The sequence below is a fragment of the Callorhinus ursinus genome, unplaced genomic scaffold (genome assembly GCF_003265705.2).
Source record: "Callorhinus ursinus isolate GAN/ISIS: 27379988/994484 unplaced genomic scaffold, GSC_fseal_2.0 scaffold3, whole genome shotgun sequence".
Lineage (NCBI taxonomy): Eukaryota > Metazoa > Chordata > Mammalia > Carnivora > Otariidae > Callorhinus > Callorhinus ursinus.
Genome location: NW_027397065.1, coordinates 56938271 through 57010359, shown reverse-complemented (window position 1 = coordinate 57010359; position 72089 = coordinate 56938271). Strand labels below are relative to the sequence as shown.

The window sequence follows — 72089 nt, the reverse complement described above, 5'->3', positions numbered from 1 at the left end:
GTGACTCTACAGGTAATACAATGGTACTAAATTCATATCTATCAATAATTACTCTGAATGTAAATGGACTAAATGCTCCAAGCAAAAGACACAGGATATCAGAATAGGTAAAAAAAAAAAAAGACCTATTGATATGCTGCTTGCAAGAGACTCATTTTAGACCCAAAGACACCTCCAGATTGAATGTGAGGGGATAGAGAACCAACTATCATGCTAATAAACATCAAAAGAAAGCTTGACTGGCCATACTTACATCAGACAAACTAGATTTTAAACCAAAGACTGTATTAAGAGATGAAGAAGGGCAGTATATCATTAGGGGTCTATCCAACAAGAAGATCTAACAATTATAAATATTTATGCCCCCAACTTGGGAGCACCCAAATATATAAATCAACTAATAACAAACTTAAAGAAACTTATTGATAATAATACAGTAGTAGGGGACTTTAACACCTCACTTACAACAAAGGACAGATGATCTAAGCAGAAGATCAACAAGGAAACAACGGCTTTGTATGACACACTGGACCAGAGGGACTTCACAGATATATTCAGAACATTTCATCTAAAGCAGCAGAATACACATTCTTTTGCACAAGGAACATTCTCCAGAATAGACCACATACTGGGTCACAAATCAGGCCTCAACAAATACAAAAAGACTGAGATCATACCATGCATATTTTCAGACCACAACAGTATGAAACTTGAAGTCAACCACAAGAAAAAATTTGGAAAGACCACAAATACGTGGAGGTTAAAGAACATCCTGCTAATGAATGAATGGACTAACCAGAAAATTAGAGAAGAAATTAAAAAATACATGGAAAAAAGTGAAAATGAAAACACAACATCAAAACCTTTAGGATGCAGCAGAGATGGTCATAAGAGGGCAGTATATAGCAATACAGCCCTCCTCAAGAAGCAAAGTCTCAAATAAGCAGTCTAAGCTTACACCTAAAGCAATTATAATATAATCTGTAAATAGAAATGTTTTTATTTCTTCCTTTCTATCTGTAAGCATTTATATTATTTTTCTTACCTTTTGCACTGGCTGTAATGTTTTTTACCATTATTTTTATTTTTTTTAAGTTTTCTATTTCCCTTTTTACCATATATAAAGCATGTTCTTTTTATTCTATATTTTTGACGCTTTCACATTTTGGGGTCCTGTTGACTCTGAAGAGATTGCCCCTCCCAAGTCTAGCTAATTCCTAGAGATAGCAAACAACTCACTGAAACTATGTCTTTTGTATGCAAACCAACAAATCCAGAGCCTATGCTCCCAACTACCTCCTTTATCAGGCTCTCACACTCTTGGCCACTATTTGCCTCGTATGCTTCCTTCCACACAGGGAAGCACCAGTATTTTTTTTTTCATGGAGTAGTTTATATTCTTCAGAAGTCAGAGTATATGATATTTGCATTTGTTTTTGTTTTTGCTTTTTAATCTAAATCATGTGACTAAAGTGTCTTCACTGGATTCTTCTTGTATAAGTAGATAGCTTCCATCATTCCAGCTAATGCACTTGACAACACAATCTGATTGCTGGAATTAGTAATAGAATAGCAGATAGCACAAAGTGAAGCCTGTTTATCAACCAAACGTGACTGAAAAAATAACTGTACAAGTAGAAACTGCAATGACTCCACCAGGTATTTCTAAGAAAGCAGTGTAAGCCAACCAGTGTGCTTCCCTCTGTGGTCCCCATTGTAGGGCATGGCCCTTCTCGGGATCTGTGAGCATAACAGATTATCTTTTCAATGGCAGTTGTCTTCTGATCTGTAAGCCTTACCATACCTAAATAATAATAAAACCTGTATTTTGAATAAAGAGGTATTTAACAGAAAGTTTTTATTCCTGGTAAAAAAGACCCTATGGTTTATATCTGATAACTATTTTCTAGTTTTATTGCATTGTTATAAAAAGTTATCAGTGTCTTCTCTTTTATCAGAGTGTTAAAGATCAATATCTAACTGTAAGGTCTTCCTAGTTGATTTTGTTATTCAGATTTTCTATATACTCACTTATTTGTCCTTTTAATCTTAAAGAAGTGTATAAAAGTCTCTTATTTTTAAAAGTTTTTTTCTCAGTGTCTTCTTTCATTACCTGTGGTGTCTGCTACATAAAGTTAGTTATTTGGTGCATAGATATTCATAAGTATTATATTTTCTTTTTGAATTGTGGCTTTGAGATAAAAATGTGCCCTTTTTTGTCATGTTTAATGTATGTGACTTAAACTCCACTTGTCTGATATCACACTTGCAACCTATGCTTTCTTATTGTATCCCTTCCCTTTCTTATTGTTTTCCCTTTTCCCTTTGTCTATCTCTTTGTTTTTAACCTTTCTGGATCCATTTGTTTGCACGTGCTCTTATATACATCATACAGCTCAGTTTTGCTTTGTGAATTAAACTGAGGATCTTAAGCCCACGCACATTTATTAAACTGAGGATCTTAAGCCCATGCACATTTATTAAACTGAGGATCTTAAGCCCATGCACATTTATTGAAAAGACTGATAATGTTTAGTCTCCACTCTGTCCAAGCACTTACGTTACAGTTACTACGTCTGTTGTATTTGCTTTCTCTATGTAATGTGCTTTCTTTGTTTATTTTAAAAAACAAGTAATTTTCTATTTTTTTGTCCTAATGGTTATCTTAATACGTTTCAAGTGCCCCTTTGTTCTGGTTTTCTTGTTTGATCTTTTACCATCTAGTTAGTCAATTTGTAGTAGAATCCTTTGACTATACCTATTGTTTACACAACAACGAATGAGGTCATTCTCCTTTTCTCTCTCCCACTCCCTTCTTCCATTTGTAAGTATATCATTTCTACCATTAAAAGATATATTTGCATGCTTTTCTGTAACCCTCCTCCCCGTTTATTTTAGTCTTAGATCATCAATTAAACATATAAAGTGGTCACCATCAGTTCTTTTGCCAAACTTTCCTTAGTTACTTGGTTGAACAAAGTTTGTCCTCTCGTAGATTGCTCAAAAAGTGATCCCTAACATTGTGTTTTCAAACTTTCATCTACAGCCTTAATACTTGAAGGACAGTGTGCCTAGGTAAAAATGCCTTTCTTCATCTATTCCTTCCTTGAATAGCCTGAAAAGTTTGATCCTCGTTTTCTTGCTTTATAATTGCCTTTGAGAAGGCTGACGACAGTCTAATTTTCATGAAACTTGTTTATTTGTTTAGGCCTAGAGGTCCTGATAAATTTTTTCTTTATATTTAAAGTTGAATAGTTTTGCTAAAATTTGTCTATGTCTTGATTATTCTGGATCATTTTTCAAAGATAACTAGAAAGCCCTATAAACCTATATTTTATTTCTGGAAAGTGTTCTGTCTAATAAATAAATAAATATAATAAATAAAATAATATAAATATTCCAGTGTTGTTTCTTCTTCAGTAACTTTAATTATATTTATGTGAATTTTCTTTGCTTGACTTTTTCAGCTGGTGCCTCTCTGACCAATTTTACTCCGTTATCCTAATTTTCATTCTCTTTGATGTTTTCCTACTTTTGTTTATCAGGCATCTTGTAATTTCATCTTCACTTATATGATTTTCTCTTTTTTCTTCTATTTCTTTCCTAAGATACATCCACTACCATTTTATTTTTTTATGATTTTGGTAGTTTTTTTCATCTTTTAAATTCCTAATTTAAGGTTACTGGGATGTTTTTATATCACCAAATGTTTGAGAATTTAATTTATTTCAGAATATTAGATTTCTTCTGCTGTGTGCATGTGTGTGTGTGCATGCATGAGTGTGTGTGTGTGTGTGTGTGTGTGTGTGTGTGTGTGTGTGTTGGGAGCTTGCATTAGCTAAAATAGTTTTATTCTCATTTATGGTTTTCTTCTTAAAATGGCTTTCTTAAAATGGCTTTCTGGAGATCAAAACATCTTTTGCCTTGCGTTTCATGAACAAGGCTACTGGTGTACGATGGTTTAGAATATTCTTAATTGAAAAGTGACTCCTTTCCCCTTTGTCAGTATATGAAAATGCAGTTTTTATATTGGGGGCACTTGGAGGATAGTTTTTGTGTTTTCAGTTCTAGAATATTTTTTTCTTTTTTTATTTCAAAATTTCTCCCTGCTGGCTCCTTGTTCTCATCACTGCACAATTTCTAGAGAACACTTCTCTCTTCCTTATTACCCTACTCTCTCCAGAAGTAATAACTTTCTAAACTGCATACTTTTAAGTCCTTTACCTATAGCCAATCCTCTGATATATAAGGTCTCTTTCTCAGTGTTTTAGCACTTAGAATGACTTTCTTCTTTCTGATAGTGATTTAGCGCTCTTAGGCCCTCCGTTTCCTCCTCCTATCTTCCAGTTTTTCAAGATGTCTACCCTCTACTTTCTGCAAAGGTTTGGTTCGAATTCAAGAAATAGCTCCACAAAAACATGATGTTTGTCTATTTAACAAATAATTTGAAGTTGTAGTGTTCTCTGTTTTTTACTTATAATGAAGACTTGAGGTCTGTGTGGTTTTCTTTGTTGTTCTTGTTGATTGTAGTTTTGAGGGACATGTTGGGAGATTTAAATTTAGGTGGCCACCATTACTTTGGCTATCCAGAATCAATGAATGTATGTCATGTAGAGAACGATTGTTGTGTTTCATCTAGAAACCCTTAATTATGTATAGAAGAAAACATAAACTTTTCAAGATTTAATTCAAAATTTTTAACAATATAGGTCCAATTTACTTTTGCAGATTCATCAACCCACTTAACTCCTAGCTTCCCACATCTATCCTCCATTTTAATAATTGGTGACACAATTTTTAGAATTTAGCAAATTCATTGATTTTGCCTTGTTAGTCCCCATCTTTATGCCTTTGCATGTGCTCTCCTTAACCTGAAAAATTCTTTCCATTAATTATTCTCTAGTTGAAAATATTATTTGTCCATTGGGTTTCTACCTTTCTCTTTAGCTGTAATTAAATACTTACTTTATGATTATAAGGAAAGAAATCAAATCAGGAGTCCTTTTCCACTTTTGAGACTGGAGCCACTTAGTGGGATGACTAGAAGCAAACATAGAAGCCAGAGAATATTTTTCTTTTTCAAAAGATAATTTTTATGGAAGGAATAAATTCAACTAAGTCAATCATCTATGATTCATTAAAACTGAACTCCCACTTAGTGTTTTAATAACATATGGTGAACTTTTCCTTGATAAACATTATGATTATCAAGTTTCAGTTTCTGCAATATTTCGTATTCCTCCAAAGAGACATTTTAAAGATATAAGAAGTTTTAAACTAGTAAAGGCCTGATTTTCTTTTTTTCACAGCTTGAATATTTTCTATTCTTGATTAACTATTACATGAGACATGAATCAGGACTTTGGATGCCCATTTTGAATTTTTTTTAAAAAGCCAAGCATTTTAAAAAGAAGATACTCTGATATTTTCCAACTCACAACTGTAGAGATTGACCTCCACCTTCATGTGGATTCATGAACTAAGGTGATCTCTGAGTTATATCCAAATATTTACAGCAGAATAAGAAGTCAATAAAATTCTGGGGAAATCTAATTCATTAACAATCTATGATGACGCTCTCAAGAACTTCTGAAACAACTACTGCATTTTAGTTCATAACCATTCTTAGATTGTGGGGATTGTTCTAGTCCAGTTAAACTAAATTTACGTGGCCCTTATAAATCCAACTTGATAGTGTAAGTTTGTTGCTGCTTTGGCACATATGTTTATTGAGGAACTTCTTAAAATAATTCTATTAAACTTCAAAGCATACTAAAATGAAGCATAAAAATATTGAAACGATATTCTCCCTATTTCTGTATATTAGCAGACACTGCACTGTCCACCATACTGCCCCTTAGAAAATTGACTTTTGGTGTCCCCCTGCTTTTCGAGGCAGTGCTTTCCCAAATGAATGATTTCACTGAAAGAGTGGAGGAAATATTTGTGGGATTTTCCTGCTACTACTCAGATCAGACCACAGCACAGGGAGCTGGCCTTGACAGCAAGATACCAAACACATCAAGTCATTTAGGAAAGCAAATTCAATGCTCTTTAACTGATGAAAAAATAATGACTTGTTTCCTGGCTTCTTTTCCTTTGTATATTTTTCTCTCTCTACCTTGCTCTCAAGCATACACAACACAAACTGCATTTCCATAGCCAAGTTGGAAGATATGTTTGTTCAGAAACAAAGCATGATTTTTCTCTCCTTGGTGGAAATAATCATACATTATTAAAAATATTTGGTAGGAATGGTTAATATGAAAAATTACAGGAAAACAGTAAACGGTGTAAGTAAGTTCACCAGATTATCTTTCTTGCTGTCTTTCAGGCAGGACCCTCCGTAAGGATGGCTGCTACTTTTCTTTCTTTTTCTCCTCGTTCTTTCACTCTTTTGATTACAGTTTGGCTTCTCATTGAAAGGAGATTTATACCAAGTAGAAATTATATTTCAAAATCTGGTCCATCTGGACTGTCAAGAAAATGATGACAAAATGCTTTGTTCTGAGATTATGCTCTGCAGTGAGTAACATTGATTTCAATTATTTCTCTAGACATAGGTTTCACCAAACATACATTAATTTGTTTTGTCATAACTTTTGCACAAGTTTGTATATTTCATATAAAGATAGCATTTCCTGTCAGTGAGATTTGATGGGCACCTCATTGTAATAGGGTTACAGAAAAAGGTATTGTCAAGTGACTTTTATATTTTTTAGGGGCAAATATTAAGTGAATAATCAAGGAAATATAAACTTAGGGAAGTAACACCAACAACTGGTACTTGGCTTGTTCCAAAGTAAACCCTACCACTACAAATCTAATAAGCCATTACTAAGGTGACCTTAATAAAGTTCAGATTACTATTGTAGACTTTTAGCTGGTCTCCTTGTTTCAATTCTTACATCCTCCATTCTCCACACAGCAAAGTAATTTTTTAATAATGTAAATCAGATTGTCATGCTTCCGCTCAACACCATCGAATAGCTTCTTATGTCAGAACCAACTCATTTTCCACCAATATCTATTTACCATTCTTCTTTGAGAATTTAACCCCCAATATATTTACAAATGTCTAGCATGAAAACTACATTTTCTACTTTCTTGCAGAGTGAGGCATGGCCATAAGATACACTTTCCAGGATATAACCTTATAATAAATAGAAGCATTTGCTTCGCTCCTATGTACTTTCTGGTGATTGAAATGTAGAACTGATGGCTGGAACTCATTCAGCCATCTCAGTCCTTGAGGCTAAAGCCACATTCTGAGAATGACTGAACAGTAAGGATGGAAGGAGCTATGTCCCTGACAATTTTTTGAAGCTGAATAGGATGCCTATATCTTAATGTCTTCATGTGAAAGAGAAGTATTCATCTATCTTTCTTAAGCTATTCTAAATATAAATTTTTCATCACTTGCAGCTGTACCTAATTCTAACTTTTCACATGACTGAGAATAAAATTAAAATCCTTTCCATTGCCTACGTGTTCCTTGGCTAATTTTATCCCTCATTTCCTTCCCTTCATCCTTACTCAGCTATACTGGACTTCTTGCTGCTCCTTTGACACATCAAGCACATTATTATCTCATGGTCTGTGTACTTTCTGTCTCTCAGCCTGTCATGCTTTCCCCAGATATATATGTAACTTTAGTCTGGTCTCTGCTTGGACCTCCTCCAGAAAAGCCTTTTAACTACTGTACTTAAAGAAAAGCATTTTCTTTTTTGTCAATTTTCCCTTTACACCCCACAGAATGTGGTGGAGTTTACTAAGTTTTACCTGGCAAAACTGTTGTTAACCAGTATCTAGTGAGGGACAAAATTGGGTATCAGCCAGCATTTTCCTCTTTAGCCTCAGAAATCCAAGAAGTTACATTTGGGGACATGTAGATGTATAATCAATTATTCATCCTGGCTGATACCCAGTTTTGTCCCTCACTAGATACTGGTTAACAACAGTTTTGCCAGATAAAACTTAGTAAACTCCACCACGTTCTGTGTGGTGTAAAGGGAAAATTGACAAAAATGAACATGTAAGTTCTCAGTTTTGATCTCAATGGTTCGAAGCTCATGAAAGTAAAACATTTTGCCACAGTTCCCAGGATTTTGCAAAAAATCAACTGTCCTAGTTCATTCCTTTGGCAACATTCTTTCTCAAGTCAGCCCAATGCAAGGCCTGAATTTCAGCTCTTGTCTTTTAATAGCTCTCTTTTGGGCCGAGAACTTCCAGTCTAAGCTCAATCCTATGGTAACTGATTGCTTTTCTGAAACATATTATTACAGTAATTGGAGTCCATTTAGTCTATGTGCACAATGGTAGGGGCAAAGATACAAAGGAATTAGTACTTTGGCAAATTCCTCTGATTAGAACAGAAAAGTAAGAATGACACATACATTCCACATGGTTTAAAGTCAGACCAAGAGCCCAAAATGAGATGATGTCAATCGCCATTTCATAAGGGAACATCATCATTTCTCTCTACAAGTGACTTTATTGGACAAGTTTTGGATCATTAACTCAAAGTGTACTTTCACCATGAATTGTTAAGCTCTAAATAATACCATAGAAAATAGCAAGACACTACTTAATAGGGACGCCTGGGTGGCTCAGTCAGTTAAGTGTCTGCTTTCGGCTCAGGTCATGATCCCAGGGTCCTGGGATCGAGTCCCACATCAGGCTCCTTGCTCGGCAGGGAGCCTGATTCTCCCTCTGCCACTCCCCCTGCTTGTACTGTCACTCTCTCTCTCTCTCTCTCTCTCTCTAGCAAATAAACAAAATCTAAAAAAAAAAAAAAGACACTGTTAATAGGTGTGAGATGAGACTAATTTTCATGGCCAAAGATTCATTTTTTTAAATTTTATTTTATTATGTTAATCACCATACATTACATTATTAGTTTTTGATGTAGTGTTCCATGATTCATTGTTTGCATATAACACCCAGTGCTCCATTTAATACGTGCCCTCTTTAATACCCATCACCAGGCTAACCCATCCTCCCACCCCCCTCCCCTCTAGAACCTTCAGTTTGTTTCTCAGAGTCCATAGTCTCTCATGGTTCGTCTCTTAATTGTGTTTTCCCCCATAGAAATAGATTTGTATCATTTCTATCATCTCTTCATGTACTTTCATAATGTTTAAAAAATGCAAAACTTTGGTTTCTGTTTAGATGAAATGTACTTGTTACAATGCTTTACACTAATTTATTTTGTATTTACCTAAAGGTTTTGTTTGCTCCAACTCAGGAAACTTCAGGGCTTCACTAGGAGCAAAATTAAAATGTAATTTGATTATGAGTTTCAGGATTTCAGGAGAAGTTTTGAAAACATAGAATGTTTCTGAAAGCATAGAATTTTAATGCCTCCTGAGCTACTTAACATAGAAGAGCAAACAGGCTGGCTCCTGGTGTGGTGAGATGCAGATGTCTGCCTCACTAATAAACATGTGCTGCCAAATGTTATCTCTAGACACAACTGTCTCCTGCCACTACAAATCACTGTGACCCCTGAATGATCACCCTCATCTCCTGCTCCACATGGTAGCAACAATAATGGTGGCTCCACAACCCTATGTGAAGAAACAAATATGAGTAAATAGAGTTATGATAGGGAGATGACATGAAAATGAATATTTACTCTGGCTTTTGTTGTGTGCAGAAATATTTTATAAATGTGAAAGGTTTTGATTCAACCTTGATTATGGATTTATTTCCAAAATAAAGAAACCTTTTTGTTGTTGTTGTTAGCATAAAACTAAGTTGCTCATATAGCTATGGTTAGGTACAATGAGAGATTTAATGTAATTTCCATCTCTTACATAGATACAGTAGTTTGGAATAAAGATCCTTATGCTCAGATGATCTTTCCCCAGTTTGTACATAAATGTTGCCAAACAGTCAATGATGGGAAGAAACTTATAAACATGTATTGTCATTTAAATAAGAATAAGAAACAGATTTCTTTTTTCCCGGCTAGGACTATCTGATAAGACATTATAATCTGAGTTCATAGGCTTATTGTAACCATTCAAATTCTTTACTTTTTCACTGGTTTTTAGCTGATCTTTTAGGTTGATTTTCTAATGTAATTATAGGTTAACCTATAGTTAAAAAGTAAAAACTTCTACCATATTCCTTTCTGATTCTAATCATTTAATGCCTAGACTACTCAGTCAATTCAAACATCTTCCAACATTTTGAAAAAATTATGGATTCATAGGAAATTGTGAAGATGGTACAGAGAACTCCCATTTACCCTTAATCCTTTTTCCCCCAATGATTACATCTTAACTAATTGTAGTACACTACCAAAAAAAAGAAAATTGGCATTGGCATGATGTGTATGTATAGTTCAGTGTCTTTTTCACATATGTAGATTCATGGAACCACCAAGATTATAAAATTAATCCATAAAACTAATGTATCATCTGCCCCACTTCATGGAGGGGGAGACAACCATGAGAGACGATGGACTCTGAAAAACAAACTGAGGGTTCTAGAGGGGAGGGGGGTGGGGGGATGGGTTAGCCTGGTGATGGGTATTAAGGAGGGCACGTTCTGCGTGGAGCACTGGGTGTTATGCACAAAGAATCATGGAACACTACATCAAAAACTAATGATGTAATGTATGGTGTTAACATAACAATAAGAAATTAAGGGGCACCTGGGTGGCTCAGATGGTTAAGTGTCTGCCTTCGGCTCAGGTCATGATCCCAGGGTCCTGGGATCGAGCCCCACATCCGGCTCCCTGCTCCGCGGGAAGCCCGCTTCTCCCTCTCCCACTCCCCCTGCTTGTGTTCCCTCTCTCGCTGTGTCTCTTTCAAATAAATAAATAAAATCTTTAAAAATAAATAAACAAAAAATTAAAAACAGAAAAAAAACTAATGTATCATCACAAAGATCTCCTGAATGCTCTTTTAATCGCATTCACACCCTCTTCCAGCATTGCTAACCCTTAAGAAACACTAATATGTTCTCTATCTCTATAATCTTGTTATTTTAAGAATGTCATATAAATGGAATCATACCTTTTGAGATGGGCTTTTTTCACTTAGCATAATATCCTTGCAATTTGTCCTAAGTGGTTGCATGTATCAAGAGTTTGCTCCTTTTTATTGCTAAGTAATATTCCATGGTTTGAATGTAGTATAATTTAAATAGTCACCTATTGTAAGATATTTTGGTTGCTTGCTGTTTGAGGCTATTATGATTAAAACTGCTATGTACAGTCATGTACAGTTTTTTGTGTAGACCCAAGTTTTCATTTCTCAAAGATAAATGGAATGTGATTGCTGGGTCAGATGGGAAGTATGTATTATTTTAAGAAACTGCTACACTACTTTTCAGAACATCTGTATGTCTCCACAAGCAATGTATGTGAGATCTCATTTCTGTGCATCCTTGCTAGCATTTGGTATTGTCAATATTCTTTATTTTAGCTATTCTTATATATGTGTAGTAATAGCTCATTGGGATCTTAATTTGCATTTCCTTAATGACTAGTGATGTTGAACATCTCTGTATGTGCATATTTGCCCTTTAAGTATCCTCTCTGCTGAAATATCTGTGTCTTTTGCTTATTCTCTAATTGGATTATTTTTGTCTCTACTATTGAATTTTGAGAGTTCTTCATATATTCTAAATATGAAACCTTTGTCAGATTTGTGGGGTGTGCAAATATTTTCTCCCAGTGTGTAGCTTGTCTTTTTATCCTCTTAAGAGGGTCTTTTGCAGAGTAAAACTTAAATTTTGATGAAGTATAAATTCTTCTTTTATGGATTTTTTTTGATGTCATGACTATGCATTCTTTTACCAAGCCTTAGGTCCCAAAGATTTTATTTTACTTTTCTGCTAAAGGATTTATAGGTTGTTTTTTTATCCTATCACTTTTTTAAAAAAAAAATTGTAATAAAAATTACCATAAATAAGTAAAGAATATTTACCATCTTAATCATTTTTAAGTGTACAGTTCAGTAGCATTAAGTATATTCACATTGATGTAAAACAGATCTCCAACTTTTCATCTTGCAGGATTGAAACTCTATACCCACTAAAGACCTCCCCTCCACCCCTCCACTCCCACCCCTCACCTCCAGCCAGAGATAACTCCAGGCACACATTTTTATTGCGCTCTCTTGAGAAGGATGAATTGTTTTACAAAACTTGAATTTTTCTGTGAATATAATCCAAGGAAAACATCATTTTTTCTGTTATCTAGTGCCTTTAAATTTACTTTAAACCATTATTAAAAGTTTAAAATTCAAAATGTATTTTCTAATACTCACTTAAATCTTTAATTTGAGGACATTTTATTGAATTTAACTGCATGTTAGATACAGTCTTTGAGTTATAGGCAAAAAAAAAAGTTTTTTGGAAACATTCCAATACAGGTATTTTCTGTGCTATTTACATAATACAGAAAGGCATTAAGGAGAATTTAGACATATATGATAAAAAAAGAAAATACTAAAATTATTAGGAAATATGTCATAATAAATCTATGGTCCTTGATTTTTTTTTTAAAGTAAAATTTATGGTCAAGTTTTTATCTTAAGACATACAAAAGCAGTTAATATAATCATATTTTGTGATTTTCTATAGTATTAAATGACACATATATGTGATAAGTCTAATATTTTCATTTATCAAATAAAAGGAATAAGAATTTGTGCTATTCTTGAAGTAAATTACAAATTAAATAGCAAAATCAATTTTATGAACAAAAGTTCTTCAACAAATAGATAACACACCAAAATAATACATAGATTTTAACCAATACCCTAAACAAGTTGCCCTAGCATTTTCTCATTTGGAAAGTGAGAGAGTAAGAAATATAGATGTTACAAGTTAATCATGTGACCATAAGTAATCTTGACAATGTTATTCATGAGTGATCCTCACTGATTTTATAAGTAAATTTTATTGTAAAAGCATAATCAGGCATTCCTGATTCATTGAGAATCACATGGGTATTACTATGACACATTAATCATGAAGATAAAGCAAATCCAAAGAATCGTCCAGTTCATTTCACAGGTTATCAAAAACACGACTTTCTTTTCCAACTTCTCTTATGACTGTGATTCATACTTTTGAATGATAATAAATTTTAATCATTTTACTTTTGGAAAGTAATAAATCTCTCAGCTTACTAAATTGTCTCATTCTAGACATTTCTCTATAGTGAGACTCACTGGGCATTTTCTAAAGATAGTTCTTTCCCTGACAGTGAATTTCTGTTTATCAGTCGAACTTGCTACAGATGTTACTGCTGTACCTAGGCTAGAACAACCACAGAGTACTTAGCTCCTCCCTGCAGACTTAAAATGTGACCATTAGGTCCGTTTTCTGTCTGTTGTCCTGGTGAAATGATACATAGCACCTCCTTTTGTTCTCAGTGTTTGGATGATAAAGTCAATAGTCACACTAGCTATTGAGAAGTAAAATGGTGGCATGGGTGGGTGTGGAGGGAACCAAAAGAAAGACTTTCCAAATGAACAAAAGTATCATGCTTGCCCAGCACCGCCGCAGGTACACAAATATGCCAGAGTACAGGTCGTACAAACCTTAAGGATAAGATTATGGATCTTATTTAACTGACCATCTAAAAGAGTAAAAATTTTTTAAAAAGATGCTTGATATAGATAATAGCCTCATTTTCTAAGATGCAGGTAAGTAGAGGCTAAAGCTGTTCAACATGGTTGTTAAACCTAGACTCCTGAGAAGGACTCTTTGGATTTCAATCCCAGTTCCAAATACTTCCATCTCCCTAAGCTTTGGTTTTCTCTTCTCTAATACAGCAGATGATAATAGTTCCTGTAGCATAAGATGTGGGGATTCAGTGAGGTAACACATGTCAAAGCATTTAGTACAGTGCCTGTCACATGCTAAGCACTTAACTAAAGTCAGTTATTATTATTTAATAATATTATACATTCTCAGTGAAGAACTCAATTTGGCATGTAACTGACCTTCTAGATTCAGTGCAAATACATCCCTAAATATCACAGAATTGAACATAGCAAGTTCCAGTTTTTTCTCTAGATAGGATATATTCACAGTTAATTAATGAGAATCAAAGTAGGTATCATGTAAATAATGTATAATTTAAAATTCCAAAATAATTGAGTCATTCATCTATTTTTCATTCATCCAATAAATATTAATTCAGAGCATGCTATAAGTAGGTCACTGTGCCTTTTAATTAATACTGGAACACATACTTGAACTTACTCCCTCCAGAAGATGAACGATGGTAATAGGGAGTAAGTCCCTAATTCATTGCAAAGCCTTTTTCAATGAGAAAAATTCATTTTCTATAAGGTAGTATAGTAGCTATTCAGTAAACCATTTTGTATAAATCTATTTAAATGCCTCACAGATGAAGACCTAGGGAATAAGTGAGCAGAATGGACATTTTTTTTTTGATGAATTTGATTAAAGACAAACTTTCAGTAATCAAAACTAAACAATGAAACCTTTCTTTAAAAAATTTTGTTTCTTTTAAGATAAAGTTTTGAATTGGATTCTGAGATGCTCTAAGGTACTGTAAGGTACTGCCACAGGGAAGAGGGATGAGAAATTAGTGGAGGGAGCACAAATATTAATGCGCTCTATAGTACCATGCAAAGGGCTACAGTTGCTAAATATCTTTATATTTAAAGTCAATACCTTATCTTATTAAAATAAAGGATAAAAATGAGGTTAACATCTGAACTATCCATGAAAAATAGAGAATAGGAATTTAAATAAGTTGAAAGGGGCATACCCCGCATAACGGTTTAGGAATCAGAATTCTATTTGCTCATTAGATATTAACACATTATTAAAATCTGATGGGATGTTTTATCCTATTACTATGTAGTTTTCAAAGTAACAGAAGCAAACATTGACTCATAAAACTTTGTTTATCTGTTAAAATATTGTATTTTAATTCTTTTAAAATTTTTTTAAAGATTTATTATTTGAGAGTGAGAGGGAGAGAGCCAGCACAGGGCAGGAGGGGCACAGGGAGAGGGGACAAAGAGAGTCCCAAGCGGACTCCACACTGAGAGCAGGGCCCAAGGCAGGGCTTGGTCTCACGACTGTGAGATCATGACCTGAGTCAAAACCAACAGTTGGTTGCTCAACCGACTGAGCCACTCAGGCACCCCTGTATTTTAATTCTGATGTCACAATTTAGATTGTTCTAAAAATAACTACAAATTAATGAAATTTGATTTTTACTTATATCTATTCAACACGCATTTTATGACATCTCTAGTGTATCCTCTTTGTGGTAAGTACACGACACAGGAAGGAGACAAATGTATGTTTATAATACAGGGTAATAAACACAAAGGAATGTGGAGTTATTTGAGCAAATAACATGGTATACACTCCCACTGAGTATGAAAGATCCACCAGGAAATAACATCAGATTAAAGTTTTGAACGCTAAACTCAAGTGAGTCAATGGAAGGAGCACAGGGGGATAGCATTCTGCACCAAATCTCTTTATGTCAAGACTAAGTCGACACGGAAGAGAGATTAGCCATTTGGAAAACTGCAGTATTAAGAAATGGCAAAGGTAAGCCTGCAGAAGTTTGGCATGAAAGCTTCCATATTAAGTTAATATAGCAAGATTTGTATTTAAAAAGACGACTCGGGCAGCTATACAAAAAATGGATTAATAGGAAGATGAGATGGAGGCAGGAAAATCAAGACTGTTGCTGTTGCCGTTGTGAGAATGGGGTGGGGAAGGCAATGGGCGGATTAATGAGCAGTGAGAAGGTCAAAGAAACAAAGATTCCTAACTAACGAGTCTTAGTGAATAGAGGAGAAGAAAGTATCACAATGAGTTCTGGGTTTTGACCCAAGTAACCAGACGCTGAGGAAAAAGAGAAAGATACCATGGGAGAAGATTTACATTAAAGCATAAACTGAATATGAAAGTATCTGAGAATTTTAAAACATCATTAAATCTCCTTATTCTGCAAAGCCCTGTTAGCTGGAAAGATTAATAGAATTTCCCAGGGTGTCTAATATATAAACGTGGAGCAGTTTTCCTACTTCAGCTTTTCTGCTTACTTAGTATTTTCAGCCCATTTACAATTGGTTATGATGAGTTAGTCCATTTATCTTCCACATGAGGTTAGTTAATGGAAGCACTCCATTTTTAATCTAAGAGTCTGAAGTAATTTTCCAGAAGTTCCTCCAGAGAGAATCTAAAAAGTCAAAACTCAATTTTAATTTTCTGAGTACTTTTTCTGCTTAAGGTTACTGAAATGAATTGCCTTTGCTAGGAAAAACAGCAAGCATTGACATTTAAAAATTCAGTTTACTATACAAATATTTCAGATTATTTTACCATGGGGCAGCAATTTCTCCTGCTTGAAAAATATCTAGCCTAAATAGTGTGGCAAAATGGACAGATACATACTGCATATGAACTACAAATTGTTTTTGGTTTTAAATATACCCAATCATAAATATACCACTTTGAACTGGACTTAGTCAAATAACAGGTTTGACTAATTTTTCACTGAATTCAAATTGTTTATATTAATGAAGTAAACCGATTGGTTGTCTGCCACCATATAGATAACCATCCAAGAGAATGTTATCAAATAATGAATTAAACCAAAACGATGCATGGCTTATGGCTCTGAGACTAAGAATAAAATGAAATCTGCCATTACTTAAGGGATATACTCTGGTTCAATAAAATGTGCAGGTATAGTGAACACACTTTACACAAAATAATGCTGCAACGAAAAAATGGGCAGCTTCCAAGTCACCACTTAAGTGTATTATTCCAATTAGTAATATTTTAACATTAGTTAAGATGCCATATAAATTATAATTTTCACTACCACAGTTTTATCATTTTCTCAGCCAGTACATAATGTACATTTCTATAAGGTATTTTCTCCCCAAGTCATTGAACTCCTCTTCTCCGAATATTAATCTTCTAGTCACCAAAAATTGTGGGTTCCTTGCCACCATCCCAAACTTCCCCTTTGACTTCTGATTTTTCTGACCTCTGCTAGATGGGACCCAGCAGCACTAAGGACACCTAGCAGGCTTCACATCATTGTCTTCAACCCAATCTAGTACACTGTAGTATGATTTTATAGTCCACTCAAAGCCACTGACAATGTTTCATGTCTATTCATATTTCATTTGGTTTGGTTACAGTGATTTTATAAAATATTTCAGTTATATATGCAATAGAAACTAAGCTAATTTTGAAGAAAAGTCTAAGGCATTTGCAACAGCATAGAAGAAGCCCTTTAGTACTTCTGGATTGATTTCAAACAACGGAATCATGACTATAAAGCACTAATAATGCATTTTTAGATATTTAGCCATCCATGGGTATCAAGACACCAGGTATCAAGTCAAAGATCCCAAGAAACCATGAACCACAGAAGCATCCCTGTAGCAGGGCTATATTATGACTATATGGACTTGTACCCAGGGCATCAACACTTTTTTGGGATTAAAAAATCCCAAACCCACAGCTTATAAAAAATTCTCTATATAAAGACTAAAAGTCACTTTCGCCTGGTGTGTATAAGCTATGGAAATGAGTAGAACAAAGGTTGGGAAACATGTTTTTGTGGTGATGGGAGATTTGGGGCAAGAATATGGTTATATTTCCTTGCCTTAAACCAGTATTTGTGGAGGAAAAGTATGTTTTTCTTGTGGAGATTATAAATCATTAGCAAAGGCAGAAAGTATTCATTTCCTAGGGAAGATGTTTTTATCCAATATGACATTACATGAAAATTATTACAAATATTTCTAAATATAGTAAGCATGACTGGAAAAAAAAACTTTTTAAGGCAAATGGCAAAAGTTTTCTCTTTAATGAATTCTTTGGTTATAAACAGGTTTTGAATGACATTAGTTCTGTGTAGTATTAACTGGTTTTGCTGGTATCTCTTCTGTGCATCCCTTGATGACCAAGATGAAATTAATTATCCTGGGTGATAGCTCATAGAACATATTTAATATAATTTACCTTGCTTTAATGTAAAATAATTACAGAAGGGAAATGTATCTTTAGATCTGATATAGTGTATATTATTATAAAGCTACTGCTGAGGATATTGCATAAACTTTTCATCCTTTTAAAAATAAAAACTGAGATATTCTTAACAGGAAACAAACAAAGCTGAAGTACAAACTGTACATCTTCCCATGACTCTTGACATGATGTTTCGCATTCACTGGCTCACAGATTCCTGAGTTAAATAAAGCATAATGAAACATAATTAGTATGTCCTGATTATTCTATAACTTATAATCACTTTAGCAAAGCAGAAAGTGCTAGAAAGGAGTGATCCAAACCACTGCCAAAACTAACAGTATCTATTTTCTAAATACTCAGGGAAAAAATGTTGATCAACTATGAAAATTTTGATTCTAATCAGTAAAGAAAATAAGCTACTATGTATTTGTTCATAATGCCAAATATATGAGTATAGGAGAATAAAAAAAGGAGAATCCAGAAAACCTAAGAGAGGAAAAAAAAACAAGACTACATGAAAAGTAGTAAAAGGAACTAGCCCATGATGACAAATATATATACATATTTTATATATATATATGTATATATATATATGTAGGGCAAAGGATTTATTTTTAGATTGGTTGCTACATGTTCTCTGATAGAAAAAAGATGTCATTTATTTTTATATAACTATACATTTTCTCCTATAATATTCTAAACAACTATATTCAAACACATAGTGAATGATAAGGTCTCCTATGAAACTAAAAAGTGTAGCCGGAATAATAGTCTATGTACAGTGAATTTTACCTTTCATTTGGAATATCATTTAGAAGTAACTTACACTTTTTCTGTGCCTGGGGGCATTATTTTCTACGCCGTTGCTATCATCTGATTTCCTGTCCAGAAAACAAAAAGAAAATCACTAGATATTTACATTGCATTAAATCAAGTCAGTACATCATCTATATAGTGGCCATCAGGTTAAAATGTAAAAGGTCAACAGAGACGATTCATTTTTCCTAAAAATGTTTTACTCATAATGCTGATTTTGTTTTTCTACCGTTGCTTAGAGAACCGTGGCCACAGATGACAGTGACCAGTCCTGTTTATTTTATGCAGAGGGAGAACTGCTTCTCCCCCAGCACGAGTGAGGACCTGGGTATATGGCCATAACTTGTAAGCAGTCTTGAGGCCCTGCAAGATAACAGCCAATCAGAAGGTCAGCCAACATGTGAGATACAGGTGCTATAATTCAACATATTTATCACAATGAATTAGAGGCTAAACATGGTTGTCTACCCAATGTGCATCAGGGCAAGGTGACAAATGTGGCCTTCAGATTCTTTTTTTTTTTTTAACATTGGTTTTATTTTATTTATTTATTTTTAAAGATTTTATTTATTTGACAGAGAGAGATAGTGAGAGCAGGAACACAAGCAGGGGGAGTGGGAGAGGGAGAAGCAGGCTTCCCGCGGAGCGGGGAGCCCCACGCGGGACTCGATCCCAGGACCCTGGGATCATGACCTGAGCTGAAGGCAGAAGCTTAATGACTGAGCCACCCAGGCACCCTGGCCTTCAGATTCTTAAGACAAGAATGACCAAACTAGGTAACAAGAGTGCATAATGAATACCCTTCTAGTGTTACAGGCAGGCCTGAGCTCATTAAGCTATCACCACCAGATAATAAATTCAACCACGTAATCCAAATTTGGGGGAGGGGCTGTCAGGCGAGATTATATGGGTTAAGTATATGAGTGGATCAGATAAATGAATGAGCTCCTCATTGAAATATTTGAAGTGACTAGCTTGTTTTGATGTTACACATTTAGTACGGTTTTAAGATTTATTTTCATCAAGGAACTCTATGGACTCTTCCTGGCATCTAAACATATAAGCATTATATATAAATATGTATATATGTGTGTGTGTATATATAGAGAGAAAGTTTTCTTGACAGAATATATATATATGTGTGTGTATATATATATTCTGTCAAGTAAAGTTTATCTCCTAACTAAAAATTCTAGATTCCCATGTTGGGCATAGGGATTACTTAAAAAAAAAAGTGCATTGCTAACTAAAAATTCTAAAAGAACATTGGTAAAAGGTGGCTGCAAATGAGTTCAAGTGCCCTTGATACTTGTATTAAATCTAAAGATATTGAAATAAGAAATAAACTAAAAAAATAAACACTGCCAGAGCTCTCTGTGGAACAGTACAGGGTAGAGAATATTATGTACACTATCCCAATTACCAATAAAAGAAAGTAAATCATTTATACTATAGATTTGAATCAGTTTGACGTTACTCCTAAGATATTCTAGAAAAAAGTATTTTAAAAAGATTTTAAAATTAGGGTAAGCTACATAAATGAAAATTAAGAATTGGTAAGTCTACTCCATACCGTCCTGGTACCACCCCTTCAGCGAGTGTCTTAAATGAACCAGAATCCACTGAGACAGGAGCAGCCCCCAAATGTGACTGCAAGGGAGTGAATGACCAGAAACACTGGGGAAGCTGAGCTGGGACAACAGCATTTGGGCAAGGCTGTAACTGTTTTGAATATCTGAATGACCGTCTTGTTTTCTGTATGACCCCAAGTATAAGAATGGGACACAGTACCTGGGAACCAGAAAGATAGAACATTCAATGCACTCTAAACAAGAGTTCCAAGTTCACCAGAAAGAGGTGCAGTTTCCTTCCAACTATAAGAGTTGATGCCAAGTTGGTGCCAACAACACTGTTTTGTTTTGTTTTTCCTATCTGAGGTTATGGAACTCCTGATATGATTATTTCGTGCCCTTACTTTAGAAGCTCATATCATGTTGATTTACCTGCCCTTTGTGTACTGAGTAAAAATAACTATTTGAATAATGTCTACAAATATCTAAATGACAGCTCTCCCACTCTTTAACCATGGCTAGAGACCTCACCTCCGAACTTGTGCTGGCCAATGAAGATAAACCTCAGGTGCCATTCTGTGTGGTTATATGTGCTCAGGCCTTCCATTTCCAACATTTCTTTCAGCTGCTTTAATCTCATCTCGTTTTCCCGGTCCAGCCCTTGGCTGTGTTACTCAGACTTTAATCCCAGTCTCAGGCACCTCCATCATTGGACTCCATGCTCAGTCCTCTGGCTGAGAGGAACTAGTCACTCCTGTCTTGACCAAACTAAATTATATCCCTGATACTTTTCTTCTCAGCCCTCCTCATGCTCCACTCTGAACAAAGGGGCTGTAAGAGAACCTGGGGCACAATATGTATTCTTTCAAAAACAGTGACTAATAAAACTCTAGCCCAGTGATTTTCCATATAAGAGAGACTTAGAATCAGTGATAGACAGGGCACCTGGGTGGCTCAGTTGGTTAAGCAACTGCCTTCGGCTCAGGTCATGATCCTGGAGTCCCGGGATCGAGTCCCACATCGGGCCCCCTGCTTAGCAGGGAGTCTGCTCCTCCCTCTGACCTTCCCCCCTCTTGTGCTCTCTCTCTTTCATTCTCTCACAAATAAATAAATAAAATCTTAAAAAAAAAAAAGAATCAGTGATAGACATTTTAAAGAAATACAGATGCCCAGGCACTACTCCCAGAGGTTCTGATCCAGGAGATCCAGTAAAGTCTGAGCAACTATATTTTTAAGGAACATCCTAAGTGACCAAAAATATAGCCAGGGTTAAGAAATTCTGGCTTACACAAATAATAACTTCCTCATAGTTATTGAACACCCCTGTGCATCAAAGCCTATGCTAAGCATTTTTACATACAGAGTATCATTTAATCCAAAAGCCTTATAAGGCAAATACTATAATTAAAGCCATTTTGTTGAGGACAGAATTGAAGCACAGAGAGGTAAAAAGTCAATGGTAGAGGGGGGATACTAATGTAGGCAGGCAAACTCCACATGCCTCTCCAATCAACATGGATGTGTACAGAAAATAACACACATATAATATACTCTTGTGTTTTTGTCCAAACAGCAAACTTTTTTTTTATTTAAATTCAATTAACCAACATATAGTACATCATTAGTTTCAGATGTAGACTTCAGTAACTCATCAGTTGCATATAACACCAAGTACTCATCACATCACATGTCCTCCTTAATGCCCATCACCCAGTTACCCCATCCCTCCACCCACCTCCCCTCCAGCAACCCTCAGTTTGTTTCCTATAGTTAAGAGTCTCTCATGGTTTGTCTCCCTCTGATTTCTTCCGATTCAGTTTTCCCTCCCTTCCCCTATGATCCTCTGCACTATTCCTTATATTCCACATGAGTGAAGCCATATGATAATTGTCTTTCTCTGATTGACTTATTTCACTCAGCATAATATCCTCCAGTTCCATCCACGGCGATGTAAATGGTAAGATGTTATCCTTTCTGGTGGCTGAGTAATATTCCATTGAATATATATATATATATACCACATCTTCTTTATCCATTCCTCTGTCAATGGACATCTGGGCTCTTTCCATAGTTTGGCTATTGTGGACATTGCTGCTATAAACACTGGGGTGCAGGTGCCCCTTCGGATCACTACCTCTGTGTCTTTGGGGTAAATACCTACTCTAACTGCAAAATTTTATTCAATTTCATATTTATCTCTATTTTACTCAAGTGAAAATTAATCTGTAATACTTACAACTGCTCAACTTGTTCAAATTCTTTCCCATCATCTGTATAACAAAAGAGGAATTTATTAAGATTGGTTTATCATTCTTATGGAGCATGTATGTTGAATTCAACTTTCCCCATGTTAAGAATGCATTCTGTGGTTTTCCCTCTTTGGAACGAGAGAGAGACATACGACATGAAACACCTGCACCTCCATCACGTTCTCCTCTTTCCCTGCTCTCCAGACCTTACCTGCAATTTTCATCAAGCATAGTCTAGTGCCTGGGATTTTCAAAATCAGACTGACTGATCTGTAATTCTTTAAATTACTAAAAATTTAGTACAAAATCAGAAAAGAATACAGAATGTAAGATAAATTTTTGGGGGGGACCATGGGTTTCTCAACCTGCAATCTATCAAGCACATGCCACAAAAATGGAGAACTGACCAATGTCTCTTTTATGAGAACTCCAGAATGTCTGATAAAATATTTTTTAAGTGAGTTATCTAAGTGAAAGACTGTTTGTCTTTGAGCTCTTTTATGTTAAGCTATCACAGAATCTTCTATTATTCTAGTACCAAAGCACATATCACCTATTTGGTGTTGAGGTACCAGTAACACCAAAGCAAAAGGAGAAAAAGTGTATTTTCATACTAAAATTTTTTAGGAAGTTGAAACAGAAAGACCAACAATAAAAGCTCACATCACTGTCACCATTAATGTTAAATAAACACCCCTCCAAATAACAAAAGTTAGATATTTCCCCAAAACTCTAAAGCCATTATAATGTATTAAGTCATAACATAAGAACATTATCTAAAAAAAGAAACCTTACCTGTGTGCATCTTTTTCTTTTGGGTGTACATTTCACAAAACAGAATAATAGCCACTAAAATAATAACTTCAACAGCTATTCCAAGAAATGGTTTGAGGGGCACCAAATAACTCAGCACAACAAGTTCAACACGTTCTTGGCTCTCGCCTAATTGGAACACTGCATGGCACCAGTACGATCCCTTATCATCTTCTGAAAGTTGCGTTATCTTGAGCCTTGTTTCATTAGCGTTTGTTCCATTGATCGCATACTTATCATTCACGTGAACATCAACAGGAACCTAATATAAGGAGACATCAAAACCCATTCCTATTGCATAAAAGACACATGTCCTAAATGACTGAGTTTTGAGCAAAAGCTATAAGGCATATTAAAATTTTTTTTTAAGGCATATTAAAATTTATGAGAAGTTTACATAACAGAGTCCGAGAGCTTCATCTCCCAATGGTAGCAAAGGGAAGGGATATTTTAAGTGCTAAACACTCCGTGTTTGAAACTATAGTGTAGGTCATCATGGGTAAATATTAGAATTAAAGATACAGAAAAATTCCAGCCATCTGGGTTTCTCGATCTAATCCCCAACTAGCTGTTCAAAGTACTTCCTCCTTCACAAGAGCAGGCACACATCAAATCAACTCATGAATTAATGAAGCTATTAGATGTGATCATTCCTACAAAGGAAGATCACTGGCTCCTGACACTGGGAGTTCCTGAGACTGGAAATGAGGATGAAATCTCCAGGCCTTTGAAGCTGATGTAGCGGGAATGGTAGAAATCCCGTGAGCCCGGTATATGTGGTTGTCTGCACACCGGTCTTCGCATATCTGAATTTCTTTCTTTCTCAGCAAGCTGGCTTCTGAGAGTCCCTGGATTTCCCCAGCCTCTCAAGAGCCATACTAAGCTATTTTGGAGCTGATTTATTTAATCCGTTTAAATTAAAACTTATTCTCAGGCCATCTGATGCCTTCACTATGCTATCACTCAACTGCACTGCTCAATAAATGCTAATCTGCATGCAAATATTCTTGGAGGTTATCTGATCAAGAACTGTGAGTTTATTATTTGTTCCCCCTCACCCCCATTAAAGCGACCTGGCTCCCTGTGCATAGCACTGCCTGTGATGCTCGTTCAAATGTACCCTCTCTAACTTGGAGCTGATACATGTAAGCAATGCATGTTTAATGGGCACCCCAGGTGATGCGGAGGCAAGTGGTCGGTCTACATTTTGAAAAAACACTTGACTTAAAGTTGTGACCTGTACCCACTTCCCTCACATCCTAATATGACCCGTGCGTAGGGTCAAATTGAGAGAAAATTACTACAGCAAATGGAGAGAAGCACAGACTATATTCTAAGAGTTTAATGCAATTAGATTTCGGTTATTTTTTGCCCAGTATCACATATAAACAAATAAATTAGGCTATGTATGTCAAGTACTACAACAGATATTTATCTTTATAAATTTACATACATTTTTTTAATATTTACCTACTCAAAATGATTGCCTTTCCTAATCATCAATAAGAAAAGCAGCAGAAATAGTAATGATTTAAGTCTACCCCTAAGTGATTTGGAGCTTTCTTTAAAAAGTCAAACCAATGTTATCACAGAATCAGTCACTCTCCCTTTTAAGTCCTTTCCTCTGGTTCCCTTCAACAGTCTATGGCAGTATCAGTTTTGTCTAAAAAGGAACCTAGTATTTCATTGTAAGATCTACACTGTCCCATACTGTCCATCCCTTCTAGAATTATAGCTTGCCTTTGCAGGACTTTAATTTCAATGCTCATTAATACCAGAGCAATAGACAGGTGTCCCCTGAAGGACAATGTCCTAAATTTCCCTGCTATTAGAGGTTATTTGGGAGGAAGAGAGTGAGAAATGATTTTCTGAATATTCATGTTTTTCTTATTATCAGCTCTTTGAATAGCCATTAATTCTTTAATAGGAATGTAAAGTATTTGGCTTCTCTTTGGATTCTGGAAGGCCAAAAGAGGCCAGTGACACTGAAAGAACCCAAGACCCAACTTTAAGTTACCAAATTTTCATTCTTTTCTCAAATGGCACCACTGTATTGCATTCTTTCACAAATGTTTCCAGAGACTGAAGCTGGAAAAGAAAACTACCTTTTTTTTCTAGATACTTTCATGGAATGATAAGAAAAAAGAATCTTTTTGTTAGGGTTATTTCTAAACTCATCAACTAAAAATGAATGACAACTTCCTTTCAAAAAATTTAAATAAGTTGCTAAATCTAAAAAACAAAGTAGCAGTTAAAACAATAAGAGTCTCTTCAGATGTACAATGCAATATGCTAAAAACATGAAATGACAACTCCACGGTTCTTTCTTTATGAAGACACATTAAATAATAAGATAACAGAAGTACAAATAATCCTAGGAATTCTGAGTCTGTTAATATTATTATTTATGAAATAAAAGTTTTCATTTTGTTTTCTTCGAATCACAGAAATAGGATCTTACCTGTATACTCCCGTTACTGCTGTACCAGGTCCAATTTAAAGGAGAACAGTGTTGACATTTACATATCAAGACAGTTGAATCCCCCACATAAGTGATCAATGGTTTGTGTTTTCCTTGAACTTCAGGGACTAAGAAAAATTTAGAGAAATATATGTTACTGAGGGAATTTGAATAGGGAAATGTATGCAAGTTGAAGACAAATTCTGCTTTCATTTTCTCATCAGTATGATTTTCTTTACATAATTTTAGTTTCATATAACATGAAACCATTTTTTTAATTGGAGTATAGTTGATACATGGTATTATATTAGTTTCAGGTGTACAACATAGTGATCAGACAAATCTACATGTTATGCTATGCTCACCACATGTGTGGCTACCATCTATCACCAAGAAACACTATTATAATAGCACAGACTATATTCCCCATGTTGTACCTTTCATTCCCTGGACTTATCCACTCCATAACTGGAATCCTATACCTCCCACTCCCCTTTACCCATTTTGTCATTTCCCCCACCACACCACACCCCTCTGGCAACTACCAGTTTGTTGTCTTTATGACTCTTTTCCTTTTTTTTTTTTTTAAGATTTTTTATTTATTTATTTAATTGACAGAGAGAGGGAGAGACAGTGAGAGAGGGAACACAAGCAGGGGGAGTGGGAGAGGGAGAAGCAGGCTCCCCGCCGAGCAGGGAGCCCGATGCGGGGCTCGATCCCAGGACCCTGGGATCACGACCGGAGCAGAAGGCAGTCGCTTAACCAACTGAGCCACCCAGGCGCCCCTTTATGACTCTTTTTCTGCTGTTTTTGTTTATTTGTTTTGGATGATAAATTTCCTAAGAAAGTTTGAGGCAGGTGCCATTAGTAACAGAATAAAAATGACCACTGAATTTAGAAAAATTAAGTTTTAAGGATATGAGTAACTTGATAAAGAAAATTAAAACATAAAAACATAAGCAAAGCAATAAAAAGACAGCCAATAGCTCCACGGTGGAATCAGTTTCTTTTCATTGACCTCAAAGGATATATTATTGAATGTGCACTTAGACTGGAAGTGTAGACTGACCAACAAAGGTTACTTTTACTTTTTTTCTTTTACTCATTTTAGCAGATTTTTGGTTTTATGTTTTGTTTTTCCTTTATTTGGCAACAGAGAGAAAGCATAAAATTATATCTAAATTTTTAATGCTATATTGACAAATTTTATAAATATTGCTTCATATTCACTTGTTACCCTACTTTTATATTTTGTTTTGGGGAGGGCCATGGTAGAAATAGAAAGATCAGTTTTAAGTACTAAAGTTAGCTTTCTAGATTAAATACATTCTCTAAGTGCTCTTGGCTTTGTACTACCCAAAGATAATTGGGCATTTGTTGGATGAATGATAAAGATGAGGAAGGGAGAAGTAATTGGTAATGACTAGAAAAGAAATTCTGACTGGTATAACTACCAAAGAAGTGGTAAAAATAGGGTTGGAGAATAGGATTTCTTTATGGGTTCTGTCCTCAGATGATTAAGATTACAATGATGGGTGTGGGAATTCTTCTTTTTTTCCTTATTGTTTAAAATATGCCTAAAGAGGGGCCTTAGTCTGTTAAGTGTCTGCCTTCAGGTCAGGTCATGATCCCAGGGTCCTGGGATCGAGCCCCACAGCTCCCTGCTCAGCGGGGAACCTGCTTCTCCCTCTCCCTCTGCCCCTCCTCACCCCCCACTTGTGCACATGCTCGCTCTCTCTCTAATAAATAAATAGAATATTTTAAAAATAAATAAATAAGGTGTGCCTAAATACAATTGCACATATCACCCTCTCCTTCATCAAGGCTGCTGACCAGCTGAGTGTTGAATGAAGCAGTGCTAATAAGAGATGCAAGTAAGTGGAAGGTATGTCACCCATGATAGCATAAATGCTTCAAGTAATTCATATGAAAGAAAATAGAGCAATCTATAAATCAGTTGTCTCACACTTTTCATAACTAAGGAAACATGTTTTGATGAAACTGAATGGTCTACAATTTTACATTAACCACAGCTGTGAACTGCCTATCAGAATTTGTACTCACCCACTAATACTTTACGAAAACCTAGTCAGGTACCACTAGGGCACTCCTGAGAGAGGAGACAGGGAGTATGAGTGATTACCTGGATTTAAGACATCCCAGCCAGAAGATATTCTGAGCCCTCCTTTTGACTGAGGCCACTAGTGTCCCAAACTCCCAATCGGGTCACCATCAGGATGAGGGATATTTAGTTAATATGTGGTTAATATGTGTCCATTCCAAAGGTCAGGTCTTTTAAGTGTTTGAAGGAAGTCAGCACAAAGTGACAATGATGTGACAAAGAATTGGTTTGGGTCCAGGAAATACATACACTCAAATTACAGTTTCAGTGTTACTAACATTGAGTACTTCGGTAGGTCATAACCCATCCTACTGTGTTGCTGTAAAGGATTAAGTATGAGATCATACTAAATAAAGTGTTGGGTGCAAAGTAAACACCACAAAATTTTGATTATGTACTGGTATCGCTTTTCTTAACTGACCTCCCTCACAATTTGTAATGCCCATGGCCTTATTACATAGTGGTCATGAGTCAGCTTACTAGGATAGATCATCATCATGTGCAAGAATGATTTCCAGGTCAGCCAGTCATGTGGAAGAGAGGAGAAATAAGACTTAGAATAAAAAAAGAGAACTGGAAATTCATCTGAATACATCTCAGAACTGTAGGAACACGTAAAAACATAGGAAAGGCTCCAAACTGAATGCCTTATAGACTACCCAGCCCAGGTGAGAAAGGAGATTAAAAGAGTGAAATGATGAAAAACTCAAGGGTATGAAGCGCAGGAGACAAGGCCCAAAAGAATGAAGAAACAGGAGCTTTGAGATCCTTTAATAACATCTATTTTAATCAACTTAGTGAGGCTGTAAAACAAATTCTGCTTGAAACACGCATTCAAGTACTTGGCGAAAGCAGTTGAATAAGATTTTTGTGTAAGGATTACAATTTCAGGATAAATTAAAACAATTTAAATCAGGGCACCTCAATCCTGCTCCTTACCATAACAAGAAATTAAATTAGTTAAAAGTTAAAAAGAAACTCTTGTTTCCAGACCTATGTAGTATACAGAGCAGAAAAAACACATGGAATAATAACTTTACATATTACATAGAATCTAAGAATAAAAAGAAAAGGGCCCGTTCACCACATACTGGTTTTAACAAGAAAAAGCAGAATAAAGCAACTGGTACTTTGACATAACTTGTGAGAGAAATTTTTAAATAAGGGAATAATTGCTATCCACATGCATTTTTTCAATAAAAGTAAAGATTGTGTCTCTCATGTAAGTTCATGTAAGTGTTCTCCCTATTAAGTCAAACTACTTTTGTTTTGTTCAGTTTCCTCAGTCTGTGGCTACCTCACTCTGGGCTCATCTGGGGACCCAGACAGCAGTCTGCTGCAGGAAAATAACCAATAGAGGAAAATTGAAAGCAACGCTAGGAGCCAAGAGAATAGGCTGACCAACTGTCCTGATATTAACATAACTATATTTTAAGTTCTTGAGAAACAAGACAATAAATTTCAGCATCAAAATGTTACAGGCCTAAATTACGCTGAACCACAGAATATTTCATTCTGTTTTTTTTTTTTTAAGATTTTGTTTTTCATTATTTATTTGACAGAGAGAGAGAGAGCTCAAGCAGGGGGAGCGGCAGGCAGGGGGAGAAGCAGGCTCCCCACTGAGCAGGGAGCCCAATGCGGGGCTCGATCCCAGGAACCTAGATCATGACCTGAGCCGAAGGCAGCCGCGTAACCAACTGAGGCTCCCAGTAACCACCCCCCCATTCTGGTTTTTTTTTTCTCACGGTAGATCCAGTTTCCTCACTAGACACTGGAGGTGGTGTCAATAAAAGGCTGAGCAGTGGCCTATGGACTGAAGTCCCCAGTGACCTCACTAGAAATTCCCTCCTCTCATTCAGCCCTCCAGTTTTCCAGTCCTAGAAAGGAGGATTATCATGGATTAGTCATGGTCCAGGGCACTGATTGGGCCCTGTTTTCTAGGGATAGAAATCTAGAGGTATAAATAACTCAGCCTCATGCTCAGCATATTTTTCCTGGCTGAGGAGGGTGTTATCCTCCTGCCCAGAGGAGTAAAGACCTAACTGACCTTGGGCTGTGAAGGAATATAAGGCTCTGCTTTGGCTTAAGGTTAGTACGACCTCATTGAGGAAAAAGAAGCCTTCCATGTGGCAAAGCCTTCCAAGAACTTCAGCAAGGTTTGTGGCCAAGGCTGGCCAATAACAAAATGTTACTTTGCCTTAGTGTCCCTTTTTTGGTGTGTATTTCCTTACTTGAGATTTTGCTAGGAAAAAGCATGACTGGACCAAGTGAAAAGGAAGTTATCTGAGGGCCTCCTGACAAAACACGATCAATCTCTCAGTTCAAGACCACGACCTAGTCATACTTCATTCCAATATGCCGAACACCTGGTGTGGCTTTATTATTAAATGAAGTATGAGAACACAGAAGCTCCTGGAAAGGTCAACCCTACTTTAGGGTAGGCCTCAACTAAAGACCTGCAGATAAGCACAGATTCAAGCTTGGCTAAAATAAGGATTCTTTTCTGAAGCCACAAAGTTCCTTCCAAACCTCAGATAAGCAAAACCACACTTCTCAAACTCCATGTGAAAAGGTGGACATTAACCACTGCTCTGCTACATTTTATATGGCTGATAACAGCAGTGTGGATCTAAATTACAAAAGGCACCATGGTCAGGAAACACCAGTTTGTTAGAACTTCTCCAGAGGTCCCAGTTGGTTCTGGGCTGCTACTTATGTTTGGAAATATTTATGCAAAGAAGCACAGCGATACGGTGTTCTAATATGTTCTGTTGACCTTTTGAAACTTTGGATAAGGCAGGACTGGTGAGAGTCTTGGATTGGAAGAATCCAAGTTTGAAGATGCTGAAATTGCTGATTCAAACTAGTGTCTAAGAAGATGGGGCCCAGGATCTACCTGGTGACAGTCAAAGCCCTATGGAGTTGTAAAGTTAGAGATCTATATCGTGAACTAGGAAGAAAATCAGCCTGGGTCATTTTCGGCCCAAGGACATTTAGGTATTACCAAATTAGGGAAAAGATTCTTCCACATAGTCAAAGACAGCTAACTAGACTTCAGCACTGGGGTTTGAAGCTGAAGTTCCAACTGATTCTTCCATAGTACTATTCCATATTTTGACTCCCTGGATACTTACTAGTGAAGACAGATGGCTAGGCCAAGGGAGGCTTCACAGCACTTGGCACCATCAAAATCTCACCAAGAATTCTCAGAAGTTCTTTGTGCCATTACTTACCCTTCACCAACTAAATTTCTGCATCTTTTCTATTAAGAAATTTTAATTTTTTCTTTTTTTTAAGATTTTATTTATTCAGGGCGCCTGGGTGGCTCAGTTGGTTAAGCGACTGCCTTCGGCTCAGGTCATGATCCTGGAGTCCCGGGATCGAGTCCCACATCGGGCTCCCTGCTCAGCAGGGAGTCTGCTTCTCCCTCTGACCTTTCCCCCCTCTCATGAACTCTCTCTCTCATTCTTTCTCTCAAATAAGTAAATAAAAATCTTTAAAAAAAAATAAAAGATTTTATTTATTCATCTGACACAGAGAGAGAGAGCACAGGTAGGGGGAGTGCGAGAGGGAGAAGCAGGCTCCCCGCTGAGCAGCGTGCCAGATGCGGAATTTGATCCCAGGATCTGGGATCATGACCTGAGCTGAAGGCAGACGCTTAACCGACTGAGCCACCCAGGTGCCCCTCTAACGAGAGATTTTAACACTGATGAATATTATAGAAGTTTTCAGCAACTACATCAGAATAGTTGGCCTGCTACTGAGAAACACAGTAGCCCACCTCTCATCTTTCTTGAATGAAAAGTAATCACGACATGTTAGCACTTGCAAGCTTCCAGTGTGACTTTTGCTCTCTCTCCTGTACCAGCATCAACAGCCAAACACAAAGTGAGCAGGTTTTTTGGCATTGTACTAATCAGTGATTTGAGGCCCTTTTGTAATCTTGTAGTAATAAATCAACCAGCTCCCATAAAGGCAGAAGCAGGGGCTTTGCTGATGAATTGTTCTAAGGACTCAGGCTCATGCACTAGTTGACTCATTTGGTCAATGACAGAATGGGGTTTTTTTGGCTGAATTTAAAATAGAGGATAAAAAAGGCTTTTCAACCACACTCAACTGTAGGATTGCTAAGTAAAAATAAGCCTTCTTCTTAGGAAAACCCATAAGCAAGTCATGTGGAGACATAATATAATAGGATATTTATAAAAATAGATGCCATCCTATAAGCCTTACAGATCTAATTAAATAATAACTATAAAAGAATTGTTCTGCAGATGCCTTTAAATTGTAATCAAATGAAATTATTTCTCCAAGCAATATTCAATTTAGATGAGTTACAGGAAAATATTATTTTACCAAAGATCTGGAAAGGGCCAACTTATTAATTTTATAAATATCTTCGAGACAGTATATACTTAAAAGTTATATTACTGTTAAGTGGGCATTAAAAACTAATAAACTGAACTAAACTACTTTAAGAAAACTACAAAAAGAAAAACAGTAAATATTCAGTGGCTCTTTGCATTTCTCAAGCATTTGATTTCAAACCTAAGCCTTGTGTTGGTGCTCCTGACACCAGCCAGATGATTCAGCCTGGTCATCTCAAAATAGATATGGAATCAAGAGGCTTTCTCCAAGACCACGTGGCATTAAATGTATTGGTATATTGAAAAATAAAATGCTTCTGTTAATCTTTCACATTAGAGGCAGGACAGATCATTGCCAAATAATAATTTAAGTAATTTATTATAAGACAGCTAATAGGAAAAAGCATAATATAGTCAATATTTAAAGTTTGAACAGGGGTAACTAGTACATATTTCTAGAAAACAGTCCTAGCTAGATGGGGAAAAAAGCAATTTTTATTTTTTTTAACTCTTTTTTTTTTTAAGATTTTATTTATTTATTCATGACAGACAGAGAGAGAGAAGCAGAGGGAGAAGCAGGCTCCCTGCTGAGCAGGGAGCCCGATGCAGGACTCGATCCCAGGACCCCGGGACCATGACCTGAGCCGAAGGCAGACGCTTAACCATCTGAGCCACCCAGGCGCCCGAAAAAAGCAATTTTTAAAACTGAATCTCCTGGAATCACTTTAAGCCTCAAGATCTGATGAGTATTCCCTCAAAATCTATAGGCCTTCTTTACATATTTAAAGGAAATTCAATAAAATGTTTACTAGAGGACTGTGTGTGTGTGTGTGCATGTGTTTAATATCCTCTTAGCTCATTAGGAAGGAAAGAAAGAAGGGAGGAGGAAGATGGGGAAGGAGGGAAGGAAGGGAATAAGGGAAGGAAATGCACGGCGCATCTATCCTGCACTAAATTAAATTAAGCAAACAGAGGAAAGGAGGTTAAGAGAGAATGTACATGATCAACATAATCAAAGGATGGGAATAGTTTCTGCCTTTGCAGACACCAAATTGCATAAACACAAGGGTTTATTATATTTACCAAGTGAGAACATTTACAAAACCACATGAAGGAAATGAGTCTGTGAGAACAGGGGGAATACAGGGAGGGGTGGAGGGACAGAGGAGCGAACCACCTTAAATCATGATAATGTTGGAGAGGCCATTCTGCTATTGATGGGGCCTTGGAGACAGCATCCGTATTTTGTCAGGGCAGCTAGCCAGACCTCACAATTTTCAGGAAAAGTGGAGAACAATTTCTCATGTACCTTGGGAAATTAATGTGAGGCAAAACCCAGAACAGTTAATATGGCAACAGACCACATTTCCCAGATACCAGCATGGACACTGTGGTTCCCTAATCTATCACAGAATAGGGGTTTTTCATGAAGATAAGTGTCCAGCTCAGTGACTAGTCTCTCTTATGAGATTGAGACCTTTATAGTTTTGCTTTAATGATAGTTAAGAGTAAAATATTCTGATCTTACTTCTTCTTGTTCCACAGGGAAGAGCTATGGATTTTATTCTGGGGTTTTTCCTTATTTGAGGAGACCAAAAACTGGCAACCCTTTGTGCATCTCCATATTATTTTTAAATTTTATGGATCCCTAAACCCCCCAAGTCCCAGACCCACTGGTACAGAACACCGAAGCATATTCTCACAGATGCCTAAAGGGACAATATATAGAAGCTCTGAGTTTAGTGGGCTAAACAAATGAATAAGCAAATAAATTCAAGAGACTGTTACAAATAACCTGGCAGCCCCATCTTTCACACTAAAATCTCAATTTAAGCTAGGGGAGGGACAGGAGTGGGAATGGGTTGGGAAATGCAGTGCTACCACTGGGAAGACTGGGAAGTTCCATTTTTAAGGTCACCACTTTAAGATTCAGTGGAAAAGTATATGATTTTCTTTCAGCTCATTACGTTTAGTATTGTAATGGTAATTCAAAAATTGGGGGATTCAGAATCCTAAAAATATAATGCTGAAGTTATTACTCTATAAATTATTAGCACTAACCTCTGAAATTAAATGTGCCCCTTTGTTCCTTTTCCTCTTCAAGGAAACAAGAATAGCTTCCCATTTGTTTGCCATTAATGATGGTAAACCTAAAGAGAATTTATTAATATGGGCTTAGTTCTCAAAACACTTCTTGATAAAAATGAAAAAGACTTAGCATTTAATCAAAATTCTAAAATAGAAACAATTCTGTAAATATGCAAATTAGAATATTAGCATAACCTTCAAAAGACAGCAAAGGAAAGAATGCCCAGTCATCAAAAATGTTTAAAAGTTGATGAATTTCATCGAGCCATGCAGGTTAAAATTTTATGTACTCACATGTACTGGGTATACAGGATGTTTCCTGTGACATTGATGCAATAATTCTCAAGTTGTTCATCACCTTTTTTCCAAGTCACATTTACTGAATTCACATCCCCAGATGTTGTGAATTGGCATGTGAGTTTTATTTTAGAAGGTTGTTCTAAAGTGATATTTTTTTCCGCTGGCACACTGGAATGTTCTATTAGCCACAAAAGAAAAGACAAAACAAAAAAGATGTTGTAAAAGTTACATTTAGGGGAGATCCAATATGTAGAAAGCAGGTTTAAGTCATCAATAATAATGCTCTATCAACAATTTCTTAATGTAACATTCCTTTGAAGGATTACTCCTCTGTCAACATAGATTTGGTTCCCTTTATTATTCTCTTTCACAGTTACAGCGGAAGAAAGTGTTTGTTACATTACCAGAATAGCAAAAGCCTAAGGCTATAATCTTAATCTCCTTAAAATTTCCAGCTGACAAGGATATAGGGGAAAGAGCACTGTATAAAGGGGGGCCCTATGCTTTGACTGTACAGAAACACTCCCACGTAAAAGCAAACAAAACCAAAGGGAGAGAATGGAGTAACTGCTTTGATTCCTTTAAGGAATCATATCATTCATCGTTATTACAAGAACGTTTAGTGTAGAATGTGGGTTTGTGTGATATACTAATTCTGTCATTCCTAGTCTTCTTAGTCCTTAAAAACTTGTAGGGATTGGACAAAGATATAGATGAATGGCAGAATTCAAACACTCATCCTGTACTTCTGACTTCTCATCGAATTTGAAATTCTGGTACAAAACCATGAGGTGATATATCTCTATAGATATCTATATCCCACTTATGGCAGATACATTAGAGCCAACTTTTTTTTTTTTTGAGCAGTAGTAATTAAAGGAAAAAAACCAAACAGGTACACTGCTCTTCCTATACTAAATGTGCAATTGGTAACCAGATAATAGAGGAGGAAAACTTTCTTTTTATACAGTTCCAGCCAATAAGTGAAGAAACTCTAGAAATCTGACACAATGAGCTATAACTCCTGGTGAATCGTGGATCTCGGCATTCTGCATCATCTGCTGCAACCCTCTCAGACACGGAACTGTGTGTCTCCTAAGGAGGGACACCCCACGACCTAGGCAGTCGTTTTGTCCCCCTCCAAAAAAAGAAAAAAAGTAAAGGGGGAGGGGGTACTGAAACTAAGTCTCTAGATCCAACTACCAGTTTACAGGAAATACAGAGGATGGAAAAACTTGTTAAATAGCACCCCGTGAAAGTGATCGACAGAATCTAGGGTGTGAGAAAACTCAACAAGATGAACGATCTGATGTTTTCAACAGGTAAATTAGAAAAAGGAAAGAAATAAACCTAAAAATGAAAAGATACTTTAGAAATACACCTTTAAAAAAAACAAAGCAAAACTAAACTATATTTAGGGATGTACACCTGTGTGACAGAACAATTTTAAAAAGCAAAGACGTGACCCCCTAAAAACCAGAACAGTGGTGGTTACTCTTAAAGGAAATAAAAAGGGTTGTGTTTGGGAGAGGGCAATGCATTATATAAACACATCTCTCAATCTCCTGCTCAATAGCGTGGCATCAGTAAAAGCAGAATGCAGAGCCAAAATGTAGAAAGAAAAAAAAAAAACAGAACCTAAATAGCATAACATCACTTTTAATTACATTTAAAACTTTATAAAAATGCTTCCTTAAGCAATGACCAGGTACAAAATTTGCAGACAGTGAAGTACAGCTAGTGTGAAGTGCTTTGTGAGCACATGCCCAGAATAACTACTTGCATAATTACAGAAGTGCTGAGTTGAATTTTATGCACAAAAAGAAAGGCAAAACAAAACAAAACAAAACAAAACCCTAGGTATAGACATTTTAACAAGATTCAATTATACAGAGAAAAAACTGAAGTGGTCAAACTGAAGGAATTTGCATATTTTCGTGCATTTGCTGAGCATCTACTGCATACCAGAAATTACATTAGGTACTAGTAACAGGAGAAAATGTTTTAAGATATATCATATTTGGTCCTAAGCTTCTGTTTTCTGTAAATTTTCCTCCTTCAGCTTTAGCTCTGGGGTACCCTGAAAACCTAGGTCTGTCTTTCTGTCAAGGAAATTTACTTCCTTAGTCAATTTCATAAAGGAGTTCTCCATACAGTCTCTGTATTCACCCCAATACAGCATATTCTGTTATCTTACCATATTACAGAAAGTGCTTTATCATAGGTTAAAAACGTCCTTAACTGTCTAACCTAACTACCTCTTTTCCTTCCTTGTGGGAGACAGACCGTCTACCAAAGTCTGTAGACTTTGGTAATGTAACAAACACTTTCTTCCACTGTGACTATGAAAGAGAATAATAAAGGGAACCAAATCTATGTTGACAGAGGAATAATTCTTCCAAGGAATGTTACATTAAAAAATTGTTGATAGAGCATTATTATTGATGACTTAAACCTGCTTTCTATATATTGGATCGCCCCTAAATGTGAAAATTCTTTCACATCTTGCAAAACTCTGCTCAGTTGTTGCTTCAGGGACAAAGCCTTTGCAGATTTCTTGAGTTGTTTCCCCAGGTCTGAGCTGAGTGTCACTCATTACTGCTGGCCTCTGCCCAGCCCAGGTTTATACTGGCAAAGCCACCTTGCTCAGAATTGAGGAGATCCAGGCCTTGCTATAGGCCATGGAGTTGCCAGAGGTTCTGAGCACCCAGAGAAAGCTATTGTGACCCTTGCATTATTTCTTGGGCACCCTGTGGGGGTTGAATACAGACCATCTTTCTTGCTGGAGGGCTGGCAAGAAGACAAAACAGCATTATCACTCCTTGCAGGAGGCATTACAGAGGTATTTACATTCCAGAAGGGGACTCCAGGGCACCACACTCTTTTCAGTGATGCGGCTCACTGGAGCCTCCTAAAATATCGGGAAGTTAAAATATGAACAATCACCTCCATGTCATAAGGGAACAGCCCCGTGTCTGGTTCCTTGCCTGAGGTGACTCACAGGGCAACACCATGTATCTTTATGTTGGACACCTCAGTTTCCTCATTTGTAAAATGGCACAAGACATATTTCATGAGACTACAGAAAGGATTAAATGAGCTATCATAAGGAAAATTTTAGTGATCTATTAACTGCTGAATAAGTTCCCACTTAACTTCCTCTCAATATTGATCTCACTGGAGAATATAACAAAAGCTATCAGGTATTGCCTGAAGTTCCGTATTGCTCATATCATTTAATCTTTACAGCAATTCTGTAAGTACCATTTTTATCATTCCTACTTCATAGAGGAGGAGGCTGAGGCAAAGGAAGGCTCACTATCTTTCCCTAGATCATATACCATGATAATGACAGATATGAGTACAAATTTGGGTGTGGCTGAGTCCAGATTCTCATAATCAACTGTGTGTACCAACTTCCAAAGATATGACATTCTCATGACAATGAAATTAACTTCCTTATCACTTTCAAACAAGTGAACTGAGGTTTTATTTTTTTTTAAGATTTTATTTATTTATTTGAGAGACAGCGTGCGAGCACGTGCACAAGCAGGGAGAGAGGCAGAGAGAGAGGGACAAGCCGACTCTGGGCTGAGCATGGACCTGATGTGGGGCTTGATCTCATGACCCTGAGATCATGACCTGAGCCGAAATCAAGAGTTGGATGCCTAACCGACTGAGCCACCCAGGCGCCCCTAAACTGAGATTTTAAATGAAAGAAAATATTAAGAGAAGATGAAACAAATTTGTAATGCAGCAATACAGCAATGTGATGGTAGACAAATGGTATGACCAACATATTTTAAACATTCACACTTTGAACTAAATGAGTCTATCAAAACTGTACTGTAGCCTCTCTCTAAATCAGGCCAGGTTCCAAGCTCTAATTGTTACCTCCCTGTTTCTTGTAATACTTCGCAGATGCTTCTGCAGCTTGCTTTCCTAACAGAAAATCAAAAATATGTTAAAAGTTTTACCTCTAACTTTAAAATATTTTAAATTAGCCAACAAACTAATATGTCCATTGAACTCAATGGACAATGTTTCAACCTCCCCAAAACCATAACTGCAATGCGTTTCTGCTATTTAGAGTACTGCAAAAACATCCATATCTACATTTCTAAGACTATACCTATTTACTCAGTTTCTGAACTATATTTTTAATTTTTTTTAAGATTTTATTTATTTATTTGACAGAGAGACAGCAAGAGAGGGAACACAAGCAGGGGGAGTGGGAGAGGAAGAAGCAGGCCTCCCGTGGAGCAGGGAGCCCAATGACCTGAGCCAAAGGCTGACGCTTAACCATCTGAGCCACCCAGGCACCCCTGAACTATATTTTTAAAAGACTGTTCTTAAAGTCATATAGTAATTTACACCTGTCTCTTATTTTCATAATTAAAATTATTAAAAGTATATGGACATTTAAGCAATTTGAAATCTTTAAAGAAATGGTAACAGTTAGACCTTAATGGGCCCATTTAGGAAACATATCACTTGAAATAAAAGTCTATTTTGTTTTTTGTTATAAAAAAGAAAAATGTGGAAAAAGCAAAGTAAAATTTCTTGCATAGGACAGTGTTTCCAAACATGCTTTAAAAGCAGAAACTTTTATTTATAAGAGTTAAATGTACCACAACATAAAAAACTGGCAAAATGTACCACAACATAAAAAACTGGCAAAATGGGACAATTCTGGCTGATGCAGAGATAGGAAATATGGAGCTTTCCTTTATTTTACCATAGAAGTCAGTGAGGTCCCATGTTACATCCTAAAATACAGATGGAACACCTAGAATCCTTATAGAAATAATTCAGGTGGCCACTCTAACATGAAACCAACACCCCTATATAAAAGTGAAACATTCAATCCTATTTTTAACGTGTTGCTCCATTTATATGATGCTCCTTACCATATGGAGTTTAACTAAGTTTATAAAATAACTCCTCTGAATAAGAATAAAACACATATATCTTAAACTTCATATTCAAAATTTGTACAATAAGAAAAGAAAATTGTTCCTTGATTCTTACAATTTTCACCTCCTCCCAAATTAAGTTTCATTCATGGTCTTTTATTTCACTGAATCTACCAAGTTATTTACATGCCATCTGATCAGCACAAAACTGATGTGATAGAATCTAAAATACCTGTGGTTCCTGAATTCCATAGCTTAGAATAGAAAATCACCAATGTGCACAGGAAACCCAAAGGTTGTAAGCCTAACTAACCTGAGTATAAAAGAGTGTATGGGTCTGTATGTATATGTGTGTCTATATACATAATACACACATATACACACACAATCTCAAAGTCCTCCCTTGGGAATCCCTCAAGACCTAGGAACTATGTGGCTGGCGTTATATAAGAATAGCTTATTCTCAAACTTTTGGGAATTTTATTCAGGCAGTATCAAAAGGAAGGGAAATATTAGAAAATGTGGATGGCTTCTACACAAATGAAGCTGGATTTACCAAACATAATTCAAAGCTTCAGCAATATTATGGAAAATGTTCTTACATTAGCCAAAAAAAGATGCTGGCTGAATTTCATTAAACAAAGTTCCTGCTGGTCACAATTTTCCTCCATTTCCATTAGTACCAGGTATAATGGTTATTTCCCTACTTTCTAAACTGATTTAAAATTATTTCAAAGAAAAATTTAAAAGGGACATGGTTCCATTTGAATTTTAGAAAGGCACATTTCTTCTTGTTTTGAATAATGTGGTACTTAATTTGAGGGTATAGCATTGAGTAATAATCCACCAATTAAATACATTTTTCTACAACATAAAGGACAATATTGCAACAACTTTTCATATCAGTTAGAGAGAAAATACAACTAATAGTTAAACTGTTTTAGCAATCAAATAGGTTACTATCATTTCCAAATAATTAACACAAAACTAATCCAACACTCTGGTAGTGGACTATTATATTTTTGGATAACCAGAATCTGAAAACCCTTCCCCTCTGTTTAAGTTTTAATGAGAAGCAAAGCCCCCTCAGTCACTATGTAAGCCAAAAATATTCCTTCTAATTCTCTGAGGCTAAGGGCAATGACATTTGACTAATCATATCCTCCCACCTAGGACTTTAAAGTTAGAGGGAATGACTTAAGGACCTAGGCAAAATTGAGAAATTAATCACAACAGCAATGGCAAATGTCTAGCAATGATAAGGTATCATTTCTTCATTTACCCATTCATTCAACACTTATTTACTGAACACCGGCTACATGCCTTTCACTTATCTATCCATTCACAATTATACTAAAAATCTACTACGTGCCTTTACCCTGAGCATTGATATCAAGAGCACAGTACTAGCAACAATATCTTTTATTATTATGTTATGTTAATCACCATACATTACATCATTAGTTTTTGATGTAGTGTTCCATGATTCATTGTTTGCGTTTAACACCCAGTGCTCCATGCAGAACATTCCCTCCTTAATACCCATCACCAGGCTAACCAATCCCCCCACCCCCCTCCCCTCTAGAACCCTCAGTTTGTTCTTAACCAGACTGTGTCAAAGTTTCTTGCTGTCTTTCCTCCTTAGGTCTTTGGCATATTCTAGAATTTGGTTTCCATCCTAATCATAAAACTAGGGAAATAGAAAACACAGGGGAAAAACTTCTTGACATTGGTCTGGGCATTGATTGCATGGATATGAGCCCCAAAGCATAGACAACAAAAGCAAAAATAAACATGTAGAATTAATCAAACTAAAAAGTTTCTGCATAATAAACAACACAGTAAAGAGGCAACTTACAGAATGGAAGAAAATATTTGCCAACCATAATCTGATAAGGGGCTAATATCCCCAATATATAAGTAACACAACCAACTCAAAAGCAAGAAAACAAATAACTCAATTTAAAAATGGGCAAAGGACCTGAATAAACATTTCTTTAAAGAAGAGATACAAATGATCAACAGCTACATGAGAAAAGAGAGCTCTTTTTTTTTAAAGATTTTATTTATTTATTTGACAGAGAGACACAGCGAGAGAGGGAACACAAGCAGTGGGAGTGGGAGAGGGAGAAGCAGGCCTCCCACCAAGCAGGGAGCCCGATGCGGGGCTCGACCCCAGGACCTGGAATCATGACCTGAGCCAAAGGCAGATGCTCAACGACTGAGCCACCCAGGCGCCCCGAAAAGAGAGCTCTTATACACTGCTGGTGGGACTGTAAAGTGGTACAGCTATTATGGAAAACAGTATGGGGCTTCCACAAAAAACAAAAATAGAAATGCCATACGATCCAGCAATCCCATTTCTGGGTATATATCTAAGGGAAATGAAATCAGGATCCCAAAGAGATATTTGCACTGCCATGAACACTGCAGCATTGTTTATGAGAGCCAAGATGTGGAAACAACCCCAGTGCCCACAGAAAGAAGGATGGGTAAGGAAGATGGACTATTACTCAGGTATGAGAAAGAAGGAAACTCTGCCTTTTACAATAACGTGGACGAACCTGGAGGACATCATGCTAAGTGAAATAAGCCAGACAGGGAAAGGCAAATACTGCATTTTTTCACTTATATGTGGAATCTAAAAAAGTAAAGAAAAAAGATGAACTTATTGAAACAGAGGGTAAAAGGATGGTTACCAGGGACTGAGGGACTGGAGGAAATGGGGAGATTCTGGTCAAAAAGTACAAAGTTGCAATTATGTAGGATAAGACTAGAGAGCTAATGTATAGGCATGAAGACACTACTTAATAATACTGTATTGAACACTGGAAATATGCTTAGATAGTAGATTTCAGGTAAACTAATCATACCAAAAAAAGTTTGTGAGATGATATGTTAATTAGTTGATGGTAGCAACATTTCACCATATATATATATCAAACCATCATGCTGTACACCTTAAGTACATATAATTTTTAAATACTTTTCATTTATTTATTTATTTATTTATTTTTAAAGATTTTATTTATTTATTTGACAGAGAGAGCACAAGCAGGGAGAGCAGGAGAGGGAGAAGCAGGCTCCCCACTGGAGAACCCAATGTGGGACTCAATCCCATGACCCTGGGATCATGACCCGAGCCGAAGGCAGAAGCTTAACCGACTGAGCCACCCAAGTGCTCTAAATACTTTTTAAAAAGGAAAAAAAAATTAATGTAATAGGAATCCTAACTCAAATGAGATCTAAATTATAGGTGATAATGCAATATCATAAAATCATTAAGTCTCCTACAAATTATTCTACAAATTTAGTAAAAAATCAGTCAAAATCCAAGAAGTATTTGTTGTGGAACTTGATTCCAAAAAAAATCTACATGAAAGAGTGAAAATGTAGGACATTGGAAAACCTGTTAAAATAAAAAACAAAGATATAAAGATGTATCATAATATTTCAAAAATAATATTAATGTGTTAATGATGCTACAAAATACCAAGAAATTAGGTAGAATTTTCTGGATTGCAAGTTGGAAATTATTAGCGGTCAGGAAGTCAAGTTAATAGTTATCACCAAATTTGTTTTTTTAAAGGATTGAAAAAGAAGAAACTACCAGTGTAACACACCTGTGAGGCGTGGGTGTTGCTTAACGAACATTTGTTTATTGTGCGTATGTGTTTCCCCATGTGTGTGCATGGGTGGTAAATCAGGTTACAAGGTAAATTTCTTATTTTGCCCAACTCTATAGAATGTTTGAAAAACACTGAAACAATAAAGGAACAGAATAGCACATAGGAATTTGGAATATGATTAGGGTGATATTTCAAAACTGTAGGAAAAAGGAGAACTATTCAGTAGAGGGTGTTGAGACCTTGGCTCTCTATATAAAAATAATTTAATAAAGTTAGTGACCTTTCACACACAGTACATAAAACTGCATTTCAAAAGGATTAAAAACTGAAGGGTAAAAAACTATGAAAATACTTCTGTAAAAATGATAGGAGAAAACAAAACAATGAAACTTCTTCACAATAAAAAACACAATGTAAATGTTTAAAGACAACTAGGAGACAATATTTACAATTTCAATAGAAAGTATAAATTAGTATTTAAAATGTATAGCTGTCTCACATCAGTTTAAAAGTATATAAACACAACAGGAAAATGGATATGGGATATTAACAGACACAGACACAGACACACACACACACACACACACACATATATAAGTATGTCCAATTCCAAAACACAAATTAAAACAACAGTGATACAGCTTTTAGCACTCATGCTGGCAAAGATGAAAGAGTTTAATAATATCAGGTGGTGCTGGTCAGGAACTAAGGAGGATGACAGTCAAATATGAGGGTGAGGGAAAAGGCAAACTGTTACTTTGGAGGGCAATTTGCAAGTATGTATTAAAATTAAAAGGCAGGCGCCTGGGTGGCTCAGTGGTTGGGCATCTGCCTTCTGCTCAGGTCATGGTCCTAGGGTCCTGGAATCGAGCCCCACATTGGGCTCCCTGCTCTGCAGGAGGCTTGCTTCTTCCTCTCCCACTCCCCCCGCTTGTGTTCCCTCTCTTGCTGTGTCTCTCTCTGTCAAATAAATAAATAAAATCTTTTAAAAAATAAAATAAATAAAATGCACATAACTTCTAATTCAGCAATTCAACCCTGTGGCATTTATCTCCTAAAGGAACACACACAGTCATTCCCAGAGAGAGATACGTAGAAAGAAGTGTTCATTATTGAAGGTTTACAACAGAAAAAAATTTAAACAAACTAGGGTCCATTTAGAGGAAAATGTCTAAGAAAACTGGTATGTTTAACTGTGCACACAAGTAAAAGAAATAAGGTATGTCCATGTAATATGGCTAGATCTCAAGAATTAACACTGATTGACAATAAAAAATATTCAAAACAATACATATGGGTTTAAACCACTAATATTAAAGAATACAAAACAATGTTACATAGTACTGTATGAACAGAGGTTACCCCTGGAAAGAGTTCAGCTGAGACAGAAGTAGGGAGTGATCAAAAGGGTTTTGACTTCCTCAGACAAATTGAGTTTTTATCCCCAGAAATTCTGTTTGGCTATTTTTCAAGCATGTTTTATCTTTTTTTTTTTTTTTTGATAGCATAATATTCTTTTCTCTTTTAGTATTTCTTTTATAACTCCACCTACTATTTCTGTAATCTGAAGTTCTGGACAATCCAATCCTACCGTTCCTTAGTTAACTCTCAGTCTTGGGGTCTACATCATTGTATTTTATATTTGGGAGCCAGTCCTCAGTCCAGATTCCATAGCCAGAGCAGGCAATGTGTCCTTCCATAAATGTTTTTCATTCATTCACTTTCCTGCAGAACCAGGGTCATGTTTGTGTTCTTTCTCAGCTCGCAGGCTCCTGTATAATGCAGGTACCGTAAATTTGCAATCTAAATGTCATTGAGGGCAGGCCTTTGACTTCGAGTACTCAGGGGAGTCTTTGCATTCGATTCAGAACAAGGCTAAAACCAGGAAGCCAACTGCTCATGGCCTTGTGTTGATCTACTGCTGTTGCCCATCCCTCCCCTCCTCCCAGGTAGAGCCTTTTTCACAGTCTTTATATAGCCTTCTGTGGGTTTTCAGTTTCAGTTTTCTGGAAAGATCAGCTTTCTGGGAATTTTGAGTTCCTGTTCCCCTCCTCATCTAGATTCAAGGCCTTGTTCTTAGATCTGTGGCTCTTTGAACTCAAATGCCCTGTCGACAAACACAAGGAACACTAACATGACTTCAATTTGTATAGGCGTGATGCCTGGTCACCCAGTCTTGGTCAGCAGAAATTGTCTTTATTTTTTGTATTTAGCTAAATATTTAAAAGAATGTTTGCAATATTTTAAATTTTCTAGGTTTTCAGATTCTCTAACTTACTATATATTACTACAAATAAAATGTTTCAATATTTTTAAAGATCAACTCACTTTTACTTATAAATTAAAAATGCTAAATACATATCAAAGAAACAAAAATAGTATTTCTCTGTATGTGCCTTATAGAAGATGAAGATTTTGACTTAATTCTTAAAGATTGGGAAGATTTTGAACATAAGCAGCAGACAAGGGAAGGAATGGGATTATAACCGATCTGGTTCCCTATCCCACATCCCACTTACGCTAGGAGGTCCCATGACCTGTTACTTAGCACCATCATCTAACTTTTTGGTGAGATTCAATGTTAACAACCCCCTTTTTTTTTTTTTTTGAGAGAGAGAGAGAGTGTGCACGCATGAACAGGAGAGCAGAGGGAGAGGGAAAGAGACAATCTTAAGCAGGCTCCATTCCCAGCACAGAGCTTGACGCGGAGCTTGATCTCACAGGGACAACATAGAAATATATGCAATTCAAGTAAACAATAATACGACAACATGAAAACATTCCATTCATAAAGGAGGTTAAAAATCCTAGTGACAGCAATAAGAAGAAAGCCTATGGTTCCTAGTAAGCATAAATATATCTTCAGATTTAACTTCTGTATTTCAGAAAGACAGTTCCTAAGACCAAACTTTTTGATGGGAAGGCAACCAGAACAACCTACATGGAAATGCAAACCATGTTGACCACAGCTTGGAAATCCAGTCTTTCAAAAGGAATGTCAAATCTTTTCTTTTGTAAAATAAAAACAACCCAGACTTATCTAAGAAGAGATTTTATTCAAAAAGCCTATTGCAATAAGGAAGATTCTCCAAGGATCCGTCTGCAAGCATCTCAACATCGAACAGAAACGCTTTCCTCTTATAGAGAGGGGTAAGCAGGCTAGCAGGAACTTTTCAGAGGAAATGGGATAAACTAGTGGAGGGAAGCAGGATGCATGATCAGCCTGTGGTCAAGCGTTAGTGCTTGCTCAGACTTGGGGCAAAACAAAGTTCAGGGGCCTGGGAGGAAGAAAAAATGACTAATGTTTGATCAAGCTAAGGCAGAAGGTAACTACCAGACAACTCTGAACACTTGGTCTCTTCATAACAGCAAGAATACTGGTTTTAATAGTATTACAATAAAAGAGTAGTTAGGAGTTAAACCCTCCAAACAGGTTAAGTAAATAACCAACTAAAAAGTCCACTTTTTTTCTCTCTTCCTGGACACCTAACCCTTTCTTCCCCAGGGTCCCTCCTGGGTAAAGTAAGGGGTATGTTGCTGCCAACATGACCCAGACAGTCAAAGGATTTGCAAACTTATGTTCTCATATGGATCTCTCTTCAAGAAAAATTTCATCTGACAGAGGAAATCAATAACTAGAACATGAAAACATGGCTTCAAAAATTATTTGAAAGGCAACACATTTACCAGTCAGTGTTATGTTATGACTCTCCAAGGGAAGGTTAGAATATTTTGTCATCATTTCTTCTTGGATGGGTAGAGTCGTAAGAGGTGAAGCTGTAAGAAAAAGAAAATGTGATTGCATATTATTATCAAGATGAAATGACAAGCTAGTTTGAAGCAGCTAAAATGCTATATTGTATACGATTAATGAAAAATAAATTAAAAAAATAACATATGAGTGTTGTAAGTGCTTTTTAAAAAAGTTTTATTTATTTATTTATTTGACAGAGAGAGAGAGCATGAACAGAGGGAGAGGCAGAGGGAAAGGGAGAAGCAGACTCCCTGCTGAGCAGGGAGCCCTACTCAGGGCTTGATCCCAGGACCCCGGGATCACGACCTGAGCTGAAGGCAGATGCTTAACTGACTGAGCCACCAAGGCGCCCTGTAATTACTTTTTACAATCAAGAATAAACTCCAAATATCGGAATAGAGACTGAGAACAAACAGGAGTTGTACAAAATCATAAAAAAATTGTTCTACCAAAAAAGGGCAGTGCAAACATTCCTTCAGTATCAGATGGGAGATAGGGGAAGCATACCTTTCATTCATATGAGAAAGAGAGAAACAGTTCTTAAGATTAAAGGACAGTTAAAGACTGGACAAGTAACTGGATAAAACATGTTACTGACTCAGTAAATGCATCTACAATATTTTAAATTCTACTTATACCTATAACATTGTTCCTAAAATAGACAACTATTCTTACTCATTTAAAAAACCTGAGATTACTTTTGAACCAGTGGAATCCAAAACTGTGAAAAAGAAAGCCGAGCTGAGCTTCAGTGCAGAATGCTTTACTTATTTTTCCATAGCACTGTCATCGACTCATGTGATAGCATCTTTAATTTCCCTGCCTAACGGTCTTCCAGTGGATATACGAATTCCCCCTTCAATGCAGAGAGATTTGAATGGATGCACCAGCAAGAACAGATGAAAACATAAGAGTCTCTGCCAATTGAAATGAACCTTCCCTTCTTCTCAGGTGTCCTTCTTCTAGAGAGTCCTTAGGTTTCCCACGTCTGACCAGCCGCCCCCTCCCAGCACACAGAGCACACTGCCTTCATTGCGGTAGACTCCCACATCCGATGTTCTAATTGTATGAGGTACTGGCATGTTTCTCCCACCAGACCATGAGCAAGGATTAATAATTTATGAGGGAAAATGCAATGGCTTGCTTAAAAATAAAAACTTTTGGGGGCACTGTATTATTTGAAAGGCAACACATTTACCAGTCAGTGATATGTTATGACTCCCCAAGGAAAGGTTAGAATATTTTGTCATCATTTCTTCTTGGATGGGTAGACTTGTAAGAGGTGAAGCTGTAAGAAAAAGAAAATGTGATTGCATATTATTATCAAGATGAAATGACTACAAGCTAGTTTGTAGCAGCTGAAATGCTATATTGTATACTATTTGTGAAAAATAAGTTTTCAGGAAGCTCTGAGGAGCTAGATCTCATACATTCACAGATATTCAGACATATATTGGGCTATTAAATGCGACCACATTTCCAACTTTTTCTGTGTTCTTTTCTTTACTGAAAAATCCCTGATTTACATCAAGTGGCTTAAAAAAATTATTTTGTTATCCTACCATTTGTAGTTTCTTTATAAAACATAGATGAAGACACTGAAGAATTAAATAAGAGTGCCAGGAAAAAGACAGACATGAAGAGGCAGAAAAAAGATGAGTGAACCAAGAGAGACAGAGAGACCATAATAAAGGGCATAAAATGAGGAGAGAGAAGAGAAAATGGCTGTACAGTGAGAGTTTCTGCTGTTTTCCAGCTACAGTTACAGACTGGGTCACCCTCTACCAAACTGACTTGTGGTTCTCCTCTGTCATCTCTCTCATCTTTTCAAAACCTTTACTGAAAAAAAAAAAAAGTTTCTATTTCCTCCCTCCTTCTCTCCTCAAAGCTGCTGCTGCTGCTGCTGCTTTTTTTTTCTTTTTGTACACTGGCTACTGTTCTTTGACTGTGGGGTACCAGAACCTACTTCCCATAAAAACCACCCCAACTCTATCAAATAAGTCAGAAAAGGGGAAAAGGCTTATGACTGCAGTCTTGGCTGCATTCTTAAAACTTCTCATTCTCATTCAGTTAAATTAAACCTGAGCCTTTTTTATTTCACTTTCTTAATACTCTGCTCAGAAACTTACTCCTAGTCCAAAATTAGATTTCCAGTTCTTTTCTTGTGTGTATGAAAAATATTATCAAAGTTAGTGATCACCTTTGTTGCCTCAGCTTATGCAAAGCTTTTACAATATTGCCTAATAAAAATATCTACCTAGCAGAACCTCGCTCTCCAGTAAGCTGTGTTCCAAAGGCTTGATCACTTCTAAAGCAGCTTTGGAAGGTGGAGGGCACTTTCTCATAAAGTAATCCTTTAATGAATTTAATATGTAAATCACTGCACCCTCTGACAGTGATTACACAGGAAAATATGCCCTGAGTTTCTCACTGGGCTATCAAGAATACAAAACATTTCTTCCACTCACATCTAATATTCATTCATTCATATTCTTTCTCTCTCCATCTCTCCCTGTCTCTGTCTCTCTCTCTCTCTCTCACACACACACACACATACATATACACACAGCCAAAAAGGTTCCTATCAACATTCTTTTTCTAATGAAAAAAATTGTTTTTCCATTCTTGGGCATAGCTCACTTAGAAGTTGTATTTAAGAGGAACTATCTCAGGAAGATGAAAGCAGATGCTATTGACTTACGGATAGGAAGCCAGGAGGGTGCGGACGGGAAGGAATGAACTGTTCTATATCATCCGTTCTGTGAAACTTGCAAAACATAAGCTTTGATATCTTTGTTTCTTGCTAAGGAGTTCTCTTTTCTTGGCCTAGCCTCCTGCAGAGCTGAATATAATTGTAAGGGTTCTCATCACACCCTTTTCCCCTAAAACAAGCCCATAATCCTTCAAGATGGTCTAATATCATTTATTCATATTAGTAGTAGTAGTATTCACACTACCATCAGCAATAAGAAAGTGACATAAGCTGAAAAAAGGTGCTTTATTCCTTCTTCTTATTTTATTTAAATAAGTGAATATAGAGAGAGCATCTGATACATGCTTGATGCTGGTAAGTAGTATGAAGCTGAGTAACCTTGGTCCCTACAGGGCCACATGGATCATAATAGTATCAATTTAGGCCCACAATTTCTAACTGAAAGTCATTAAAATTTCAGTGTGCCACCCATTCACAGTATTGACTATAACTAGCCTGTGTATTTTCCAACTTGGCAGGTGAGCAGCAGAGGATGAAGCCTGATTTACATCTTTTTTTTTTTTTAAGATTTTATTTATGTATTTGACAGAGAGAGACAGTGAGAGAGGGAACACAAGCAGGGGGAGTGGGAGAGGGAGAAGCAGACTACCTGTGGAGCAGGGAGCCCAATGCGGGACTGGATCCCAGGACCCTGGAATCATGACCTGAGCTGAAGGCAGATGCTTAACAACCGAGCCACCCAGGCGCCCCCTGATTTACATCTTTGAGAGACTCTGGAGGTGGAACAGAGGTGGAGACAATGTCACAGAGATGAGCTCAGGGGCTGGTGTTATTTTGCCATTTCTCAATATCAGGACTGGATGGGAGAGCCTACTTGTATTAGGAGAAGAGAAGAGCAGTCCAGACTTGGCCTGGACAAAAATCTAAGCTTACAGAAGCTGACGGAATAGGAGGGAAAAGAAAAGCCAAGCTTCAAGAGAAGGGAAGTTTGGGTAGCTCCAGAATATACTAGATGTTGTGACCACTTCCCACTGCCAGTCCATATATTAAAAATACAGACATCCATAAACCAGCCACCACCTGTCCCCTAACTTCATATCCCCTCTAGAGCATTCATCTTGATCAGGCTCCAGATTCCACTGAACAAGCCCCAAGTGCAAAAGAACATGTGTCACTCTTGTGACTTTTTTGCCTTCGGGAAAAGTCCCTTCAAGAGGCAATGTACACAAATGTCTTGAGTAGAAAAAGCAGGGCCGTCTATGGAAGGTACTAGAATAGTAAAAGTGAGTTCTTTGCTTGGCCAAGATATAGATATAGATATAGATTTTTTTTTTTTAATCAAAGTGGGAATGTAAACTTTATTGCTTCCCGTAGGAAGACAACTGACAGGAGGTGAAGATTGGTGTTTAAAAGGAAATTGGCAGGGGCGCCTGGGTGGCTCAGTCCTTAAGCATCTGCCTTCGGCTCAGGTCATGATCCCAGGGTCCTGGGATCCCGTCCCACATCGGGCTCCCTGCTCGGCGGGAAGCCTGCTTCTCCCTCTCCCACTCTCCCTGCTTGTGTTCCCGCTCTCGCTGTCTCTCTCTCTCTGTTAAAAAATAAATTAAAAAATCTTTAAAATAAATAAATAAATAAATAAATAAAAGGAAATTGGCAAGAGAGTCAGGCAGATGTGGTTTGAACACGTCCCCAAAAGGATTAGGCTGTCACGAAAAGAAACACAAAATGGGAGAGGCAGGACTTTGGGATCCTAATCTAAGTTCCGCCTGTCTTGTTACTCGGGGTTTCATTCCATGGAGAAGAGAGGGAGGATCAGCAGAGTCTGAGACTGAGTGATGGTGCCAAGATCATAGCATACATTCCTCAAGTTATCACGCTCACCCCTCTCTTAATCATTGCAGGAAACTTTCCACCCAGCCTTCTCTTACAGTCAGTGGCAAAACTGCCACATAAAAGAGTAACATCTAATAGTTTTTCTAAAGATTAAAGATTTTCCTCCCTCTGCAGGGGCGATGGGGCATGAGGGTGTTGCATCAAAGAGCTGAATAACAACCTAATTTTCACCTATTACTAGTTCATGTGAAATAGCAAAATGGTCTCCACTTAAATACTTTTCACATACTACATTTTAAAACAGACATTGCTAGATGGGTTTATAATTTATGCTATTAACATTTTTAAAAGAAATAAACATGCTATAATTTCTACTTAAAATATTAAAGTAACATTTTTACATATTTAATTCTGGAGCTCCATTTTAATTGAGGTAAATTGGGAAGAAAAAAAAGAGGATAAGTAACACTAGAACACTGCCTTGGGTCTTCAGATTTGCTTTTCTCTAAATGGGAAAATAAGTTCAATCATACCTCTGTTTAAGAATAAGCATTTTCTCTAAATTCCCCCCAAACATCTTTATTATATTTTATGATCTTGGAAGGGTCTAGACTTCATTTAGAGAAAGGTGTAAGTAAAAGCTATTATTAGGATAAGTATCACTCTCTCTTTTTTTCTCTCTCCCCCATATAATGCACTGATTGCTATCAATATGCAGAATTAACAATGTTTTTAACAAATCTTAATTTTAGCATTCTGATACACAGTATTATAAATGTGCAGCCCAATTACAAAAACACCGCAACTTAGGAGTGGATAATATATACTACTTAGAAAACAGAGGTTTGGAATTCAGAATATATTTCCTCATGGAAGCAATGCTATATATAACCACAGGATCCCATGCCAAATTGTAAAAGCGATTTAAGCCATGATACGGCTAAACTATGGCATTAAAATATCTAAGTACAAATATTTCTTTTTTTTTTTTAAGTACAAATATTTCTAATAAACAGTGCTTTTAGAGTTCCACTTCTGGAATCTAGAAATACAGTATTCCTATCCTGTCTGTAATGGCAATAGTAGAAAGAAGAGAAGGGGAGAATGAGGCTATCTTGATTCCCAGACACTCTAATCCACAGAGAGTTTGTCAAGAAAAGAGAAAAGAAGGCTTGGCAAGAAAATAAATTCCTGATGGGGACATTTGTAAGTCAGACTTTCTAAGTCAGGGACAGATTAAAAAAACAAACAGGAAGCTCATATTTTTTCTACATAGAATGAGAACCATTGGGCAAAATGGCCATTTTTAGGGGCGCCTGGGTGGCTCAGTCGGTTAGGCGTCCAACTCTTGATTTCGGCTCAGGTCATGATCTCAGGGTTGTGAGATCGAGCCCTGCGATGGGCTCTGTGCTGAGCATGGAGCCTGCTTAAGATTCTCTCTCTCGCTCCCTCTCTGCCCCGCCCCCCACTCCACTTGAGCACACGCATACACACTCTCTCTTAAAAAAAAAAAAAAAAGACCATTTTTAGACCAACAACGAAAAAACCTGAAGAACAATTAAAAAGCCTAATAACAAGAACAGTGTGCACTTTTACAAAGCCTTGTAAAACTGGTTTTAAACCTTGGTCATACTGAAATATAAACAAATTGATCTTTTTTTTGAAATAGGATTATTGCAATAAAATACATTTCGAAGGGTGGTATAAAAACTCTTGTTTCAAACTACCTCCAAATGGTCATTAAGATATGCTAACAGTGAATCTTAGGCCAAATAAAACTTTTTTTTTTAAGATTTTATTTATTTATTTGACACAGAAAAGAGAGAGAGAGAGGGAGAGAGCACAAGCAGAGGGAGTGGCAGGCAGAGGGAAAAGCAGGCTCCCCACTGAGCAGGGAGCCCGATGCAGGACTTGATCCCAGGACCCTGGGATCATGACCTGAGCCGAAGTCAGCTGCTTAACCGACTGAGCCACCCAGGTGCCTTGCCAAATAAAACTCTTAAAAAATAAAACCCCAAAGGTCTGACTAGGATTCCTGCTCTTTCTGAAGACTGTGGGTTTTTCAAATGTTTCACCCACTAGATTATTCTTTGATAAGACTTAGATTCTGTTCAGTGGTTCTCAACTGGGGCTGACTTTTGCCCCACGGGACATTTAGCAATGTCCGGAGGCATGTGAATGTCACAACTTGGAGAAGGTTACTACTTGTATCCAATAGGTTACAGTCGTTTCCTAGGGCTGCGAGAAAAAAAATTACCACAAATGTGGCAGCTTAAAACAACAGAAGTTTATTCTCTCATAGTTCTGGAGGCTAGAAGCCTGAAATCAAGGTGCAGGGTTTTGCCCCCTCTGAAGACTCTGGGGAAGAATCCCTCCTTGCCTCTTCTAGCTTTGGTGGGTGCCAGCAACCCTCGGCATCCCGTGGCTTGTAGCTGCATGGCTCCTGTCTCTGGCTCCATCTTCACTCTGAGTGTGTCTGTCTCTGTATCCAAATCTCCCTCTCGTTTCTTTCATAAAGACCCCAGTCATTGGGTTAAGGGTCTATCCTAATCTAGTATGACCTCATTTTAACTTGATTACATCTGCAGACCTTCCTCTCAAATAATCACTTTCGTGGGTACACACAGTCAGGACTCGAACATAACTTTTTTGGAAACACAACGCACCCACTACATAGGAGAGGCCAGAGATCCTGTGAAGCATTCTGCAATGACAATCCCCCATGACAGAGAATTATCCAGCCCCAAGTGTCAATAATACCAAGGTTGAGAAACCCTGATTTCAAAGCAGGTACATCCTCAACTCTGATTCTTCAGTGGGATGATTTTTAATAATCTTCAAAAGGCCCTGTGACCCCGAGGTCCTGTTCTATATACTTTAGGTGCAGATATTTTAAAGCAAGAACATTTCTTGTCACCCTTTTTTGCCAGCCCCACCCTTGCTAGGAGCCTATTTTGAGGACCTTTTACGGAAAGGCACTAAGTGCTGGATGGAGCTTTGAAATGCAAACCAGGAAATCTGTGATAGCTAATAGCTATCCAGACTCTTGGCTACAACATGAAAGCACTTTGGGCTTCAAGATCAATCAAATGAGATATCTAAATTCCCTCTCAGGATCTCAGAACTATGTCATTATAAGGCTATAAAAAAAGATTCTGTCTTGGGAGTAGAGATACATTTGTAATGATATAATCACTTTAAAAATGGCAGAAAAATCTTATTTTCAGTTAAAAGAATAACACCATTTTCAAAGATAACATCTATGATTTCTATACTGACAATATGTTATTTGAGATATTTTATTATGCGTGAACAGTGACTATGTTTTATTAGGAGTAGGGGGTTTTATTTTTAATAAAACGTTGTGAGGTTTTTTTCTTTTTTTCTTTTCAAGATTTTATTTTAAGTAATCTCTACACCCAGCATGGGGCTTGAACTCACAATCTTGAGATCAAGAGTCGCACACTCTGCTGCCTGGGCCACCCAGGTGTTTTTTCTTCTACGTCACTGTGAGTCCTAGTTGTTTATTTCTTCGGGTCACACTATATTGTGAAATATGGGAGGCCAATGATACAAAAGTAATTTCAAAAGAGTACAAATCCAGGACAAATAGCCTTCACCCTTATAATCTGTTTGAGGACGAATACTCCTTTGGAAAATGGTACTTAGTTACATAAACTGATGACAGTTTCTCAATTCTCATTATGGCTTAATGTCTATGTTAAGTAAAGCTTTCTCAGAAAGAGTTGAAATTCTTTTTGCTTCTTTTCAAAAGATCTCAAACAAAAGAGTTTTGAGTACAGAATAAAGAGTTCTTCCCGGGGCGCCAGGGTGGCTCAGTCGGTTAAACGTCTGCCCTCGGCTTGGGTCATGATCCCAGAGTCCTGGGATCGAGCCCCGCATCAGGCTCCTTTCTCCGCGGGGAGCCCGCTTCTTCCTCTCCCTCTGCTGCTCCCCCTGCTTGTGCTGTCTGTCAAATAAATGAATAAAATCTTTAAAAAAAAAAAAAAATTCTTCCCCTGAACCACCTGAGAATAAGCTGCTGACCTGATGACTCATTCCCCTCTAAAACATGACTGTACATTCCCAGAAAGACCTAACCCCCTCCACTTCATCTCAATACAGCCATTAACATTGGGAAACTGACACTTATGCATTACCATCTCATCCCACACCTCACTGAAGTTTCAACAAAAGTCCTGAAGATGTACTTTTCGGCCAAAGGTTGCAGTTCAGAATTACATGTTGCCCTCAGCTACCATGTCCCTTCTACTCTCCTTCACTCTGTCTCAGCTTTAGTCATTCTTGACTCTTATGACCAGTAGAGATCCAGTATGATGATGTTGTAATATAATTTGATTTGGAGGAGACCTTTCGCAGATATATCACAGAGGTGATATTGTATTCTTCTCATTGCATCCTATTAGATGGCCCATAATTTTTATTCCTCTCTTTGCTGATGGTTTTTACTTTGATCATTTGTTTAAAGAGGTGTCTGCCAGGCTTCTCCATGATAAAGTCGTTCTTTTTCTCTTTTCATGAATACTACTTTATGAGATTTGTGGGAACTTACTTTAAAACTAGGTACTATTTTGTGCCTCATCAAACTTTCAATTGATTCACTTAATTAATTTATATCGGTATGTACTCATGAATACCTGTATTATTCAGTGGGCATTATTCAGCGGATACTAATGGACTTGTATCCATCAGTATCCATACAAGTCCATTAGTATTATTTATTTTATTATTATTATTATTATTTATGTTGATGCTCAATTTTTCCTAGACTTGTTCAGTGGGAGCCCTCTGGCTTTTGTATCCTTTTGACATGGCCCATCATTCTTTGAGCACTTCATTGCTCTCTGGCACAAGAGGTTCAGGGCTTGTCTTATACTTTCTCCTCCCTATTCATAAAATCAGCTATTTCTCCAGTTACCATTAGTAAAGAATGGTATGTAGATCAAGATCAAGATCTGACTCATCACTATTGGGAAATCACTGCTCCACCTCAGTGGGCAGAGCTAATACGTGCATGTATATTCATACACACACATATATGTAAATATATGTGACATGTATGCATTATACATACATTTACACATATACACATTTATATCTGTTTATATATAGACATGAAAGATCATGAGAGATCTAAAGTCATGAATTTATGCCAGTGCTGTCAATTGCAATCCAACACCACAAGCTTCACTCTAGTTTTCCATTCCCTTCTTCTCTAGGGAAAAACCCGGATCCTATTATCCTTACTAGCTTTACTTATTTGCTCAGTCTCCCTGTATGCGACTAATATCCCATTGTCACTGCCACTCTTGACCTCAAAGAAATGTCTTCCACACCCACTCAGGCTCCAACATCCTCCACGGCTTGCTCTTCTGCATGCTTAACCCACACCCTCTGATCAGGATCAGACACCACATGTTGGGCTGCCCCTGTGTAGAAGCCTCTGTCACTCTGCTCAGCTCAGAGGCTGAGATCTAGGGCCCCCTGCCCTCTGCAGGAGGACCCACCTCACTGTGCTCAGGCTCTAGGACTCCACATGGGGCCATGCCCCTACCTGGATGCCCTCCGGACCCGGCTCAGCCTCTAATTCCCTGATCTGGGACCCTCTGTCTTCCTCCAACAAGGGAGGGAGGTTGCCTCCCTGCATTCCCCAACCTAATGACTATAGAACCCATTCCCAGAAGAAAGAGAAGGAGATGGAGACAAGAGGTGGAGACAAAAGAACAGGAAGAGGAAGAGCCAGTGGAACTAATTCTTAACAAATGTGTATGTCATTTTAAATGTGATGATAATTTAGGGTCACAATTTTGATGCTTCAGATATAACTCCATTCAAGATAAGGTTATGGCTAATCTGTTCCTTTAAACAATGTAAATGACTTGAAACTGCTAAAACACTGCTGAAGTTTTCTGCTTACAAACACAATGTCAAGAGTGTGTGGGTGCTTGAATAATATTTGTTCTCACAAATATTTATTGCTAGGCAGTGGCTGTGTATGTACAGGGAGTGTCTCTAGAAAGGAAGGTGGCTGATCAAGAGAATATATAAGCAATGTCCTCCAGAAGCTTACAACGATCATTTCAAATGATTCCCCTGCAAACACATTTTTCAGAAGATAAACACGACCCCTTCCCTCAATTTGTTCTACTTCAGAGTAATAATAATGATGTTTAAATATCCCCACTTATCTAATATTTACTTTTATAAAGTTACTTTACCTTTCTTACGTAATTGAAACAGCTTAAAAGAATTAAGGTGAGTCCCTGTGCCTAACTTTATTCGAGAACTCCAAGTGTGTTAGTATGCCCTTCAGCTCCAACCAAGCATTTAGATCCATACAGCGTGCTCTGTCAGTGGTTCCAAACTTTCATAGACATACCCAGTTGTCTCAGAGAGACAACTGTGTATTGTGTTTAAGAAAACAGGCATTGGAGGGGGCACCTGGCTGTCTCAATCTGTAGAGCAAACAACCCTTGATCTCAGGGTCATGAGTTCAAGCCCCATATTGGGCTAAGAGCTTACTTAAAAATATAAAAAAATAAAGAAAACAAGCACTGGAGTCAGACTGAACAATGCTAAGTTTCTGGCTGTACTACTTAAATAATTATATATAATTGGGCAATTATTTAATATCCCTAAATTCTAATGTCCTCATCTGAAAGTCAGGGACAATAAAAGCTAACCCATAGGGTTATATACTGCACAGTGCAATGCCTGGCACATAGCTGTTATATAGTAAAGATGATAAATTATAACATTTTTATTAAAATGTGGCCCAAAGTCTTAGGCTTATAGAACACCTATTTCCTAGTAGTTCAAAGCACCTAGATAAAAAATACCCAGTAAACTTCAGAATAGCCTTTAGCAAAGAGGAAACTGAATGTCACAGAGCTCCATACAGTCTATAAAATGAGATAAGGTTGTTTCACAATTTTTAATTCTGCCTTAAAATGAGATGCTAACTTCATAACTTTCATACAGCACATCATTCTACAATTTTAACTTACGTGGAGCTAAAAGGCCCGACTCACACTCTATACACACACAGACACTTGCCATACCTACATACATCATCCCATTTATTTACAACTTTGCTGATTTATTCCACTTTCATTTCTTCCCTACTTTTTTCTTTAGAACTCTGCTCTGAATGTCAGTTTAAACCTGACTCCCAGCTACCAACAGTGTAAATATTCACACAATGTGCACTCTCTAGGCCATTATAATTTGAAAGCAGTGGTATTCAACCTGCTTAGGATCACGTGACTAAAATCACACGGGAGCTTTCAAAATACCTGATGTTCAGGCTAAATCCCTGGCCAAGTGAATCAAAAATTTTGAGGGCAGGATCCATGTTAAAGCTCCCAGATAATTCCAACATAGAACCAACTGGAGAAACCCAGTTCTAGAACTCACCCAGAATGCAATGGTCCTCAGAGCTGCAACAGTCTTAAGTGAAAGAGGAGTAAATCTAGAAATAGCCCCAAGTCCTTGACCATTCTTTGTTAGTATGAATGAAAAAGAGGTATGTGGCTAGGAAGTGGGACAAGGAAATTTAGGAACTGAAGCAACCCAAAATGTTTTGTCCAAGATGTTAACAACTAGGCCTTTTAAAGGACAGTTGTAAAAATTGAATAATCCTATCCTTTGGATTATCTTACCATCTTTATGTTACAAAAACTCTACATGCTATAAGTTCTTAAGAGTGAATTCCTATGAAAGTTTGAAGATCTTGTGTAGAATATCTTAATTTTAGTTGCTGATAGGCACTATTTGCTAACCTGATTGGCAGTGTACTGTCCTAATTAGCTGCTAACACGTTGAATATGTTAACACAAAAACCTGCATTAGAAAGTAGGTTGGATGAGATACTTTCAACATAAAAGGTAATTATAAACAGGTGAAGATAAAATGGCAAATTTGGTGTTGGTTTTAGTAATGTTTTGCACATAGATCCCTCTTTCAAAGTTTCTTAAACAGTCAAAACAATAACCACAAAAAATTCGCTTTCAAAGACCATAGTGTAAAGGAAGATACACACACACACACACACACACAATATCCAATGAGTTGTGGGCTTCGGTTCGTTAGCTGGTTGTGGTTTGCTGTTATTTCAACTTAGTTGTAAAAAACATCCTCAAAGCAAAGCCAACCCACCTGCAAGGCAGGGAGGTGATATTTAAACCTACTATCAATTCAAGCGAAGGGACCTGGCGTTGGGGAATGTGGCTTTCCGAAATCCTGCCGCTTTTGCGGAAACCGAGTCGCTACCTTGCTCCCGCCCGCACCCTCACACCCTGCCGCCCTCCTTCTTGGAACACCCAGACACTGCCCTACTACCAACGCCCCCGACTCGCGGGGCGCTCTTGGTTCCAGATTCCATCCCTGTCCGCTCCAGTCTCCTCGTCCAGCTGAGACAACCCAAGCCTGGCCAATGGGAGGAGGCGGCCGCCGCCGGCCACCCGCCGTCGCCAGCCTCCCCGCGCCTCTCCCCACCAACCCTGCCCCGGCGCGTCGGCCAAGCCCTCAGCCTACGGGGACCCAGCCTCGCGCGTCCCGTCCTGCGCACGCCCCCCCCCCCAACTCGGCCCTGCAGGCTTCGCACCTGTGGTATTGCCGTCCGCCCAGCTCCGGCGCACCGCCGCGAGGAGGCACAGGAGGAGCAGCGGTAGCTGCAGCGGCGGCGGCCCTCGGAGCCCCCGCAGGCCAGGCAGGGCGCGCATGGCGCCGGCGGGTCAGCCGCGCTCCTCGCGCACAGCCGTAGGTGGCCGAAGTTTCTGCGCACACTCGCGGGTGGCCCGGCGCCTGCTGCCTGTCCCGGGGGCGGGACACGCGACAGAGGGCAGAGTGGGAGGGGCCCGGCTGCCCTGCCCTCCTCCCCTGAGACACTCTCACGGCGCCTGAAGCCGACCCAGGACTGCGCCCAGTCCTCCATCAATTATGCAGCAGGCTGACCGCAGCGGGCGCGCAGCGATGTGCAGTAGCCACCTCCGCGCCGCATCCTCTCCTGCTTCCGCCCTCCCGGCTCTAGCAGGTCTGGGCGGGAGCTTGCTAAAGACGCGGCAGGTGCTGTCTAGCTCGTCTCCTGCAGGAGAGCTTGAAACTCCTAATGTGTGTGCATATATATGTATGTCTGCAGACTATCCTTTGCGGTTCGTCTGAGGCAGGGTTCACTTATTCACTCTGATGGGACAGATGAGAGGATGGAGAACACTTTTCCGCACCCTCCCCCCGGGACATCCCGGGGTTACTAAGGAGATTTATGCTTGCGCAGGTGGAAGGCGCTATCCAGCTGCCCTGCGTCCTGGACGGCTCTTTCTCGGCTCTCCCTACCAAACGCACACACCTTCCCCTCAAGTCTCTGAAGGCTTAACCGGTTCTCTCTAGATTAAGGCTTCGGAGTCCCAAGGCCCCACAGGGTCTGTTTTTCTTTTCCTATTGTTTGCTTAGCCTCACAGCTTTTAAGGAGCCACCTAGAGGTCAAGAAACAAAAACTACCCAAAGTAGATAACTGTGTAAAGGACACAAGCCTGTTGACCTTCAAACTAGAAACACTGTTTAAAAATAATGCTGTCTCCTACCACGCCAGGCTGTAGCTTGGAATTTTCAGTGCTCCCGACCAAATAAAACCAAAAGCTATCAGAGAGGGGAGGAGAAATCTATGTTCTAACATAAAAGAGCAGTAAGATCTGATGATTCTCCAGGGTGTTATAACATATTCAAAGATTTTTTTAAAGCACTTCTCCTAGGTCTTGTACCCTCTCCCTTTGTTTTTAGAATGCCAGGTTTGATATTCATAAATTCATTGCATATCAGTGTCAAAAAAAAAAAAGGCTGAGTGGTTCATTTTGGTTAAGCCGCTGCCTTCTGCTCAGGTCATGAACCCGCGGTCCTAGGATCCAGCCCTGCGTGGGACTCTCTGCTTAGCAGGGAAGTCTGCTTCTCCCTCTTCCCCTTTCCCCCCCCCCTTCCCCCCCCACCCCCTGCTTGTGCTCTCTCTCACTCTCTTTTCAAATAAACAAATAAAATCTTAAAAAGAAAAAAAATTGCTGCCCTTCATCCTGTCTCAGGATTAACTACAATCATTTGTCTATACCTTCTGAGTTTTAACAGTGAGCACGTCTCCAAACAAGCTGAACACTAAGTGACCTTCCCCAGTTGGTCCTATAAGCTCAGATTCACTTTACTTCAAATAAGGTGACCTCATTTAAAGAAAAATCATCTTCTCACTTGAATCAATGTGTTCATAAATTAGGGAAAAGTGACTTGCCCAAGCTGAGGCTAATTCCCACTGTCGCTTTTGTTGTTGCAGCAAAATAAATTGAGAAAGAAATATAATTCTTGGTTTGCTAAGCATTTTGAACGTGTTCTCCCCATTGTTAACTGTTTTATTTTTAGATATTTAATATTAATATTTTTGTCCTTATCCCAACTTCACTTCATTGTTTCAAATGTTCTATATTCTTTAAAACCAGCTTATATGATACCTTCCTTGTATGGCTTTTTCTGACCTTTCTAGTCCAAACTGACCTTTCCTTGCATGATGAGTTAAATATGGCCACAAATACACTGATACTGTCCTTATCATGAGGGGAAAAGAGGGTCCTGTGGCTCCTCTCTTCAAGCTGGGTGGTCTCTGTGACCTCTCTGACCTATCGGATATTGCAACAGTAACATTGTGTAAGTATCCCGAACGAAACCACAAGAGCATCCATTTCCTTCCTCCTTGTTCTTACAAGACAGCTGCCAGGAAAGTATGACTACCTTGAGATCAACATGCCGTGAGAAACCCAAACCACATAGAGAGACAGAAACAGTGAGATGACATGGGGAGAGGCCAAAGAGCAGCAAGATACTAGATTTCTGAGTCTCTTCTTGGAGCCTCAGGCAAGGCTGAGTACCATGCAGCGATCCCAGATCCCAGCTGATACTCCTTGGAGGAGAATTGCCCAGCTGAGCCCTGCCTGAACTCCTGGCCCACACAAATGAGAGATAACACTTGTTTTAAGCCACTAAATTTTAGGGTAGCTTGTGTCACCACACTATATTATCCAAACATGTCCCTGTGAACTCATACTGTCCCTAGGATTGTTTGACAATTAATAATTTATAGCCTTGTAACTTGATCTTCATTGTTGGCTTCAAGTTACATTTAAATATTTTATTAGTATTCAGCTTGTTATGTGATTATATCTTCTTTCCCAACCCCATTACAACTCTTTTCAGTATCTCAAAATAGTTCTATAAGTCTTTGTATTTCCTGCAGTATCTTAAAAAAAAAAATAGTACTTCTTGCGTGCTCTGTTTTTTACTTATTAGAGAATCAGTTAGGAAATACATTTTTTTCTTTTTTTCCCTAAAACTTGCGTTTGTAGAATAATGCTATAAAATCTTTTTTTTCTTTTAAGATAATAAGGTGTTGTTGAGTGAAAAGTGTGTGACAGGGTACTAGAAAGGTGTGAAAATGAGAATGGGAATGTGGATGTGGGTTATCTCTTACAGACGGCAGTATTTAATTTTAAAAAATTATTTTTGAAGAAAACATTGTATCAAACAGTAATAAATGAGAGGGCCTGTTTCCGCATATCAATGCCAGCAAATTAAAATATCTATCTTTGTCCATCTGACAGTTGACAAACAGCATGCATTTACAGTTTACCTTGTACTTGTTTTATTGTAAGTTGGGGTGAGCGTTTTACATATGCGAAAATGTCGTGTCCAAATGTTGCAAACAACAAAATCCGGTCTGGCTAGCTTAAGCAGGAAAATAAGCACTTAAAAGTTATTAGGTACTACTTGGGATTGTTGAAAAAACGGACTCAAGGATAAACTTTCAGGAACACCAGGGTTCCTGCAGTAAACTCACCGCATATAGATACCACTGATGCCTCCGCCACCAAGCAGGAGATGCCAGGGCCTTGGTGCCCTGCGTCCGCTACTGCCTCCAGCCCCGGGGCCACCTGTGGGCCAGCAACTTGTCCTTGCAATCCCTGCTGCCACCTTCTCCAGCCAAATGGGGGCGCTGCTCCTCTGCTCTCCGAGTCAGTCTCCCTCCCCGTGGGGTGTCCAAGGCGAGAGCGCCTCCTTACTGCTAGCTTCAAGACAGGCTGAGTGTTTGAGTTCTGAACTCGAAGGGAGAAGGCAGGATTCGTAATGTGAAAATCTCCCCAAATACCGAAGGGTCTTCAAAATATGGCAAGAATAGCCACTCTAGTCCTCCCCACTATGACAGGCAACCTTTCTTCATACTTATTCTTTAAGACAAAAGCAGATGCTCCCCAACTTAATACACCATGTTCTCACTCCAAATGCAGGCACCCCATTCAACACAGAAAGAGACCCGTCTCATGAGGAGGGGAAGTTGGATCCCTGCCTGGTACAGATGCACATTCTAAGGCTCTGGGACAGGAACTAGTAGTATGTTCATTTAACATATGTTTTTGTAAAATTTGCTAAAGTAAACATTTTAACTGGAATTATTTAATATGACCATTTATTTCTACTCCAACTGCTCTTGCATCTCACTTTCCCACATGTCAGATGGCATGCTGTGAATGTTTTTGGGGATCCTGCTAAGAGGAAGTTGAGCTAAGGATACATTTCATAGAGATTTGTTATAATACAGTTTTGTGTTTTGCAGTCCCTTTGATATAAGGCCAAGTTATTGCTATAGCCACCCAGTCAGAAATGGCTTAAAAGGTCTACAGACTTTTTGCTCTGTGACTCAACTAGCCCTGTGACTGAATCGACTCTCTGGGCATCCTGACATAAAGGTGAAGAATCAGAGACCAGATCCTGATACTCTATGGTCACTTGGCACCAGAAATAAGTTGATGGGGAGGGAAAAAGGATGCCATTGCCGAATCAAAGGTGTAATAGACTGAATTGTTTCCCCGCACCCACCCAATGCATATATTGAAGCTCTAACCCTCAGTAGCTTGGATTGTAACTGTATTTGGAGATAAGCCTGTAAAGAGGTAATTAAGGTTAAATGAGGTCATATGGGTAGGCACAGGATCTAATATGACTACTCTTGGACCTAATCCAATATGTACCCTTATAAAAAGAAGAGGGGCACCTGGGTATCTCAGTTGGTTAAGTATCCGACTCTTGAACTCAACTCAGGTCTTGATATCAGGGTCATGAGTTCAAGCCCCGTGTTGGGCTCCATGCTGGGCATGAAGCCTACATTTAAAAAAAAAAAAAAAAAAAGAGGAAGAGACACCAAAGGAAACGTGCGCTCGCGCACACACACAGAAAAGGCCATGTGAGGTCAAAAGTCTCAGGAGAATCCAAACCTGCTTCCATCATTTGTCACTGTCTATTTAGTTTTGGGTAATAACTTTTCCCAGTATGCCTTTTGTCTTGTGACATTATCACCAAAAATTATTTGTTATGTAGTCAAATTAACCAGTCTTTTTAAAAAATGGCTTTTGTCTGTTTGGGAAAAGTCTTTTTTTAAAAAGCCTTCATTGTTGGGGCACCTGGGTGGCTTAGTCGTTCAGCGTCTGCCTTCGGCTCGGGTCATGATCCCAGGGTCCTGGGATCAAGCCCCACATCGGGGTCCCTGCTCAGCGGGGAGCCTGCTTCTCCCTCTCCCACTCCCCCTGCTGTGTTCCCTCTCTCACTGTGTCTCTCTCTGTCAAATAAATAAATAAAATTTTTTAAAAAAAAGCCTTCATTGTTTCAAGAAAAAAATAAAGTCATCCTATGTTTTCTTCTAGTATTTTCTGCTTTCTCTTTTTTCTGTTTGAAATTTATGTTAATATAAATGTTAATCTCTACAAATGTAAAATTATTATGTAAATTTATAGTAATAATTATGACTTATCTTCCTGTCATTTTCAGTCATCTTTTTTTTAGAATAAAATATGCAAAGAAGGCATACTTTATTTTAGGATCAACAACATGTTATGTGTTCTATAAATGTCTTTTTGAAGATGGGTGAAATCAGTAAGTAGTAACTCTGGGTTTGGGTTCTGATACAAAGCAGCTTTGTATGCATTCTGGAAGATTAATGGTTGTTCAGGAGAGTGTTTAGCTAATAAATGTAGGTTTTGCTTGTTAAGGAACTTTTGACCAAAAGGGAAAGGCAGAAGGTTTAGTTCTTCTCAGCATAGAAAATTAGCAAAAATGGAGATGTATGTGAAAAAGAGAAACCTGTGTGTGTGTGGTTGAGACAGGCTTGCTGATTCATACTGGTTAAAAGAATATTTGTAGACAGTGGTTTTGAGTCACATCACTACCATTTAATCTTTTTGTGAATTTAGAAATAATCACCACTCCAAAGTTCGGTTTCCTTTCCTATAAAAGAGGGAAATAGTACATATCTGCCAATGTTGTAAAGATAAAAATAAATGTTTTGGCAGTATTGCAAACTATAAAACAAAATATGTGGATGTTTGTTGTTGTGATTTTGTTGTCATTACTACTATTGTTATAGATTGCGCAATCGTGGTATTTTTTTTCTTGAGGTAACTTTGTGCAAAATGCATCCAATTTGCAAGCTGTGCCTTGTGCTTTGGAGCTCGGAATAAATGCTACCAAGTCACTCTAATGGATTAAGGAACAGATTTTATTGGCAAAACTTATAATGGATGTGATCACCAGAAAGAAAGGCACAATTGTCCAATACCTCCCCTTATATACCCACAATACCATGAAGGGGCATGCTAGCACCAGAGTACTCTACTGGACACACAATGTAGTTTAGCATTCAGGGGAAGGACCCTATCTCACTGTTCATAAAGAACAGCCTTTTTGATGGATTTTGTGGCCAACGCATATAGAAGTGGTAGAGAAAAATCAGCTGCCAAACACACTGTGACCTTGGTGCCCATGCAAACCTAGATAGGCACTCTTACTGGTATTTCCTACTGGTTATCCTGCTAAGTCTTTTTTTAAACATAGTTCCTGAAGAATAATAAAAAGAAAAATTCTAATGTCCATTTCTTACCTATTTATCTTTTAACTTCTTGATTATCCAACTTCTTGGATATCTTTATCTGCCTTCTTCATAGGAAGGAAGGGTGAAAAGCAGTGCCAGAATAAAGAGAATTGTGTAAAATTTAATTTAGAAACAGATCCTTGGACCCCCACCTGAATTGTATGTTGTTAGGCAAAGGCTCTTTTCCCACCCTCAGAGAAAACCAAAGAGAGGAAAACAAAGGGTCTTTAGTCTTGGATCTGCAGACTTGAAGGTGTGAGTACTCAGGACTAGACACCTAATTTGTGGGGCTCAGAGCAAAACTAAAATACAAATCCATTGTTCAAAAATTACTAATTTTAAGATGACTCCATAGAGAATTAAACCATGTGTCCAGCCCTGATTGGGACTCGGTGTGACTGTACAAGTTCGCTCTGTCTCTGTGTAGCTAGCCAGCTATGGGTACCTTTACTGAAAATAGGAAGATCAGTGTCCACACACACACTGAATGCTGGATGCTAAGAACCCTTTTTTTTTTCTTTTCTTTTTAAATTTTTTTTAATTTAACTATAGCTGACACACAATGTTACATTAGTTTCAGGTGTACAACATGGTGATTTCACAACTCTCTGCTCACAAGAAGTGTAGCTACCATCTGTCACCATAAAGCTATTATAATACATTGACTCTATTCCTTATGCTGTAACTTTTGGTCCCATGACTTATTCAATCTGTAACTGGAGCCTGTATCTTTTTACTAATTGGATGTTACCTTTACTCTCAAGTGTATGTGACCAACCCAAGGGTCCCCAAGATTTAAGATAATCTTCAAATGAATCTGAAAATCAGAAAAGTCCCATATATTTGCTCAGAATGATGAAAATAAACTTTTAATCCCTACAGTCTTACTAATAACAAAAGATCACCAAACACCCAAGAAAAAGATTTAATATGGAAAGAGAAACCAAAACAGAAGAAACATAACAGTAAAAATTATACAACGGTAAGAAATTTCAGTAGAAAATGATCATAGAAATCCTTAGATTAAGAGATGATATTGCATCTACGAAAAAAGAACAAGCTATTATGAGAAAGAATATTTAAGGGGAAAAAAGATCAGATTTTAAAACATGATTAAAGAAATGAAAATGTTTGGGAAAATAAAGTTGAGGAAAACCTCACAGAAAGGAAAGCAGAAGGACGAAGAGATGGCTGTAAGAAGAGAAAAAAGGTAATATTATATGATTAGTCCAGGAAGCCCAATATCCAAATAATAGAAAGATAGAACAAAGAAAATGGAGGAAATCAACAATGAAATAATTCAAAAATTAACTAAAACTGAAGGAAATGCAAATTCCTTCAAAGGTTTCCACCAAATTCCCAGTTGGATGAAAATAGACTCGTATCAAGGCACATCACTGTGGAATTTCAGAACACTGTGGATAAGGAGGAAATCCTGTAGGTTCCATAGAAGGGGATACAGAACTTGTCAAAAAATAGAATGGCTTTGATGTCAAAGTTTCTCTTAATAGTTTAATTAACTTAATAGTATTTAACTTAATAGTTAAATAAACTTAATAGTTTAATTAACTTAATAGTATTAAGTTTCTCTTAATAGAAGAGAAACACTTCCAAAATTCTGCTGGGAAATGTTTCCAACCTAGAGTTGTAGGCTCTGTTGAAATGTCAACTAAATATGAGGACAGAATAAAAACATGTTAAAGTATGAACTCTCTCAAAAAATTTATCTCCCATCCATACTTTTTCTCAGCAAGCTATTGAAGAAAGTCCTCCTCCAAATCAAGAGAGTAAATCAAATTAAAGGGGGTAAATGTGGGAACAGGAAGGGAGATCCTAGGATGAGAAAAAATTACAAAAAAATATTTCATACTCATCAAAACATACTGAATAGTAGAGAGGAAAGTGTGATTTATTTTCTTTAATTAGAAATCCTACAGTATTCTGCTGTTTAATATAATTTTTTTGGTTTCTTTTTCCATATGAAATCTTTTCCTTGGGTGTTGGGTGATCTTTAGCTGTTTATTCTTGTTCAAGATTGTGGGGATTAAAAGTTTATTTTAAGGGGCGCCTGGGTGGCTCAGTCGTTAAGCGTCTGCCCTCGGCTCAGGTCATGATCCCAGGGTCCTGGGATCGAGCCCCGCATCGGGCTCCCTGCTCCGCGGGAAGCCTGCTTCTCCCTCTCCCTCTCCCCCTGCTTGTGTTCCTTCTCTCGCTGTCTCTCTCTCTGTGTCAAATAAATAAATAAATAAAATCTTTTTTTAAAAAAGTTTATTTTAATCACTCTGAGCACAGAGATGAGACTTTTCTGACTTCCAACTTCACTTGAGGAGTATTTATTTTTAAGATTGTATTTTTAAGCAATTTTTACACCCAACGTGGGGCTCTAACCTACAACCACAAGATTAAGAGTCACACACTCCACTGACTGAACTAGCCAGGCACCCGCACTTGAAGATTATCTTAAATGTTTTGGGGGAACTTTGGGCTGGTCATATATACCTGAACATATACTTTTTGGTAGATACACATAATTATACAAAGGAAGTTTGTTTTCTTCCTAGTTTACTAAGTCTTTGTACTTAACAGATTCTTTTGAATCAACCTCTCATGATAAGTTACTTTTTCAAAAGTAGAATTTAAATAGAAATTGCAGCGGATTTATAGATTAATTTGGGGAGGGTTGACATCTTTGTAACACTGAGTCCTCTCTATTTTGTTAGCTCCATTTTACTGAGTCTTGAGAAATTTTAACTTTTGCTTCATGTGAGTTTTACATAATTTTAGTTAAATATACTCATAAGGGGGCACCTGGGTGGCTCAGTCGGTTAAACAACCAACTTCTGATTTCAGCTCGGGTCATGATCCTGGGATGGAGCCCCATGTCGGGCACCATGCTCAGTGGGGAGTCTGTTTGAGAATTGTCTCCCTCTCCCTCTGCCCCTCCCCCCACTCACACTCTCTCTCTCTCTCTCTCTCTCTCTCTCTCTCAAATCAATAAATAAATCTTTAAAATAAATAAATATATTCATGAGTATATAATTCATAGCATTTTTTTGTTTTTGTTTTTGTTAAAGTTTTTAAATAAACATTTGTATTTTATTTCTATAAATTTAAAAAATGTATTATTCTATAAATAAAAAAATTTCTATAAAGTAAAAAATTTTCTATAAATTAAAAATTAAAAAAATTTTTTTGTCTTTGTTAAAGGTATTTTAAAATAAACATTGGTATTTTGTTATTTCTATAAATTAAAAAAAAAAATCTCTCTATCACTTGGAAGAATCTCCCCTATCCTTGTGTTCTCATTCTGTCCTCCGGGCTTGTCAGTAAGCACACAGCCCCAAGACCACTCTTGACACCTTCAGCCACTCTACGCATGCCAGAGCATCCGCCCGACCCACCCCTACTGTCCCCAGCACTGCCTCTTGCCTCCTCCATCCTGATGCTGCTGCTGAGCAACCTGTGGCTGGTGGGGACTGGCCCCAGCCTCACCCAGGCCCCAGAGCTGCCACTGGACCCTTGACAGGCTCACTGGCTGCAGAGTCATGCCCTGGGCTACATGGCCCAACCTGGCCTGCTCCTGAGCCTGATGCTCCTGCCCACACTGGGCTGGTAGCAGGAGTGCTACCTGGGCACATTGCAGTTCCTGCTTGCCTCTACCCTGTCCCCCTGGCTGCTGGACTCAGGGTGTCCAGTGCAGCTGGGGGCTACAGCTCCATGCCTGTCCCCCCCCCCCCGGCCATGCTGGTAGGGCGGGGTCACCAGCCTAGACCTCCCCAGGGGGTACGATCACTGTGGCTGCTACCTACCATAGCTGCTCCTTGCCTTGACACCACTGCTCAGCTCCGAGCCACCCCTCCTGCAGCTATTCTGCAGCCTCCTGGCTGGCCTGGCCTACACAGCTGGGGCCTTCCGGTGGCTGGAGCTCTCTGAGCTGAAGTTAAAAGCACTGCAGGAGGGCCTTTTGTGCAGGGCCCTGGCCACTCCAACTCCTTCCTACCCCAGGTGGCCTGGCTGAGCTGCCTGCCTATTCCCCATCCTGTTGGAGCTAGACCTCTTGCCCCTGGACTTCCTTACATGGCCTCCGGTCCCACAGCAAAGGCTCAGCCCATCTCCCGCCAGGCCTGGGGTCTGTGTAGCAGATCTGGGAGGGCTCCTCCGAGGGGAGACTGGCTTGGGTCTGGATAGGTCTTGGATGCTGCAGGAGAGGATCCAGGCCTCAGTCATGAGGGGCCAGCACAGTGTCTGAGAACCCACTATGACTGCTTAAGTCCATTGTCTCCTGTCTGCAGCTGCAGCAGCTGGAGCACTTGGGCTTCCCTGCAGAGCAGGCTGTGGTGGTATTGGCAACCACAGGCCGCATGGAGGGTGCTGTGTGTCACTGCTGGCTGGGGGGGGGGGTTGGGGGGGAGGTGGGCATGGAGGTGACTCAGGAGAGGGGTTGCCTGCCTACCCCCAAGGGCCCCGGTCCTCCGCAGCACAGGCAGACCTGTGACAGGTCAGGTGACAAGAGGCTTGGCCTGTGGGTGAGTAGTCCATCCAAGCCTCAGCTCTGTCTGCTGAGAGTCACGCTGTGATACAGGAGAGCCCCCTCCCACACCGCACCCCACCCTTGCACTGTTTAGAATAAAAACCAGTTTGCTTCTCCAAAAAAAAAAAAAAAGTATTACTATATTTTTATCTTCTAACTGGTCACCTTACTAAATTATTTTGTTCCTTTTAATAATTTTTTTATTGACTTTCCAGGATTTTCTATGTAGAAAAATCACACAAATTGCAACTAATGGTGATTTTTTTTTCATTTCTCCCTTTCCAATATTTATTTCTCTTATTTAAGTTCTTGTTTTATCACCTTTGGCCCCACATTTTCATGTAATAATCATGGTACTTAATTTAAAACAACAGAATAAGCCAGACTCTGGTTAATTTTGGCAAAACAAAACAATAAAAATAGCTCAAGGAAAACTGGAGAACAATATTTAGAAAAAAGTGTGATATTAGTAGAGGAAAAGACAAATAGTTTAGTGAAGAATAGAGAGACAAAAGGAGACACACCTGTACATAAGAATATATATATGATATTTCAGAATAGTGAAGAAGAGAAAGATAATCCAATAAATTAGAGGCTAATGTGTTATACATTTTGATAGATATATTTAGATCCCTATCACACACATCATATTAACTGATAAATTCCAAATTCATTAGAGTTCTAAAGATAAAACTATAATACTGTGTAAAAGCTATAGAAGGATTTACAAATTATTTTAGAGATAGAAAAGGACGTTAGATATACAGATAAAGACTGACATTTTTGACTACCGTATGAAATTTTAAAGAAAATTTATACATGATGAAAGACACCATAAAATAAAAACAAAACACAGATTAGGAGAAAATATGTACAGTGTATCATCTATAAAGAGTTAATATCCTTAATATTAAAAGAGCACCAATATGTTGGGAAAATTGGA

General features: G+C 37.9%; 1 protein-coding gene and 1 pseudogene across 2 annotated transcripts; one reads left to right on the top strand and one right to left on the bottom strand.

The window, feature by feature from the left end:
- Positions 1 to 17819: 17819 nt before the first annotated feature.
- Positions 17820 to 60484, bottom strand: EMB (embigin). Of its 2 annotated transcripts, none has more exons than XM_025867306.2 (10): positions 60274 to 60484; positions 48300 to 48389; positions 47035 to 47124; positions 34797 to 34980; positions 34476 to 34564; positions 25926 to 26053; positions 23447 to 23726; positions 22639 to 22672; positions 18842 to 18901; positions 17820 to 18229 (listed from the first exon to the last, which is right to left on the bottom strand). In XM_025867306.2, exons 1-9 carry the CDS (start codon positions 60389 to 60391, stop codon positions 18871 to 18873), a joined length of 1044 nt encoding a protein of 347 aa, XP_025723091.1. In that variant the 5' UTR covers positions 60392 to 60484; the 3' UTR covers positions 17820 to 18229; positions 18842 to 18870. The 2 variants fall into 2 exon arrangements, with proteins under 2 accessions (XP_025723091.1, XP_025723090.1); XM_025867305.2 differs by having other exon boundaries at positions 18842 to 18896; positions 60274 to 60482.
- A 9507-nt stretch (positions 60485 to 69991) lies between these two features.
- On the top strand, positions 69992 to 71192 carry LOC112820415 (rhomboid domain-containing protein 3 pseudogene; annotated as a pseudogene).
- Positions 71193 to 72089: the final 897 nt, after the last annotated feature.

What these genes read in the sequence shown, in the direction of transcription:
- EMB (XM_025867305.2), bottom strand. Translation starts at nt 60,391, where the DNA reads ATGCGCGCCCTGCCTGGCCTGCGGGGGCTCCGAGGGCCGCCGCCGCTG. An exon ending in ATCCTGTATACCCAGTACAT is followed by an intron (nt 34,565 to 34,796) that starts GTGAGTACATAA and finishes AATTCTCTTTAG; the next exon opens with GTTTACCATCATTAATGGCA. An exon ending in GGGCACATTTAATTTCAGAG is followed by an intron (nt 26,054 to 34,475) that starts GTTAGTGCTAAT and finishes AATTTTTCTTAG; the next exon opens with TCCCTGAAGTTCAAGGAAAA.